At 40.6% G+C, this 72089-nt stretch overlaps 3 protein-coding genes across 3 annotated transcripts; 1 reads left to right on the top strand and 2 right to left on the bottom strand.

Annotated features, from left to right (window-relative positions):
* Positions 1 to 10717: 10717 nt before the first annotated feature.
* On the bottom strand, positions 10718 to 12554 carry LOC131221082 (soluble inorganic pyrophosphatase 6, chloroplastic-like). The gene is made up of 3 exons (XM_058216192.1): positions 12426 to 12554; positions 11439 to 11537; positions 10718 to 11122 (listed from the first exon to the last, which is right to left on the bottom strand). Exons 1-3 carry the CDS (start codon positions 12528 to 12530, stop codon positions 11012 to 11014), a joined length of 315 nt encoding a protein of 104 aa, XP_058072175.1. The 5' UTR covers positions 12531 to 12554; the 3' UTR covers positions 10718 to 11011.
* An 11605-nt stretch (positions 12555 to 24159) lies between these two features.
* Positions 24160 to 35698, bottom strand: LOC131221081 (protein ROOT INITIATION DEFECTIVE 3-like). The gene is made up of 2 exons (XM_058216191.1): positions 35554 to 35698; positions 24160 to 25551 (listed from the first exon to the last, which is right to left on the bottom strand). The coding sequence occupies exon 2, from the start codon at positions 25527 to 25529 to the stop codon at positions 24261 to 24263; it is 1269 nt and encodes a 422-aa protein (XP_058072174.1). The 5' UTR covers positions 25530 to 25551; positions 35554 to 35698; the 3' UTR covers positions 24160 to 24260.
* A 32636-nt stretch (positions 35699 to 68334) lies between these two features.
* LOC131221084 (uncharacterized) lies at positions 68335 to 70739 on the top strand. Its single transcript, XM_058216193.1, has 2 exons — positions 68335 to 68751; positions 69986 to 70739. Exons 1-2 carry the CDS (start codon positions 68429 to 68431, stop codon positions 70473 to 70475), a joined length of 813 nt encoding a protein of 270 aa, XP_058072176.1. The 5' UTR covers positions 68335 to 68428; the 3' UTR covers positions 70476 to 70739.
* The last annotated feature ends 1350 nt before the right edge of the window (positions 70740 to 72089 follow it).

The following is a 72089-nucleotide window of genomic DNA, read 5'->3' on the forward strand; positions in this document are numbered from 1 at the left end:
GTGTACTTCAAGTCAGGCCTCATCATATGGGCCTCATATACGCCAAGTGGGCTGCATTAATGGGCCTAATACTTTCTAAAAATGAATCATATCGAAAGATCATCTAAACCACACCCTAAATAGGGGTGGAGATGATGATTGGAAAATCATCTGGACCATACCATAAATAGCAGTGGTGATAATGTTTTCCGCGGCTTAAAATTTTTAGGGCCCACCATGGAGATTATTTTCTATCCAATCTGATCATAAGGTCATAAGGGTCTGAACTAAGAAGAAAAAATAAATTTCATATAAATCCAACACTTCTGCATTCCTAAAAGGGTTTCAATGGTAGGCGTTCAACCTTCTATTGTTTGCAGCGTGGTCCACCTGATGGAAAGCATGGATATAGAATAAATACATCAATGGTGGTGGTGAGGTCCACGTACGTGGCCTACAAGCCTAAGACGAGCTCGTTAAATGAATGGGCTGTTCAGATATAACACTGGCGTCACGGTGCGGCTAGCATTGTCCCAATGCATGGACGGGGTGAATGTACAAAACATCAAGGTGGGCCACACGTCCAACCTGATGGACGGTGTGAAAGCCACACGAGCAGGGCCCACTGTTCCAATGCACGGACGGTGTGGTTACAACACTAGATCATGGTGGGCCCTACCTGCCAAGTGGATGGATGTTTTGAATATAACAAATACCTCATGGTCAAACCACTACTGACGTCAATACAACAGCTATTAGCTGGTTGTGAGGTACATCAGCCCATCTGCTTCCATCTCCCATTTAGATGGACAGCTGGATATACAAGGCATATCTCAAGGTGGGCCCCACCCCCACACATGCAGCACATGTGGGGTGGGTCCCACATCCAAAAAGGGACGGGCGGCGCGGAGAAAAACACATATATCATGGTGGCGTTCCACACGGCACCGTCCAAATGGACGGGGCAGAAATAAAATAGATATATCAAGGTGGGCCTCATAGATGGACGGCAAGGGTGAAACAGGTGGGTTCAACGAAAGGCCCACCATCAGGTATATATCATATAATATAATATATAATATATATCTATATAATATACAATACAATATATATATATATAATATATGATATATATATATATATATGTACATGTACACACATAATAGTGCAGCCACACACGTAGGGTGGGTCCCACCGTCCAATGCAATGGATGATGCGGATAGAACACATAAATCATGGTGGGTTGCCACCGTCCACCGTCAGTGGACGGTGCAAAAGAAACACATACATCACTGTGGGTCCCACGTGGGGCCCACCATAATGTTTATATTCCATCCAACCCATTCATAAGGTCACTCGTACCTAGATGAAAGGGAAAAACAAATTTCATTTTGATCCAAAACTCATGTGGACCCAACAAGGGTTTCAATGGCAGACGGTTCAATTCACACTGTTTCTTGTGATGTGGGCCATCTGAGCTTTGGATGGGCCTGAGTTTTGGAGGGGGCCCACGTCAAGCAGGGACCCACCTCATGAATGGTTTAGATGTCATACACACATCATCCGTCCGCCAGTGTGCAGGCAGCGCCTGCTGCCTTCTGACAGCGGCAGCACCAGTTGCCGCTGCATTTTTATTTTTATTTTTATTTTTTATTTTTTTGCAATACTTCACATGTAGGGCCCGCATCTGATGAATCCACTCCATCCATTGGTTTCTACTGATCAAGATGGACCGAACGAGTCCAATATTGGACATACTTCAATGTATAGAACCATCAGGGTGGGTTTTCAATGGTGAAAACCATAGTTTTCCAAGGGATGGCCTACCAGAAGGTTGGATTGGCCCCATTTTTCGGCTCAACGCCTAAAATGATCTAAGGAATGGAATGGACGGCTTGGATGGGCTCAATGCATCAAGGTGGGGCCTGTGTGGGCGGTCCACCTAAAAGCTTTTTAAAAAAAGTACATATATCTATTTTTTGATACACTCACCGTCTGCTCACACTTCACAAACCACGTCCAGCGTCTCTGGACACTAGACGTTTGAATATAGTACATTATTTAAGGTGGGCCCCACCTACAGATGTGTTGCCTACGTGGGCCACCACAAGGTTGGATAATGTGGATAAGACATACATCAATGTGGGGTCCATCCGAGTGGGCCACATGACCATACCATCACAAAGAAATAAGGAAAGAGAGAGTGGGAGAAAGAAGCACCCACCTTCAAAACTACTCCTTCCGCACTAGGGCAATCTAGCTCCAAGGAGAAAGAATCAATGGTTGAGATTGGATTTTAGAGGTTGGATGATGGGGTATGAAGCTTCATGGTGGGTGGAAAAATGGAGGAAAGCTTGGACGTGAGTTGCTCTCATGGAGCTTGGGAGAATGAGAGAGAAATGAGGAAGAGAGGAAGAGAGGTGATAGGTGAGAGATGTGAGTGATGGATAGGTGTACTTGATGGGTGGAGAGAGAGTGTGTGTTGACTTTAGAGGTTGCTTGGGGATGGTGTATGTACTTGACATGATGGGATGGAGTACTTGACACTTGATGCGATTGATGGAACATTCTCTTGAGATTGAAACGCGCAGCGTTTCTCTCGAAATGAACACGGGCCCACATCTCCTAGCTCGGGTATCGTCTCGGTGCGTGAGATGCAGCATCGGAACCGCGGCGACGGCGCGGTCGCAGGAGTATGAGTCTTGGGTTGAGTCTACTCGGGTTGACGGCATGTGACGCAGGGTCATGCGCAAATACCGGTTAAGGGTCGAAGGTTGCCGAAATTCAACTGGAAAAATCGCGGAAGTCTACGGAACGGTACGGGTTGGGATACGGGTCTTATAGCTCTCCCCTCCTAATAAAAATTTTATCCTCAAAATTTAAAACACACTACAACCAATATAGAGCTCACCAATGAAGGGGCTACCTATCGCAAAACATATCAACATAATCGATCACTTAAGAGATGGGGATAATGCCCATGAACCTCAGGCTCTTGCTCTCAAGACGCCTCATCAACACTATGGTGACCCTACTAATCTTCAGATCCGGAATCAGAAATGATCGAAAATAGAATACTATGTAGCCTCACAAATTCAATGGTAGGGAGCTATATCGAAAAATCTCTAAGTTATTCAAACTCGGGAATCTAACCATTCTAAGTTCTTAACAATCATAGAGTGTAGGGTACCTATCAGCAGATATGTGATGTTATCTTTAGGTATTCCCAAGTTATGCTCTGATACCAACTTCTGTCTCGCCCCAAACACGAAAATCGAATTCACAGGAATCATGATCGCCGAGTCCGGTGTCGACAGCCTCCGTAGTACCCCATTCTCGGCTCCTAACGTCCATACGCCAGATTCTGATCTTGGGATCCTATAAGGAGGATTTTTTTATACATTTAACTCATAATAAGCATAACCACAAGATACCCAATTCACAAAGGCAACATCATCATCACATATCCACTAATATAATCATTTGAGTACAATGCTGAAAGGGAAATACATATATCGAAATCAAAGCTCCAGAAGACAACTGCATGCTCCAAGCTCAACGCGGCTGCAACCTAATAACACCTGCACGCATCTATCGTGCATAAGCTTATAGAAAGCTTAGAGGGTGGTGAAAGTGTGTGCACACGGTAAGTGCCAAGTATACAATATAATGCCATAAATCAGACAATGGAATAAATAGAAATACTGACAAGATACGATATCAAAGTAAGCAGAATTATACTGGTATGCCCATGAGTCATACGATATCAGAGTATGCAATTCAGATCAGCCATATAAATGAGGAGTCAAAGAGAGCCAAATATCAAATACCGAGGGTACAATGCAAGACGTAAATCCTGCTAAGTCCGTCTAGGCCATATAAATGTAGAGACGTAGTAACCCAAAATGCTAAGTACTGCGGATGCAATGTAATATACGGTGTGAATGTAATGACCATGCTGGAGTATGAAGTCGGGATGATAGTACGTAGTATCGTAGACTACGGGGTCCACCATAAAGGACTTCTATCCAAACCAATCTCATACCTAAATTTGGATAGTCAGACTCAATGTGGTAAACTCCTAATCTCAGGTTAGTCGCACGTCCAACCGAAATCCTGGTGATGCAAAGGTACACGTAACAAATAGTTACGCACCACCAGCCCGAGTGGATAGTGAAGGAATGAATGAATGAATATGCAATTCCTTCTCAATAAGTCCACATATTAGTACGGTTACTCTCTAAGATCATTACCAGGGTCTATTACACTCCAAACCAGATTGCCGCCCCATCGCGCGCAATAAGGTGAGTGGAAGAGACCTCACTATTCGCCTGCCAATATCAGGCTCGGCTTGTCGATAGCGGACCCATTCCTCTAGCTGGTCAGACTCAGCCTAGCATTGCCCCCCTCCTCTCGGGCAGGTAAGGCCGCACCCCCTTCCAACTGACCACGACAGTGGGAGACGCGGCCTAATGGTATATGGCCCTCATGCGCTCATGCATACACTCGGTCTAGACGTTGGAGCAACCTCTGGAACCAAGAGGGTTTAGGAACTTTCACCCAGGGATATCTATAACACCCCATATAGAACAAATTTTCGGTGTCCCATCTGGCCATCCACGATATGCCTGTGGAGGCTATGACCCTGATGTCGCTAGGGCATACAGTAATCATAATGCAAGATGCATGAGTCATACAATCCAGTTATGCATCAATCTTGCATATACCGTGCGCTCATGTGAGATAACCTCCGCCTATCAGGGAGTCTCATAACAACATGCTCAATGACATATATAAAGATCAACCACACCTCATAACAAACATGCAGATGATGCGTATGGGTAGATATCATGATGTTATATTGTCACATACTCATAATTGGTATCAATAACTGGCATCGACAATCGACCTCGACAATGTAGACATTTAACCAACATTGCCCCCGAGGAATGATGCTCATAGATCCTAACATATAGTGGACCCATGACCTCACACAAGGGCCAAATATACAACACCATGGGCCTCACTCAAGAGCTTAATACACATCACGATGGGCCCTTCACATGGGCCTAACATACATCACAATGGGCTCCATCGCCTGACCCTCAAATGCATCACAATGAGCCCTATCACATAGACCTCATATACATCATATTAGGCTTAAAACATAAGTCGAATATACATTGCAATGTCCCTCAACTACGAGTCGCATATACACCATATAGGTCTCGACAATCGAGATCAATCGATAATCAGAGTCGGTAAATCGGTCACGTCAATCGACAAATCGGCAACGACAATCGGGATCGATCGATAATCAGAGTCGGTAAATTAGTCACATCAATCGACAAATCGGCCACAACAATCGAGATTGATTGATAATCATAATCGGTAAATCGGTCACGACAATCAGGTTCGACACGAATGGGCTTAACAAGGCCTAAGGGAAGGTCATAATGAGGACATCTAACCGTCATTGCCCCATCAATGTGGCCATCTAACCAACATTGCTCCCAAGGAGTGGCCTACATAAGGAATTCGTAAACAATGTAACGGCCACGCATACATCACATTGGGCATCATTCATGGGCCACGACTCATGGGCTTTAAATACACAATAGGTGGGCCCTACACATGGGCCTCAAATATATATAACAGGTGGGCCTCAATGGACGGGCCACAAATACATCAAGATGGGTCTTACACAAGGGTCTCATATATCACAATGGACCTCATATCTGGGCCACAAATACATCATAATGGGCCTTACATACATCACATCGAGGCGGGCCCTGCACATATCAAATGGGCCCCAATGGATGGACAGTGTACTTGTTGTTCACACATTAAGGTGGGCCGCATGAGTGGATGGCATAGATGAAACACATACAACATGGTGGGTCCTGCAATTACACAGCAGAAGGGCCCACCGTTCAACAAGCTAGATGGTGCAGAATTATACAACACATACATAACGGTGGCCCCACGTCTCTCGTGGCCGAACAAAATAGATATTACACATACATCACGTCGGGTCCACGTCCCATGGACGGTGCAGATAAAACATGTACATCATATTAGGCCCATATGTACATCACATTGGGTCATATTTCATGGGCCCCAAACACATCAAGTGGGCTGCATCGCACAACAGGTGGGCCCTACACCTGGGCCTCAAATACATCACATGGGCGACGCGTCTTGAACCTAATACGCGTCACAATGGGTCACACGATAAGGGCTTAATACACACATAATGGGCCTCGTGTACTTCAAGTCAGGCCTCATCATATGGGCCTCATATACGCCAAGTGGGCTGCATTAATGGGCCTAATACTTTCTAAAAATGAATCATATCGAAAGATCATCTAAACCACACCCTAAATAGGGGTGGAGATGATGATTGGAAAATCATCTGGACCATACTACAAATAGAAGTGGTGATAATGTTTTCCGCGGCTTAAAATTTTTAGGGCCCACCATGGAGATTATTTTCTATCCAATCTAATCATAAGGTCACAAGGGTCTGAACTAAGAAGAAAAAACAAATTTCATATAAATCCAACACTTCTGCATTCCTAAAAGGGTTTCAATGGTAGGCGTTCAACCTTCTATTGTTTACAGCGTGGTCCACCTGATGGAAAGCATGGATATAGAATAAATACATCAATGGTGGTGGTGGGGTCCACGTACGTGGCCTACAAGCCTAAGACGAGCTCGTTAAATGAATGGGCTGTTCAGATATAACACTGGCGTCACGGTGCGGCCAGCATTGTCCTAATGCATGGACGGTGTGAATGTACAAAACATCAAGGTGGGCCACACATCCAACCTGATGGACGGTGTGAAAGCCACACAAGCAGGGCCCACTGTTCCAATGCACGGACGGTGTGGTTATAACACTAGATCATGGTGGGCCCTACCTGCCAAGTGGATGGACGTTTTGAATATAACAAATACCTCATGGTCAAACCACTACTGACGTCAATACAACAGCTATTAGCTGGTTATGAGGTACATCAGCCCATCTGCTTCCATCTCCCATTCAGATGGACAGCTGGATATACAAGGCATATCTCAAGGTGGGCCCCACCCCCACACATGCAGCACATGTGGGGTGGGTCCCACATCCAAAAAGGGACGGGCGGCATGGAGAAAAGCACATATATCATGGTGGCGTTCCACACGGCACCGTCCAAATGGACGGGGCAGAAATAAAATAGATATATCAAGGTGGGCCTCATAGATGGATGGCAAGGGTGAAACAGGTAGGTTCAACGAAAGGCCCACCATCAGGTATATATCATATAATATAATATATAATATATATCTATATAATATACAATATAATATATATATTTAATATATGATATATATATATATATGTACATGTACACACATAATGGTGCAGCCACACACGTAGGGTGGGTCCCACCATCCAATGCAATGGATGGTGCGGATAGAACACATAAATCATGGTGGGTTGCCAACGTCCACCGTCAGTGGACGGTGCAAAAGAAACCCATACATCACTGTGGGTCCCACGTGGGGCCCACCATAATGTTTATCTTCCATCCAACCCATTCATATGGTCACCTGTACCCGGATGAAAGGGAAAAACAAATTTCATTTTGATCCAAAACTCCTGTGGGCCTAACAAGGGTTTCAATGGCAGACAGTTCAATTCACACTGGTTCCTGTGATGTGGGCCATCTGAGCTTTGGATGGGCCTGAGTTTTGGAGGGGGCCCACGTCAAGCAGGGACCCACCTCATGAACAGTTTAGATGTCATACACACATCATGGTGGGGCCCACGGCTAGAGCAGTGGGTGTTGCTGCTATCCATCCGTCCGCCAGGCCTACTGCTGCCGCTGCATGTTATTTTATTTTTTATTTTTTTGCAGTACTTCACATGTAGGGCCTGCATCTGATGAATCCACTCCATCCATTGGTTTCTACTGATCAAGATGGACCGAACGAGTCCAATATTGGACATACTTCAGTGTATAGAACCATCAGGGTGGGTTTTCAACGATGAAAACCACAGTTTTGCAAGGGATGGCCTACCAGAAGGTTGGATTGGCCCCATTTTTCGGCTCAACGCCTAAAATGATCTAAGGAATGGAATGGATGGCTTGGATGGGCTCAATGCATCAAGGTGGGGCCTGTGTGGGCGGTCCACCTAAAAGCTTTTTTTAAAAAAAGTACATATATCTATTTTTTGATACACTCACCGTCTGCTCACACTTCACAAACCACGTCCAGCGTCTCTGGATGCTGGACGTTTGAATATAGTACATTATTTAAGGTGGGCCCCACCAACAGATGTGTTGCCTACGTGGGCCACCACAAGGTTGGATAATGGGGATAAGACATACATCAATGTGGGGTCCATCCGAGTGGGCCACATGACCACACCATCACAAAGAAATAAGGAAAGAGAGAGTGGGAGAAAGAAGCACCCACCTTCAAAACTACTACTCCTTCTGCACTAGGGCAATCTAGCTCCAAGGAGAAAGAATCAATGGTTGAGATTAGATTTTAGAGGTTGGATGATGGGGTATGAAGCTTCATGGTGGGTGGAAAAATGGAGGAAAGCTTGGACGTGAGTTGCTCTCATGGAGCTTGGGAGAATGAGAGAGAAATGAGGAAGAGAGAGAGAGGTGATGGGTGAGAGATGTGAGTGATGGATAGGTGTACTTGATGGGTGGAGAGAGAGTGTGTGCTGACTTTAGAGGTTGCTTGGGGATGGTGTATGTACTTGACATGATGGGATGGAGTACTTGACACTTGATGCGATTGATGGAACATTCTCTTGGGATTGCAACGTGCGGCGTTTCTCTCGAAATGAACACAGGCGCACATCTCTTGGCTCGAGTATCGTCTCGGCACGTGAGATGCGGCATCGGAACCGCGGCGACAGCACGGTCGCAGGGGTACAAGTCTTGGGTTGAGTCGACTCGGGTTGATGGCATGTGACGCAAGGTCACGCGCAAATACTAGTTAAGGGTCGAAGGTTGCTGAAATTCGACCGGAAAAATCGCGGAAGTCTACGGAACGGTACAGGATGGGATATGGGTCTTACAATTATAGAGGTTGGCTAGGCAACCCACTACACCAAGCCATAAGTTCCAACAAGACACATGGTGCCAATCTCAGCCATTCATCAAGTGGTCCCATAGTGCAAATGACCCTAGCTAGCCAAAAAATCAGGCAGCCCACTTTTTTTTCCTTTTTTTTTTCATTTTCTGAGAAGCTTGCCTGGATTCATTATTGGAACAAAATGCTTGAGCAATGACAAATAGGAATAACTTGATGCTAAAATCGCTGCAAGATATCCATTTCGGGATGTCTCTAATAGAGGTTTACTGACCTATAAAGGAAATTACAAGATAGACGAAAACAACAAACATAAACATGAGATGGGGCATGAATAATATAGTTACTATGGTTCCTCTGGGCCACTGGTGAGAGAGTACATAAGGATGTCAATGCTCCCAAAGTCATGTTTTACTAATTCAGCTACTTCCTGCGAAGGTGTCAAAACTGTGTTTGAATGAAAAACAGCATAGTGGTAAAGGTCATTGACAGGGAAGACCTAGTGCTAAATCAGGAAGGAAATTTTCAGAATCTAACACGAATAATCACACATAAAACATAGCAGTGTATAAGATAATGATTTGTTAAACAAATGCAATAAATGAGGTACTTAAATTACCCATTAGAATAACTCACAGTTTGGTTTCATTCATTTTTAAGTAGTTAAGCAACTGCAATGGACATGTAGCTACAATTTGACATAGAACCCTGGATAATACTTCAACCATTTTCATTGTTTTCAGTATTATAATTGTAGTTTTGATGTTATTATGATTAGATCATCATCATCTAAGCCTTATCCTGAATAACTGAGGCCACCTACACAAATCCTGTTACGCATTCCAACCTATTAGGGACCATATCCTCAGTTAAACCATAGTTCCTCAAGTCTTTTCTTACTACCTCCACCCATATCCTTGGAGCCTCCCTTAGAGCCTTCAACTTGAACTGACCCACTCCTAATTGTCACAGTTCTTGGTTTCTTGCTACCTCCACCCATATATATATATATATATATAAAAGAGGCAAAAATATATTTATTTCCTATATATGTTTAATTTAAATCAATCAAGCCAACACATGTTATCCATCATACAAATATACATTTAAGATATTTTTATAACCCTATGATGTTTCATACCGAGGTAGACTGGGTTTTACATCATAATAGATTGGAATAAATTAGAGAAAAAGAAAGTGATTGTCGTTGCACTGGGGAATGCTAATGCGCACCCAACTGTCTTTCTTCTTTTCAAACTATAGAAGGAGAATGACTCCCAGGAATATAATTTAAAGGTGCCCTAAGCTTACACTCATAAGCTAAGAATACTTATTTAAGATTAGAATCACTCATCAGTTAAACCCCACTTGGTAGATTTCATGGCTCAAAATTGAGGTGGATCATTAGGTCGGCAATCCATTGTAAAGATCCAATTATATGCCACCCAAAAAAATAAGAATTCATGTGTGGCCCACCTGATGATTTGAACGAAATTGATATTTTGTATATCTAAAAGAATTGATGGGGCCGGGTGCACCTGTTGGAAGAGGTGGATGGGTGTTGGGGCCATGATGTTGGACTCTTACCTTATAGGTTGGTCCACTCATCAAAAAGAAAAAGAAGAATGTTGTTATTCTCTCATTTAACCCAAAATAAATAAATTCAACAAATTTATTTTTAAAAAAATCCGGATTCAATGAAAAGAATCTGAAAGGCAACATTCCATTCATTAATGCAAGAACAAATAAAAATCATAATAAAATTAAAACATAAAAAACCATTTCAGATTCAATCAAGTGAATGTAAAAAATCACAACTATTGCATTCAAAAAAACAAAAGGATGTGACTTTTGCAATCCTTCAAAATAGCATAGTTGTAAATATGCTATCCACTGTTTCTTAAATGGTGCATTTAGCATTCATGTATGTCAGTCAAGACCATCCAGATTTTTGGAGGGTAGCACATACCTTGCACATGATTGGAGGGCAGAGTTGCGTTCGCAAAATCATCACATACAGCAACTGTATATGAACTTTCACATTCTGCATTTTTTCCCACCAGAGTTGCATTTGCAAAATATTCAATACATGCAAAAGGTGAGTCACATACCATGAAACTTGTTATAGAAATTGGGCCAATCTACTCATTGGGTAGGCTATAAGTCAAAATTAATGGCTAGCTAATGGACATCTAGCTAATCACATGACTAAATGTAATTGTCCCGCCGACATGGATTGGCCTAAAGTTCAAACCAAGTAATCATCATTTTGTGAATGTAATTGTCCCGCCGACATGGTAAGTTGACTTCCCAAAGATTGAAAAGGTCGAAAGCTACAACAGAACCAAAAGTAGATATACCTTGCTGGCCGCCTTGTTGCCAAGACCAAATTTATTAGCAGGCTTTCCATCTGGAATCTTGTAATCTCTAAACCAATCCCGAATTGAAGTGAGAGTTCCCTGCATCAAAGCAAACTGATAGATGAAATCAAGGGCCAGAGGATAATTCCAAGTTGTGAATGAAAATGACCATTGAATGTATCTCATCTACTTTGAACACAGTTTTTCATGGTTCAAATCACATCATAAGAAATAAGCAGCAGTCTCCGAACATGTATCAGCAAACTCCAAAATGAGACATGTCAGCATGTATTAGATGATACTTTCCATGTGAGTACTGATTTAGTGCGTCACTAGAGATGACAAATGACAATACAAAGTTGAATCCTCATTTCATCATATGATGGTGGCATCAGTACAATTTCTACATAGCAGGAAAGCTAAAAAAATCATATGAGAAGAAAATGAAGTCAACATTCATTGAAATAAAATATCTATTCATATAATCAAAGTGAAGGAGTCTTATGCATTAGTGCACAATGATCAAACATTTGCAAATACGATATATGGATTATGCCACTTCAATCTCTATCCTCAAAAATTAAAAAGCACTAATGATGCAAGACCATCTGACCATCCAACAAGAGACCCAGAGTGGTCTCACTGCTATCATCCAACGAGGACATCTGTATTTCGCAGAAGCAGAGCCCATGTATTCCACAAAATTGACATGATAAGATGGGCTAAACACCCCAATCCTCAAAATCTACTCCATAAGAATGCGATGATAAAGTGCTGGGTCCAATCTCAATCATTTCTCATCTGCCGGTAGACAAGCTCCCATCCACATTTGGCAGACATCCCATGTGGGCTATGCTCACAGATATCTGGAAATGATTACAAATCCAATATTGTCTCCAAAATCCAGAAAGGACACAACATTATAACTAATCCAACATCTGTAAAATACCTACTATCAGAGGAGAAAATAATGATAATATTTCATACCGGAAAATGTTTCTCAACATCGGCAACATCGTTCACGAGCGAAGCTCTCGGATCGTCCAACGATATTGCAACTATTTTCCAATCAAGCTCCCCCTTATCAATCATAGCCGAAGCTGCTAGGGGCTTGACCTTGAGACATTCAAATGAAAAAAAAAAACTCAAGAAAACCAAAAAAAATTGGAAGAAAGAAAATGCAAAAACTGTGGAAAAATCAAATGGCGTATATGAAACCCCAAAAATCGCTGCTCCGGAAAATTTACACCAAAATGCAGAGATTTTCTTCTATTATGATAAATCATAGAAAGAAAAAGAGGAGGAAATTGAAACGAGGTACCTGAAAATCTCCCGATCGCAAATTCCTGGCAGTGTAAATGAATGTCAAAAGAGGAACTCCAGCGACTTTTGTTTGAATGAAAGCGCGGCTTCCTCTGCTTGGAAGATGGATTCAGAAATCCTCTTCTAAAATGAATGTAACTTTCAAATCCGACAATTGTGAGTTTTTCATCATTTATAAAATAAACTATATTAAAAGCCATACATATAATGGACTATTTACAGATGATTAAGATAGTCTTATATAGGAAAAAAGTATAAATATTAGCCATTTACAACTAGACCCATTATTTAGATGGTCTGGATAACACCATCTCATTGCCACTATTGTTATGAATGAGTCACCACTATTTTACATCAAATACAAAACTCACACATTGTCACTGTACAATAAAAAAATAACCGGTTGAGCTTTGGATCTAGTAACGTTGAGCTTTGGATCTGGTAGGCTCTATGGGTCCCACCATGATGTATATGTTTTATCCTTGCCGTCCATCCATTTCTTAACATCATTTAGGGTTGATCCCTAAAAATGAGCTTGATATAAATCTCAGGTGGACCACACCACATGAAAACAATAGTGATTGGATATCCATCATTAAAATCCTCCTAAGGCCCACTGTACTGTTTATTTGACATCCAATTTGTTTATTAGGTCATACAGGCCTAGATGAAGGGGAAAAACAAAAATCATCTCGATCCAAAACTTTTATGGCCTCCAAAATATTTTTAATGGTTAACGCTCATTCAACATTGTTTCTTGTAATGTGGTCCATTTCAGATTGGGATATACCTCATTTTTGGTCTCATGCCATAAGATGATTTTTAAAAATAGATGGACGGCATGGATTAAACACATACATCATGGTGGGGCCCACAGAGCACCAACCACTAGCCATTGGCTAGTGTCAGGGGAAGTAGCCAATCCGTTCCCCTTATTTGTGGTGCGGTCCATTTAATCTTTGGATATGATTCATTTTTTGGATAATTCTCGAAAATGATCTCGAAAAATGGATGAACGATGTGGGTTGATCCCAAAATTTTGGTAAATCCAAAACTTAAGGGAACCATGCCACACGAAACAATGTAAAATAATGATTTCCACCATTAATACCTTCCTTGGGCCCACAATAATGTTTATTTGTCATCCAACCTGTTCATAATATCAAAAAGATATGAATGAAGAGAAAACACAAACATCAGCTTGATCCAAAACTTCTATGGCCTCCAAAAAATTTTCAATGGTAGAGGTTCAATCACACTATTTCCTGTGGTGTGGTCCACTTGAGCTTTGGATATGCTTCTTTTTTGTTCTTTAGACCTCAAATTATCTGTTAACATGGATGAACGGAGTGGATAAAATAAATAAATAATGGTGGACCCCACAGAATTTACTCTGTATGCTAAGGGTAATTTGTAACTCACCTAAATGGAGTGGAGAGGGGTTTCCTTAGAACATTCATAATCATATATTGAATGTCATTCACATATCCAACCCACTCATTATGTGTGTCCCACTTGGATGAGGGGTCAGACCAAGTTTCAACCGCATCCAAAACTCATGTGGGTCCCACCAAGTGCTTTTATATTTTTTAGGATGTCTTCACATGGTTTTAGATGGTATGGGCCACCTGAGTTTCGTATACGGATGATTTTTGAGATATCTCATAACCTAAAGGGAACACATCAAATGCACGGTGTTGATGTTCGACACACATCATGATGGGGCCTACAAAACTTACTAGCATTAATACTAAAGTTCTCGCGAGGTCAATAAGTTAGGTCACAATTTTTATCATAATATTTGACTTATTTTATATGTTTGGTTCCTTCACTTTATTTTACTGATCAATATCCTTAATTTGACTAGTTACTCGCCCCGATGAGGCAACATTTTTTTTTTGACAGATAAATTTTAATTTCCATTTAAAAATAACATTTTTTTTCAAAATGTATATTTTTTACACTTAATTTTTCTTTGAAAACTTTTAACAAAATATCATTTTTATTATAAAATATTTTTAAAAAATTAAAATACAAATTCTAATTTTTTTTTTCAAAATCTCAAAAAATTTCTCAAATTTTAATTTTTTTTCTCAAAAATTCCAAAATGCCGATTTTTTCCTTCAAAACCATCATTTTGTTTTCAACTTTTCAATTTTCTTTTTTAAAAGGGTATATTTTTTTTTCAAAATCTCAATGTTTTTATAAATAACCTTTTCTTTCAATTTCAAAATTTTAACATTTTCAATTATTTTTAAAATCACAAATTTTTTCAACTTCTTTATTTTTCGTTTCAAAATGTTTATTTTTTGTTAAAGTATCGAATCTTTGATATTGTTTAATTTTAAAAATTTTCAATTCTTTCTAACTTCTCCATTTTTTTTTAAGCATTTTTTTCGAACTTATGAATTTTTTTCGAATTTCTCAATTTTATTTTATTTTTCAAAATACAAACTCTCATTTTCTTTTTCAAAATATTTTCATTTTTCAACATGTCAAAATTTTCAAATTTCTTTAAATCTTTTTAATTTTCTTTTTCAGGATATTATTTTTTTCTCGAAATCAAATTCTTTTTTTTTCAAAATTATTAACTTTATTCAATATTATTTTTTTTCCCACAAAATAAATTTTTATTAAATCACGATTTTTATTTTTTCAAAATCTCATTTTTTCTTAAACATTGTTAAATTTTTTTAACTTCTCAATGGGTTTTTTCATGTCATATTAAAAATCATTTAAATATTAGTTTTAAAATTTTAAAAATTAATAATTTCCACTCATTTAATATGAAAAAAAAAATTATTTATTTATTTTTACATTCAATCAATTGTTAAAAAATAATATTAGATACAAATATGTACAATTAAACCACTGAATTCGTATTAAAAAACAATTCTTAGACTAGAAAAAAACATGATTTTCCACCGTATTCTAAAAATAAAAAATAAAAATTGTTGAAGGAAAAAGTCCTTTTACGACGGACCATGATTCATCGTAAAAGCAACTGAAAAGCGTCGCCATTTGATATTTTGGGTGGTAATTTACAACTGCACATCCGATCGCAAAATTAAAATTTACGACAGATGTAGTCCGTCGCCAAATTACGACGGACTAAAATCCACCGTAAATACGTCGTAAATCAGATTTTAGCGACGGATTTTGGTCCGTCGCGAAATTCCGCGACGTTTGGCCTACAGACTTTCGAGAAAGGGGCGTAGCGACGGACCTTTTCCATTAGCGACGGATTAAATCCGTCATTAAACGAAGAAATTTTTGGTCCGTCGCAAAAATATGTCGCAAATTGGCTATTTTGGCGTAGTGTTTTAGATCTCCAACTCTACTTAGATCGTCAGAGAATAGAATAGATTGAAACTTTTTCTGTACAAATTAACACCCATATTGTCCATTCTATGACCACATACCCATATATAGTTATATTAGATTTCTAAAAGAAATATGAATGGAGACATCATACTTATTCCAATTGATCATATTACATAAAGAAACTATGCCAATGGTACTCCTTCAATCTAGGAGGTCTCTCCCTGATCTAATCTAATATGAAGAGTTGAGAAAGCATATATTAGATCCTTTAGTAGGTGCCAAGGTTGATGTGTACCTTTCCACCACATTGGACCATATGATTGCACATGTCAAAGGAGAAGGTAATGGAGAGGATGGAAATGCTCTCTCTCTCTCTCTCTCTCTCTCTCTCTCTCTCTCTCTCCCTATATATATATATAGGGAGAGAGAGAGAGAGGAATATTCACCTTCGCACCTTCTTACGTGAGCACCCGTGCGCACCTTTGCAAACATCTTAAGCATAAAATTTGAACAGTCACATGATGTGGCACCCCTTGAAACCTCACAAGCCCAACTTTCAGCCCGATACAAAACTCTGATGGGCCATGGCAAAAGGAAACAGTTTGCTCCCTTGATTTGCATTTCTCTTTGTTATGGCCCACTAGAGTTTTAGATCAGGATGAAAATTGGACCCATAGAGTTTCAAGGGGTGTCGCATCACGTGGACCATCCAAATTTTGTGTATAAGACATGTGCAAAGGTGCACGGGTGCTCACATAAGAAGGTGCGTAAGTGAGCATTCATGTATGTGTGTGTAGACACTTTTTTCTCTCAGACACCCAACGGGGTGGGCATTTGGGCTCTCTCCGAAGGTATCTCTTCCTCTCTAGAATGGGGTGGGTGTGTGTGTGTGTGTGTAAATGGTACTATGAGGTTGACCTCATGGGATGCTCTCATGAGTCCCATGAGGTCAAGCTCTATGGTCCACACTATGACGTGTGATAGACATCCACGCCATCTATTTGATAGGTCCCCTCTAGTTAAATGTGCTTAAAATTGGTCATAGTCGAAAGTCAGGTGAGCCTATTATCTAAACCCATGGGAAATCATGCCTAAAACATCTAAATGCACTTGGTGGGGCTCACCTAAGTTTTGGAAGGTCCTAAAATTTGTGTGATCCCTCATCCAAGTGGGACATGCACAATAGATGGGCTGAATGACTAAACCACATCTCACTAGGCACTATGTATAATCAAGATGGTTTCAATAGGTGGGCATCAGCACTCAACTGTTGTCTATTGTATAGCCCACCTAAGTCATGGATTAGCCTGATTTATCAGCCGGTAGCTCATCATAGGAGGGTGCATTTCATTAATGGGACAGATGTTCGTCACACATCATGGCCTCATGAGAAGCTCCCATGAGGTGTGTGTGTGTGTGTGTGATGGGAAGGGTTTTACGGGTGCATTTAGTAAGGTACTTCGCCACCTTATGAACTTCTGCGTAATCTATTGTAAATGAAGTTCGTCGATCCACCTCATTCATACATAGTCATGATCTAATCCTTCAATTGTTGTAACAATCTACCAAAAATCTACGTCCCATGTTGATCAAATAGCAGACCATTAGATCCAAATCATAAGATCATCATCAAATGAGATCAAAGTAGTTTTAAAAGTTAAAACAAAACTTCAATGGATGAAATTATTTTAAAACTCAATTAAAATATCTTAACTATGAGTCCCAATGGAAAAATCACTTGACGTCTCTCTGAGCTAATAGATCTAGCCATATGTCAATGCAAAACCTAATGGATCCATGCTCATCCAACAATCAATGACTATTGATGGAAGTACGTACCTAGTCATGTCCACTTTTAAAGTTCACATAATAACCTCGTGGGAAGAGTTAAAGTTTATAAGTCATGATCTCACCCTTAGGTCCGAGGATTAATTATATCTTATGCAACATCAAGTCCTAATTATTAGGATCATATGGTCTAGACTAATGGGCCCTCTAATTGGTAACTTTATCACCAATGTAAGTATCTAACGGTCCTAACATGGGTCTAATATCCATAGCACAATTACACTCCTATGTAAGTTAATGGCAAAGGCACATAGGCAATAAACCAACTCCTTGATGGTGGAAAATTTTCATTCTAAACCAAGTCAATTCCCTCACACAAGATGACTGTACATCTCATCATATACTGTCTACAATTATATTCTACATACCTATGATGGTCGTGCTCTAAACAGGGTATTGAGATCTATAAACTACAACTCTTCCTAATCAATGGATCGTTATGTTCAATCTCAAGTTCTCAAGAATTACTAGAGAACTTACTGCTCAGCTAACCCATATGCATATAAGTTCAAGATGGCACCAAACACTAAGGTGTATCAAGTTGTCCATGTGAGACCCATGGTCATCATGATTTACGGCTGGGATCAACCATGTCCCTTCCACATGGCTAGTACTATCGGTCGATCGAGATAGCTTGGCCGATCGATACTTCCGAGCGATCAAAGTGTCCTTTCGATCAGTTGGACTTGTTTTGAATTTCAGATTTTGGTCACTAAACATAATTCACCACCTTCGATTGAAGGAACCACCCTATCGATGGATAGAAAGACGTTGTAAAAACTCAGTTTAGTCTAATCCTGATTTATAACTTTTAGTATTTTTCTTTATTCTTATATTCAAAGATTACTTCTTTGGATAAGATCCAAGCCGCCCATTGGCTTCTAAAAGGTCAATTTATGGGATTTCAATGGCTGCTTAGATCTAGACCGTCCAATAGTATGAATTTTTCATATTACGTACATTTTTAACAAATAATTCATATTTTGATCCACATGGGCCATCAATCAATTAGATCCAAACCATTTTATGGGTGTTAATTTATGTCAATCTCAGGATGGACGTGGATGTCTTAGATTGGACTTGTTGCATCCGATGACCATTATAGGATCGATTATATAAATCTACATCTACAATTTCTCTTGATCACGGTGGCCCATCAGATGGTGAGATTGATATGATATTTGGAGCTTTGATGTATTTCGACGTCAGGGATCTCGTGATCTATGCAGATCGAATCTGACACATCAAGATAATCCATTACAAATTCTCATGCCAAAGTGTCAAAAACACTTGCGCATAAAAAAAGGAGGGTTTTCATGTTGAGATAAATGATCTGATCAATGTAGTGACCGTTCGGCCGATCCGAACCGTACATTGTTGGTCAGGAAGTAATTAACTATAATGCAAAAATAAATAAATAAATAAATAATTTTTAAAAAAATGTAACGAAGGCTAATCTGATGAGAGCAAAAATGGCAAAGTGATCCTAAGGTTTTCTGACTACGGAAGCTCTCTCTCTCACATTCTTTCTTAAGAAGAGGAATGAGGTTAGTTGTTTGGGAGATACGAGGGATAAGAGGTAAGAGATAAGAGAGAATTTCCATTTCTCTCTCTTATTCAAATTTGGAAGTTTAAAATTCAATTTGAAACATTTCAAAAGACCCAAAGACTTGGGTCGTTCGCAAGTACTCCTAGTGTCGGACTTACATTGGTTTGAAACCTTACGATCACAAGGTTAACGAGAGGCCACACAATGACCCGATTAGAATTGGAAGTAAGGAATAATTCAAGATTAACGGCTAGAGTAGTTTGATGGATGGGACAAGCGTCGTTAATGAACAATTTAAAAGTTTCATAGGAAGCTTGAAGGCCCACCAAATCGAAGGTCCTAATTCGTCTGCTGGTGGGGTTCGGACATGAAATTTTCCATTGTAGCACACACTCATGTCAAAGAGACCAAAAAAAGGAAAGTAGAAACAGAGAATTTTGATTGGTTCTCAAGCAAACTTGTTCGATTGAATAACTTTAGATTGAATATGGATCTAGAATATCTACTGTTCATATTTGATTTGGATAGAGAATGTGTCGCTGTAAGCAAAACGGAAAAGGGAAGACTGTGGACAAGGTGGAGAAGGATACAGAGTTTGGCTTTGTGTGTGGACGTGGGTTGTGTGCGAAAACTGGAATATCTAGGTGGGGTTCAAGGAGATGTTATGAGAGAAATGCAAGACGTCCATCGAGTTATCTAGGTCAGGCTACAGTAGCGTTTCTGAAATTGAAACGATCAGCACACAAGGTGACCACTTCTAGGGGTCTCGGGTCAGTGATGTAGAGCGGGTCACGGACAGTTTCATGGCCAAGATGGATCAGAAAAGACCCGTTCAAAGACAGAAGTGATCAAGACCATGACCGTCGGACCTTAAATTGAACGTATATCGCAATTCGGAATGAGTTATTGGACGTAAAATATATCATTTTGGGGTAAAACGAGCTACTTTAGCCACCCAACCCCACTATGCCGGTTTGCGCTAGCCGAATTTGCGAATACCATCAGTTCGATCGCTCGTTTCCCTTTTTTAATTCCATTTTTACTATTTAGGAGTTGTGCCCAATGTAAAAAGTGCTTAGAATAATTAAGAGAACAGCTTGGTGACGCCAAATAGCACACTTACTATTTTTTCCCAAAAACCTTGCGCACTGGTAGACATCATGGGCAGTCTATAAATAGTAAGTTTACTATTTATAGTAAGTTGCAAATTTTAGGAGTTTTAGTTATAGTTTAATTCTGATTTCTCTCCCATTGCTTATTATCTCTATTTAAAGGGTCGTGAACTCGTTTATTTCATTCAGTAATCAATTTCGAATTTCATAGAATTTATTTTCTATTTTTCTTGTTCTTTTCCTTGTGGATTCGAGGAGTCTCTGTAAAAGTGCAAAGAAGTTCCGTGGAACAGTTACGAAGGAAGACAGTGCTCGAGATCACATCCTTCCTTGCGTCAGTCAGTGAACCTACACAATAGAGAGCTACTCCAGGACTCAAATCTGATGAACAGTTGAGATTAGGCTGAGGGTCTCACCATGAAGAACGGTGGTGATCAATGGGTGCAATCATTGCTTGGGTTCAAACGGAGGACGAAAAGAGACGGAGAGGAGAATTCGGGTTCCAGTTCCAGCGTGCGTTGTACACAAGTTACAATTTTATTTTCATTTTTCTTTTTCTTTAAAACAGATGGGTAGTAGAACCCACTAAGATGCTTGAGAAATCTAACCCAACCATTAGTAATGTTTTCCATAATGTATTAGAATATGGGTTCAAAAGTGAGGATCAAAGTGAGGCAGATTCGAATCATAAGTGAGCCACACCATGGCTAGAAAATACTCACCATTAGAGACTTTTCAACTCGTGAATTTATATGCATATGTTAATTACAATTTTACCCTCTCTTTTTTTTTTCCCAACTTCCGCCATCCGTACATTCTAATTTTACTGACTGAATCAGCTAAAATTTATTTGCCATGCTCTTTCCAACTCATTCTAATGGTCCCAAAGAATTAGGGGTACCTAGGCACCATGGATTTGAGGGGATTTCAAATCCCCTTGTTGTTTTGGCAGCATAAAGTAACTTCGGGTTTCAAATCCTGGGGATTTTAAATCCCCTCAAAGAGCGGGTTTGAAATCTACAATGAAAGCTTGGATTACACCCAAAATCATTTCAATAGTTGTATGTGTAACATGTGTGTCACCATCCTATTATTCTAGTGGACACATGACCCACTAATGATATCAAAAAATAATTAGATTATCAATTGCATCACTATTAATTACTTTAATATGATGATTAGCACCGTCTAAACTTTGTCCATGTAAATCAACTGTTAAAACTCGTTGGTTAGTGTCTTGGACATGATCTTGTGCTTTTGGCCCATTCGAGGCTTAGAATTTCATCATTTTTAAGTAAAGCATTTATTGCAACCACTGTGTCAAACATTACACGATAACTAATTAGAGATATTAAAGTTCATTTAGTAATAAAATTCAAACCCTCGTGGATATAGCATGCATAACTACTTTTGGATTAAAGTTGATTCCCAATCGAAGGTGCCAAACAGAATAGGAGGATTTAAAATCCAGGGGGTTCCAAATCCACACTCCCAAAAGGCCGAAGGGTTGCACCTTAGGGCACTGTGAACCAAAAAGAAATTCTCTTTAAGAGGGAGAGAAAGTGCAGGCCTATAGTTCTTTTGCCCAACCGCTTAGGCCATCGGGCTGCTGTTTTTGAGTTTTCTTTTTTCTTTTTATTATTTTGTTTTATATATGGGTGCATGTGATAGGTGGTACCTTGATCTTTTTGTAGGGACGTCCTCCCGAATGTATGTCGTTGATGACTTGGAATGAATTATCCTTTCCTTTCAAAAAAAAAAAAAGGTCTAATGAATGCTGTCATAAGGTCAGGCTAGCCCATGGGCTTTTGAGACTCGCCACTACAGGCCGTGATGGGTAGGAATACAAGACCCAAGAGCTGGGCTTGGGCCTAAAATTACAGCGTGATTATAATAATTGGGCCCCATTGGCCTGGACCAAGCCCATCTATTTTGCATTTCAAGGGCATTTTTATCCTATATCATTCATGAAGGGGAACACTTAATGAATAGCCCGGATCCTATGGTCATGCTTCATGTCTGATCCAAATCTTCAATCAGATTGTAGCATTCACCTAGTGAAGGATGTGCCTAAAATCAGTTTATTTTCTAAAAAGAATTGGATCAACCTAATTTTTGGGGCATCTCATTTTCACGGTGGAACAATTTTTCTAGATGGGCAAAACGTTATACAAACATCACAGTGGGCCCCACAAGCCCACTAGTTGGATGGGCGACTGGTGTACCAGAATTACCCATATGTGTGTGGGGGTGTGTGGTAAATGACCGTGGTATGAAATGTTTTAGAGGATATGGGACGTGCAACATGCACGTGGAGAAAGGAAGAAAGTGATTTCAAGATGGGGAGAAGAGAGGAGAATTAGTTATGAAAAGGGGTCTTTTGCGACGGATTTGCTGGAAAACATCTCCATGTACTGCAGTTTTTTACATAAGGGAATTATTGAATTTGAGCCACGTTTTAATGATCCAAATGGGTAATAATTATCTACCATTTTAATTCCATACAAGCTACCTTTATGACTTTCACAAGTGCACTAAAATTGAGGAGAAAAACAAGGCCCACTAATGTAGAGCAGGCTGCTGACAGTTTCATGGCCAAGATGGACCAAAGAAGGCCCGATTGGAGGTGGAAGTAATAAGGACCATCAGAACCCTAAAGCAGGCATATCTTGCAAGCTGGAATGAGTTTTCCAATGTACAAGATATGATTTTGGTGTAGGAGGAGCTACTTTAGCCAACCAACACGCTATGTTGGGTTGCCCACACCGGTTTGCGAGATTCTATTAGATCGACAGTCGAAATTCTATTTTTTTTTTCATTTTTATTATTTATAATAAGTTTTAGTTGGATCATAACTTTTGATCAGTTGAGTTTCAGGAGTCATGCCCAACATGAAAAGGGCTTAGAAAAATTGGAAGAATAACTTGGTTAAGCCAAATTGGAGACTTATTATTTTTGGCCAAAAACCATGAAGTCTAGTAGAAATCATGATCATCTATAAATGGTAAGTTTACTATTTATAGTTAGTCACATTTTTAGAGAGTTTGAGTTAGATTTTGATTCTGAAACTTCTTCTTATGTTAGATATCACTTTTTAAGGGAATGTAAATTCATTTTTTTATCATCAATTAATTTATTTTTGAATTTATTTTTAATTTCCTTTTTATTTCTCTTGGATTCGAGGAATCAGTATGAGGAATCCAGAGAAGCTCCGGGGACTCGGAGTAATTATCTAGGTGATCAACTTCATCACATCTATCCCTCATCACCCACCATAATGCATGTATCTGATCCAAGCCGTCCAATTACTTTAAAAAAGTCCCAAATCCAAGGCTGTTAAAGTAAAAAGGTATCAATGAGCTCCAATATATTTACAAGGTCTGATTACAAATTCATTCAATATTTCCTAGGTTTAAGTGGACCATTAAAATCCCCATTGTCCTCGTCTTAATGCAGAGTTGGCAAAGATAGATTATGAGACACTTCAGGAGTCATTATATATTACATAAATATTTTATGGTAAAAAACATCCTATACTTTTAAATAATGCAAAATTTTAGTCATATGAAAAATTATTTAAGTACAATCTTTAAACAAATAATACTTTTAACTATGTTTTGTGTACATGAACAAAAGATAGTTCTTCCCTTAGCTTTAATTACAACCTCACTTAGCTTCGTTGAGGAAGAGGGTCAACAATCTCTCATACGTACCAATTGCTCCTTCAAGCGTCTCAATAGCCCTCCTCCTATCCTTCACCACTACACCCAAACACTCTTCCATCTCCATCACCTCCTTCACTGGACGCTGTTGCTTAGCTATCTCCCTACCTGAAAATCCTCCAAAATCATCACCAGCTCGCACCACAGCCCCATCATTGCGGCGGATATTGAAGCCACTATTGCTACTTGCAATTCCTTTCGCCACCACAAGATCACTGATGCCATTGCTTCTCTCTTGCCCAACAACCCTAATCACCTTACCACTCTCCACCTCCCACACCTTAATGCTCCCGTCTTCCGAAGCCGACACGAGACATTGATCTTGGTTTGCCATTGCCAATGCTGTCACAGCCCCATTGTGCTCTTGGGCCCACGTCGCCACCTCTACGTCTGCATCTCTATCTGTACTCAATTGTCTCCTCCTACTCACCACCTTCAATTTTCCAACATACACCCTCCCATCGGCCCCACCGGCGTAAAACTCCGACATTGTGGGGTCCATCGCCACACACCAAATCACGCATGGGAACCGCACGGTACGCATGTGAGCGCCGCTCGCCAGGCTCCAAAACTTGCAAGTGCAATCTAACGAGCAAGAAACTATTGTTGTATTGCATCCAACTACGCTCGACTCGATAGCTGTTACCGATGAAGAATGCGCAGGAAAGTGGTGCAACGCCAGCTGAGAGATGCTAGAATTATCTTCCGACGGGGTGGTGGCTGTCGAATCTAAGAGCTGCATGATTGAGAGTACCGCAATCGCACCATCATCCCCACCAGAGATAAGGAGAGATCCATCAACCTCACTATTGATTTTGAGGCATGTGATGGGTCGACGGTGTATGGTAGATGAACGGAGGAGATCACCTGAGGGAAGAGAGAGGGTGTGAATTTGGCCAGAGAGGCCACCACAGAAGAGGTATAAGCCATCAGGTGTGGCGGCAAGCGGTGCGACTGGTTCGGGGACGGGTAGGTGACGGAAAGGCGCAGAGGACCACCAGTTGTAGAGGCAAATCATAGAAGAGGATGTGGTGGTGGAAGGGATGTGGGAGGTGGCAATCAATGTCTTTCCAGCGAGGGTGAGACCCTTGCGTGGGGATGATCGGCTGCCGTTGGAGAAGTAGGCCAAAGCATTGCCTGTATTTGCATCATAGGCCGTGATGGGGCCCTCTGGAGAGCTTGCAAGAAAGATTTCCCAGCTAGATGAAGCCATTTTTCCTGGCCGAATCTTGTTTCTAGTCACAAGAAGGTTGCATTTTATATCTAAATAATTTAAATATGAATAGGAAAATTATAATCATAACCTCAGTGTTAAAATGCATTCGGTCTACCATCAAGCCATATGGGTTGGATCACCAATATAAGTACAGTTACATTACCTATGATGATATGCAGGCACCTAAAAATTTTAGACATGACATATATAAAATTGGTTGAACAATCTTAACATTTAATTCATGAACACTTCCTTTTGGAAATGTGATGGTTATTTTTTATTTTTAAGTGTATAATCTAAAACCGGTAAAAAAACATAATGGTCAATATACGCCCATGAAATGTGAGGCTCACTGTGTATGGTACATTCAATCTATCCATCTTGTACTTCCCTTTTGCTCCTATATGACCCTAAAAAAAACTTGTTCATTATCAAATGGACCTCACGCGGGAAGGATAAGATGCCCACGATTAAAAACTTTTAGATTGCATTTGAGGCCCAATTTGATAAGTGGAAGACATCCAATCTATTTGGTGTGTGCGTGCTTTAACGTTAGGACCCTTAAAAAACAAAAAATAAAAATAAAAAATAAAAAAAATAAAATCTCTTATGCGATTTGTAGATTTTAGAAGGTTCACTGCCCAAGCTCTATGGTATAAATACCTACTTTATTCATTGTAATCATTTTACAAGCTAACCAAACATACAATCAATTTACCTGTAAACAGAGTATCACTTAAAAGACAAACTGATCTTTTAAGGTGTAATTTATTTACAGCTAGAAAAATTAAAGGCAGCCGAATGACTCCTAAGCGATTTTGGTAGCAATTTTATATTACTCTGACGCAGGGATGAACGTGATGAGGATAACTACTCCGAATCCACGGAGCTTCTCTGGACTCCTCACAGAGACTTCTCGAATCCACGAGGAAAAGAAAGCAGAAAATAGAAATAAATTCTAAGAAATTCGAAGTTGATTAATTGGTTGATAAAAACGAGTTCACAACCCTTTAAATAGGGGTACCAAGCAATAAGAAAGAAATCAGAAGCAAACTAAAATTAAAACTCCTACAAATTCGCAACTTACTATAAATAGTAAATTTACTTTTTATAGTAAGTTTCATATGTGGCTTAACCACGTTATTCTCCTAATTATTCTAAGCACTTTTCATGTTGGACACAACTCCTAAATCCCAACGAATGAAGAGTTATAATCAAATTAAAACTTACTATTTATAGTAAAAACGGAACTAAACATGGAATTTCACCATCAATAGGATGGAATCTCGCAAATTTTGGCATGGGCAACCTGGCATAGCCAGGTTGGTTGGCTAAATTAGCTCGTTCTACCCCAAAATCATATATGGTGCGTTGAGTAACTTATTCCAATTTGCGAGATATGCCTATTTTATGGTTCTGACGGTCTTGATGATTTCTGTTTCTGATCGGGCCTTCTCTGATCCATCTTAAACATGAAAGTGTCTATGGCCCCCTCTACATCAGTCTCCTCCACTTCAAAAGAACTCGTCCTCGAGTTCTCGTGTTGCTTCGGTTCATAATACTTGGTCTGGTGCGCAGTAAAGATACCTGGATCAAAAGTTACGATCAATTTATAGTCCACATTCCTTTGGTCCAACCATGCTAGGAATGTATCTATGACACGTCCTACATCAGACCCCTTTGCTTGGAAAAAACTCGTCCTCGAGTTACTCAAGAGACTTGGTTCATGATTCTGAGATAACTTTTGATACCGATGTTTATTAACTATTTCCTTGTACATGACATTAGGCTCTTGAGTTGACACAATACATGTACTCATGCTCTCCTTGACTTGGCTAGTATGAATTAGTTCCTTCACTTCTGGCTTCAAGATTTCGCATTCCTTCTGACTATGTGGGCAATTATGCAGACTTATCCCTGTGACAAGATCAATGTGGTTTTGTATATCTCATATGGGAGATAATTTATTAGGGAGTTCACCAAGCACATTCGTCTTGAACTCCTGCAACACTGGTTTCAAATCTTCTAGGATATTCACAAGCTCCACATATTTTTTCTTTTCAACTAATGGATATATATCTTTTGTTTCCTCATATTGTCTAACAAAAACTTGTTCAGTTGTGAGAGATTGTCCCTTCACTTTAGAAGTCTTGGGTTGGTTCTCCCTTCCCATAGGAGCGAAGATAATCTTTTTACCATCTTTAATAAAAATAAATAAGTTATCCCAATCCCTATGTGTAGCATTAATATTATTTTGTCAGGGTTGACCAAGTAACATGTGGCAAGCTTCCATGTCGACCACGTCACACATTACTTCATCCTTATAATATTTACCAATGGAAAATGATATATGACATCGTTCAGTTACCTCTGTTTTGTTGACCTCCTTGATCCATCCAATCGTATATGGAGATGACTGTCTTTCTGTTTTCAGTTGTAACTTTTCCACCATTATTTTCGACACGAAATTCTCATCACTTCTGACATCGATGATCATATTGCAGACTTTTTTATATGCAGTGCACATTGTTTGAAAGATGTTGTCCTGCTGTAATTCTATTTCTACCTTTAGCATGTATAACGGCTTCCTTATGATCGAAGTAGTGGCTTGTGATTTATTATTATCTGATGGTGCTTTGCAGAAATTGGAGTTGTGTCGTACAGCGACCACAGGCGATTGAGCATAACTTTGAGCTCGGGGCGGAATTAGCGCATCCGCAATACGGTTGAGGGTTGCCTGCAGCCCTTGCATGGTCAACTAACTCTCCCGGTGGAAAGCTTCCATTTTTTTCAAAAGATAACGAATCCCTGGATCACCGTCCATAGGATTTTTGTAAGACCCGTGTCCTAATCCGTACCATTCCGTTAGCCTCCGCGGTCCTTCCAGTCAAATTTCGGCAACCTTCGCACCGTATTCGGTGTTTGCGCACGATCCTAAGCCAGGTCCCGTGCACCGACGTCGGCTTGACCCGAAAGTTGTATCATAGCGACCGCGTCGTCGCCGCGGTTCCAACGCCGTGACTTGCGCACCGAACCGATACCCAGGCAAGAAGATGCCGATCAGCGTTTATTCCGAAGAAACACCGCGCGTTGCGGATTTCGAGGGAATCTCTACGCAATAAGTCCCATCAATCAACATTTAATGCATCCCATACATCAAGTACATCACCCCATCCCCTCTTTTTTTCAAAGAATCTACCCTCCTTCCACTCACCACTCCTCTTTTCCCATTTTCAACATCCACCATACCCCTTTTTCAACTTTTCAACCCAAACCATCCCCCATCACACCTCACCCATCCTTATCACCCCTCTCTCTCTCATTTCTCATATCTCTCCAAGCAACCCCCCCAAGCCTCAAACGTCCAAGCTTCCTCTCCCTCTCAAGTGTGGTCCACCTTCCATCATCCATCTACACCCTCCCATCTCTCATCCACACCATTAATCCCCCATCATCCACCATCCAAGGCATAGGCAAGGTGCATTTGAAGCCAAGGGAGCAAGGAGAAGGAAGATAAGGTGGGTGATCCACCGTCATTTCTCCTTTTTTTTTTTGGGCCACATGTGGTGGGACCCGTTTGATGTATGCATGTATGAAATGGAGGGCCCATAGTGGCGGGGTCCCTCCTCTATCTCACCGTGTATCTCTCTCTATTTCTCTCTCTTTCCCTCTCTTTCTCTCTTCCTTAGAATGAAGTGGGCCCCACCAATATATTAAATCTACTCCATCCATCAAATAGGGAGGCCCACCTCATTTTAGGAGAGATCCCCCCCTATTTAGAGTAAATGATATATTATAATATTTTATTAATATTTATATATATGGTAGGCCATGATCATGTGGGACCTACCTTGATGAACATGGGCCACTCACGCGTGGGACCCACCATGAGGCAGTGTTTATCCAAACCGTCCAGCGTCCAGAGACGCTGGACGTAGGCATGGCTAGCAAAACAAAAAAAAAAAAAGCAAAGGAAGAAAAGGTTACTTTTTAGTGGACTGCTCATGCAGGTCCCACCTTGATGTTTGTGCTTAATCCACGCCGTCCATCCCATTCAGGGGATCATTTTAGGCGTTGAGCCTAAGGATGGGACTAATCCAATTTTTTGGTGGGCCAGAGCATACGAAAACAACTTCCTTACCGTCAAAAATCACCCTACCGTCTCTGTACTCTGAAAAATACCCAATGTTGGGCTCGTTGGGTTTGTTTTGAGACTCAGCAATTAATAGTTGGGACGGATCCACCTGATGTGGGCCCCGCACTCGAAAAACCCCAAGATCATGGATTTTCAAAAAAATATATATAAGGGCAGCGCCTGCTGCCACTGACACAGCAGCAGACGCTGCTGCGTTTTACACGGGCGGGCGGCCAAGAGGCAGGGACCCACGGCTCCATCCGTGGGCCCCACCATGATGTATATTTTGTATCCACACCGCCCATTTGGTGGGCCACTATCCGACGTGGACCCCTCTCTAAAAATCAGGCCAATCCAACGCTCGGGCGGCCCACATCACAAGAAACAGTGTGAATTGAACTCTACCATTGAAACCCTTTCTGGGTCCACAGAAGTTCCAGATCAAGCTGAAATTTGTTGTTCCCCTTCACCCCGGCCCGTGTGACCTTATGAACGGATCGGATGGAAGATAAACGCTATGGTGGGCCTCACATGGGACCCACAGTGATGCATGTGTTACATGCCCACCGTCCAGACGGACGGTGGGGCCTACTTGATGTATGTGTTCGTCCGCACCGTCCTCCTGGACGGTGGGACCCCCTCCCTGCTGCACGTGAGTGTGCACGTGTGTGCACGTGTGTATGCATGTGGGTGTGTGTGCACGTGTGTATGCATGTGGGTGTGTGTGCACTTGTGTGAGTGTGTGTGTATATACATACATACATATATATATATATATATATATATATATATATATATATATATATATATATATATATACACACATATATATGTGTATATATATATATAATATTATATTATTATTATATATAATATTGTATATATTTACATATATTAATATTATATAATATATATATATATATATGTGATGGTGGGCCTCTATGGGCCCCACCATGATGCATGTGTTGCATCTAAGTTGTTCAACCATATGGCCGTTGTTGAGGCCCACTTAATGTGTACTTGTGGCCGTTGTTGAGGCCCACCTGGATGTGTATTTGTGGCCATTATTGAGGCCCACCTTGGTATATACATAAGGCCCATGTGATTCGACCCATTTAACGTATTTAAAGGCCCATGGGTTATGGCCCATTGCAATGTACATAAGGCCCACTAATGCGGCCCACTTGATTTATATAAGGCCCATATGAGATGGCCCATTTAATGTATCTGAGAACTATGGGTCGAGGCCCAATGAGATGTATATGGTCCATTGCAATGTGTGATTTCCTATGGTTTGTGTAATGGTACTTTATGGCGGGCTATGCCTTGGGAACAATGTTGGTTTGACGTCCACATTGTAAGGATAATGTTGGTTAAATGTCCGCATTGTCACACTCCTTAAGGCCACTGATAGGTCCATACTTATACTCTGCAGGCCGTCTAGGCCCATCTCTGTGATACGCAGAGCCCATCCCTATATGCATGTTTAGTATAGATCCATGATTTATTATCATACGCATCATATGTATGACTGGTATGAGGAGTGATTGATCATAGCATATGCCTTCGGGCAGACTGTTACGAGCTCCCTGATAGGCGGAGTTGCCCTGTATGAGCGCATGGGTTACAGGATTGTTGCATGTCTGGTAAGATGATTCATGCACTTGCACTTGTATGATTGTGATTGTTGTATGCCCTAGCGACATCAAGGACATAGCCTCTACAGACACATCGTGGGTGGCTGGATTGGATACCGAAAATACTGTTTCTAGTATCGCGACGCCATAGATGTCCCTGGGTGAAAATCCCTAAACCCGATGGTACCAGAGGATGACTCCAACGTCGAGACCGAGTGGATATACGAGCGCATGAGGGCCGAATACCAGGAGGCCGCGTCTCCCACTGTGTCGTGGTTGGTTGGAAAGGAGTGTGGCCTTACTCGCCCGAGGGTAGGGGGCAATACTAGGCTGAGTTTGACCAGCTCGCGAATGGGTCCGCTATCGACGTGCCAGATAGGTATTGGCAGACTATTGGTCAGGCGGATAGTGAGGTTTCTTACGCTCACTTGGGCTATGCGGCTAAGAGAGCGACAGTGTCATTTGGAGTGTATTGAACCCCGGTGATTATCCAGAATGAGAACTGTACTGATACGTGATGAGGATTGGCATGCTTGAGTTGCATCTCGCATCGCATGGCTGTGTTATGGCCGATAGCATTCATATCTTGCACCGCATAGCCTTGGTACGGTTGATTGCATTCATGTGCTCATCACCATGATTCTGCATCACTCTGACCTTGCATTTTGAGCACGTTTATATTGCGCACATACTTACACCACCCTCTAAGCTTTCTATAAGCTTATGCACGATTGATGCGTGCAGGTGACGCCAGGACGCAGTCGCAGCCATAGTCTGGCCATAGTTGGAGCGTGCAGCCGAGCTTCTGGAGTTTTGTTTCTTTTGTTGCATTGTATTTTCCCTTTCTGCCGCATTGTACTCAAAATTTTTTGATCATAGTGGATTTTGTGGTGATGTTCTTGTGGTTATTGTTTGTGGGTTATGCTTTTGTTATGCTCATTATGAATCAGACTGATGATTTGAAACCCTCCTTGTAGTATCCCAGGATCGGAACCTGGTGAATGGGTATCGGGATCCGAGAACGGGGTTCTACGGAGGCTGTCTGCGCCGGATTCGGCGATCGGGAATTTTGTGAGCCCGGTTTCCAAGTTCGGGGCGTGACAATTTTGATTCATACCTTCATTATTTGTCATCGGCCCGAGGGGAATCCTCGCTCTGATACCAATTGACGCAGGGATGAATGTGATGAGGATAACTACTCCGAATCCACGGAGCTTCTCTGGACTCCTCACAGAGACTTCTCGAATCCACGAGGAAAAGAAAGCAGAAAATAGAAATAAATTCTAAGAAATTCGAAGTTGATTAATTGATTGATAAAAACGAGTTCACAACCCTTTAAATAGGGGTACCAAGCAATAAGAAAGAAATCAAAAGCAAACTAAAATTAAAACTCCTACAAATTCGCAACTTACTATAAATAGTAAATTTACTTTTTATAGTAAGTTTCATATGTGGCTTAACCACGTTATTCTCCTAATTATTCTAAGCACTTTTCATGTTGGACACAACTCCTAAAACCTAACGAATGAAGAGTTATAATCAAATTAAAACTTACTATTTATAGTAAAAACGGAACTAAACATGGAATTTCACCATCAATAAGATGGAATCTCGCAAATTTCACCATCAATAGGTTGGTTGGCTAAATTGGCTCGTTCTACCCCAAAATCATATATGGTACGTCGAATAACTCATTCCGGTTTGCGAGATATGCCTATTTTATGGTTCTGACGGTCTTAATGATTTCTGTCTCTGATCAGGCCTTCTCTGATCCATCTTAGACATGAAAGTGTCTACGGCCCCCTCTACATCATACTCCCACAACTTATCTTCTATATATGGGGTCCCAAATAAATGGCCATCACCTCGTGGATAGAGGGTGCGAATTAAGTGTGGCCCCGGCCTTACCCAAACATGAAACGAACCTAATAGTATATCTCATTGTCTATGCTCTGGCCCACATGTTAGTTGGATTGGCCTTTTCTTATATGATCAGAATTATCTGATGCATTAGCTAATGGGGTTGGATGCATCAACTCTGACAAAAGGATTGAGCGGACCGACCTCAATGGTGTTGACATCACCAAGTTCTATGAGCCCCACCATGATGTATATATATTATATCACACCGTCCATCTATTTTTTGAGATCATCTTATAGCATAGGCCCAAAAGTGAGGCAAACGCAAAGCTCAAGTGTACCACATAACAAAAATCAGTGGAGAATGATGTTATGCACCATTGAAACATTATTAGGGCCACAAAGGTTTTGGATCAAGCCGATGCTCTTGTTTTCCCATAATCCAATTCTGTGTGACCTTATGAATAGGTTGGATAGAAAATAAACATCATGGTGGGCCCTAGGAAGGTTTCAATGGTGGGCCTCATTGTCTCCGAGCTTTCTGTGGTGTGGTCCACTTGAGATTTGGATCTGTCTCATTTTTGTGCCCATGTCATAAAATGATCTCCAAAAATGGATGGACAGTGTGGATATAATACATACATCATGGTGGGCCCCACAAAACTTGGTGACATCAACACACCACCGAGGTAGCCCATGCGGTCCGCTTCCCATAGTTGAGGCATCCAACGCCATCAATTAATGCATCTAACAATTCTATAATACGAGAATAGGCCAATCCAACCATCAGGTGGGCCATAGCATAAATAATGAGAGATACGGTCAGGGCCACACCATGTGCTGGGTGCACTTGACCAACTGACATGATATATTTTTGTATTTACCACAATTAATAGAGCAGTAAATTGGTCAACATATGTCAAAGGATCATAAACAACCAATCAATGGAGAATCTCCGTCCCTTGCTTGCCACGAATAGAAAATAACTATTTGTTGCAATGTAATTGGGCCACATCATCCTAAATGCAACAGACTAATCACAATACAGGAAAAGAGGAAAAACCGGATTCATCAATGGATGCGTGCATCTACATCACACAAGCTGTCCAATCAAAGAGTATGATGTCAGATTGTATATCAGGCCAAGATCAAGCTCTTCCAAGGGTCCTGCTCAATGATCTCATAGATTCAATTGTCCTCATTGAAGATTTGGGCAATCCAAATGTGCAAATTAAATATCTGAACCACATTATCAAGCTTCCCATGAGGCAAATCCAAGGATCACGTGTACCACATCACAAAAATCAGTGAAGGCAATGACGCCACCATTGAAACCAGCTTCATGGATTCACGGAGGTTGATCAAGCTGATATTTGATTTTTTTTTAAAATTTTTTTTTTTTTCAAAGCTTAATTCAGGCCTGTATGACCTTATAAACAGGTTAGAGCAAATAAATATCATGGTGGACCCTAGGAAGGTTTCAATGGTGGGTCTCATTATCTCCCTTTCTTTGTGTAGTGTGGTCCACTTGAGCTTTGGATCTATCTCATTTTTTCGCCCATGTAATAAAATGATCTTGAAAAATGGCTGGATGGTGTGGATATAACACATGCATCATGTTGGGGACATCAACACTCCTCCCACACACTCTCTAAGCTTGAGAAAAAGAACGTCCTAACATGCTATTTTGGTGGCAATGTTTTTATTTATTTTTATTTTTTATTATTATTATTTTTAATTAAACAAGCACTCATGACTCATACCACAGTGGGTACTTACACCACAACGGGTGCTCGAACTCATGGCATGGTGTTCAAACTCTTGAGTCTACCAGCATAAGAAAGGACCCGATTTTGGTTTTAGTGACAGTGTGGCAAAAAAATACGCTCTTGTGAGTCTACCTGCATGAATAAGGACCCAATTTTAATTTTGGTGGCAATTTGGAAAGAAAGAAATGCAAGATGTTTTAAAGGGAAAGCAAGTCCGTGGCTCTTGTATCTTTAAAAGATTAGCATGCTCATCATTGGTTAAATAAATAAGTGCATTTAAGTTATTTTACTCACCAAAAGCACTTCTGAGTTTTTTTCATTTTTTAAAATTTTACAGCAACCATATTTTAAAATAAAATAATATTTTTCGTGAATTCACTAAAATCAGTGGATCTATTCCTCTTAGCCTTAACAAACCCAAATAAGAAATCCAAAAAAAAAAAATCATCAACAAAGAATTTTATTTTTATCATTTTAAAATTCCTACTATTTTCTACTATTTTGAAAGAAATGCATATTTATATGTATGATTTAAAGGAAGAAATGATTAGGTCTAAGTGCATGTAAGCATAATAAAAGATTCACAGAAGAAATATATATAAGATATTGCAAGTTGTTACCTCAGATTTCAAATGTTTTCTGATTCTTGAATGGCCGAATCTTGAACTTCGAAAAGGTTTTTATTTGATTTTGTAGTCAGAGCAGATATCATGTTAGAGGGCTGAAAACCCTAGTTCTGGGATTTTAAATGGTAAGAGAGTTGAGAACATGAGATAACGATGGAAACAACAAAACTCACGCCCTCTTTGTATATAATGAAGAGAAAACGTGTCAGACGGTGCGCGACGCCCTCAACTCAGCCCGTATTGGACGACTCAGAACCGGTCAGCTGACTCAAGAACGAGTAACGCCCGAGTAGTAACTCAGTATCGAGTACCTGTACGGACAATGTTTTGGGGCGACTTTGCTGGGCCTGGAACCAGCCCTGTGGGGCCCACCTAGATGTATTCGTTATATATCTACACCGTTCATCCGTTTTTCCAACTTATTTTATGGGATGATCACAAAATTTATGCGGATACAAATCTCTGGTGGACCGCACCACTGGAATCAGTGGTCATTGAACGCCCACCATTAAAAACCAGCTAGGGCCCTAAGTAATGTTTATTTTCTATCCAACCTTTTGACAAGGTCACAAAGACATAGATGAAGAGAAAACACGAATATCAGATTAATCCAAAACTTTTGTGGCCCGTAAAAAGCTTTTAGTAGTCATTCATACTGTTCCTGCTGATGTGGTTCACCTTATATTTTTATCTGCTTCATTTTCCGGTTCATGCCATAAAATGAGTTGAAAAAACAGATGGACGGCGTAGATATACGTTAAATACATCTAGGTGGGCCCCACAGTAGGGTAACATCCACGTCACAGGTTCGGGGTCCCAGCCAAGTCGCCCCCGTTAAAAAGTAAGAACGGTTGATTTGCAGCACACCCCTCACTCGTACGGCTATCTAATTTCGGTCCATCGTGATGTTTTTGTTCGATCCAAACCAAGCATCACATGGGCCCCAACATGAAGAAGGAACATCCAAAACTTAGGATGATAAAAAAAAATCTATTTGAGCAACTCTATATGAAAAATATAAGAACGTTATTAATTTAAAAAAAGAAAGAAAAATATGTCCACGAATTAGATGATAGAACTTTTCAAAAAATCTAATTTTTATAATTTTATTTGAAAATAATGGGCTCCACAATTTGGACGGTTTGATTTGAGATAACATGTGTCATGTGTATAATCTTGAGGGATTGTATACGAAGAGTCATACTCTGGCAGAGTATCCAGTACCGCCCCTTCGTTAAAAACGAAGAACGGCACATTTACAGCCACATCGCTCGTATGGTATTGTCAACCATACGACGCAGTGTTTTTTGGCACACAGTGATGTTTGTGTGCGATCCAACCGTAAATAACGTGGGACCCACAATGATAAAGTAAATATTAAAAAATAAGGGTGATCCGAATCTCACGTGGACAATACCTTAAAGGAAAATAAAACAACGGTCCTAGTTTTAAAAAAATCACTGTCCACGAATAAGAGGTTGGGATTGTTCACCAATTCAATATTTTGGAACTGTGACTTTGCAACAGTACTTTCCACAGTTGTTCGGTTTAAATGTTCTAATATATGCCACGTGTACAATTGTATGCGAATGATCTAGACTATTAATCTAACGGCTACAGTGGATTCCAATCAGGCCATCCACTAGACTGAGTACTAAAATCCGACATGCAAATATTCATCATGTTGATTTTAAGACCATCCATTTTTGGGCCATTTTCTAATGGGTCCCATTATTTGTACGGTTTGAATTTATGTACCTGTCTGTCAATGTGGATTTTGAATATGTGCATGAACATAGGTTGGTTTGTGTCCATCTCCTTGATCCTCGGATCCAAAGACTCTGATTCGGTAGCGACCCGTCCAGTACGGAGGTGGGTAGTGGTTGGTGATGGAAGGACGGGAATGGGCAGTTTTGTGGGCGGGCCTACTGTGATGTATCTATTTATCCAAGCCGTCCATCCTTTCTCTTAGATCATTTCAAGATATTTGAACAAAAATGAGGTAGATCCAACGCTTAAGATGACCACACCAAATAATAAGCTTAGGTTGCATTAAATGCACAGAACATTGAATGTAAGAATCATCTTTGGTGTGGTACTCTTGAGCATTGGATCCAACTCATTTTGATGCAAGTGCCTTAAAATGATATGAGAGAAGGGATGGACGGCGTCGATAAACACATACATCACGGTTGGCCCCGCCGCCCACAGCTGACTGTTCGTGGCCACCAGAGACGGGTGAGGGTAGTCCACGGATTTCCTGGGTTGCGAGGTTAGTAACAGGAAATCGGATTGCCTACTGAGTTACTCGGTACGCACTTATCGTACTGAGTAAACTCTGTTGGGCCCACATTGAATGTATGTGGTTTATCTACACCGTCCATCCGTTTTTTCACCTCATTTTAAGGGTTGAGCCCAAAATCGAAGCTTATCCAAATCTCAAGTGAACCATACCATAGGAAATAGTGGAAATAATGATTTCCACCGTTGAAACCTTGCTAGGCCCCACATTGATGTTTATTTGTCATTCAACCTTCTCATAAGATCACACAAACATGGATGAATAGAAAATACAAATATAAGCTTGATCCAAAACTTCTGGCCCTAAGAAATTTTCAACGTTCAATTCACACTTTTTCCTCTGGTGCAGTCCATTTTAGCTTTTTATATGCTCCATTTTAGCTTTTTATATGCTTCATTTTCGGAATAAGGCCTTAAAGTCACATGGTAAAATGTATGGACAGGTTGGATAAAACACATATATTATAGTGGACCCTACAGAGTTTACTCAGTACACAATCCACCTTCTAGTAACCGATATTGCTATGTGGGGCCACCATGATATATGTGCTATATCTAGTCTGTCCATATATTTTTCAGATCATTCTATGGCATGATCTCAAAAATAAAGAAGATCCGAATCTCAAGTGGAGCACAACACAAAAACGACTATGATGCTCTAAAGTCCATTAGTCTAGAATGAGGGAAAAGAAAAACCATATATTTAAGAGATGGTCTAAAGTCCATACAGTTGGACAATCAGTTATGGTTCACCCAGCCGGGATGACTTCAACCTTTCATGTGTGTGAGACATCCAACCTGTTCAATAGGTTGGACTTATAATGAAGAAGCCATATCCACTAATCAAGTGGACCACATTGCATGATGCTAATTAAAATGGCGGGACATTGTTTTCTATGGTGTGGCCCATCTGATGGATAGGACTAATTTTTTCAGGTGATCCTCCTAGTGACGGGTTGGATTTCACTCTCTTTTTTTCTTTTTATTTTTAAATTTAAGGATGAAAATTTATTTCACATGCACTTAATGTTAGAAGTAATCCAATGTGTGGACCATTCCTTGTGGTCCAACCAGTTCAACTTGAAGACTCTGTATCTAATACAATTAAGTGATTCTCTGTTCTACTTTCAAGGAATAATTAGGCCCTAATGCATCAGGACGTGTATAATGTTCTCCAGAGATCAGCCCAAACAATTTCGATAGCATTCAAACATCACAAAGAGCCCTGCGAAGGTTTCACTTGCAGGCATTTTTAGTCCCTCCTTTTCTGCACTACCTTTTCCTGTAGTATAGTCTGCTTGAATTTTGGATCTGCTTCATTTTTTTGGGCTCACATCTTATATGAGTAGAAAAAAAATGATAGATAGAGTAAATTTCTTACTGCCAACACAGTGGACCCACGGAACTTTCATTAACAACTTCTTGCTGGTGGAGGGCATAGAAATTCGTGTCTAAAAGAGAGCTCAAGGAAAGAGAGAGTTGAGCTCCCGAGGAGAAAGTCTGTGCACTTATATATATATATATATATATATATATATATATATATATATATATATAGAAATTTTATTAAATTATCAAAAAGTACTCTTCCTTTAGCAAAAGCACTTCTAATGTCCTTTATTCTAAGAGAAATGTTCTGGTTTTTTCAGAGCATTATAAATTATATTGCTCTAGTTGCATTGGGACAGTTAAACATTCCAATACATTGATCTAGACTACAAGTGCTTCGTACCCATTTCATGGGATACATGAAATTATCTCACCAAATTGACAAATATCAACCATTTGATCATTGAACTTTAATACAGACAGTTAAGATTATTTACACAAAAATGTATCCATTTAACAATTTTATCTATCTACTTGTTAAGCCTCATCATGGATTACATATGAGATTCTAAAGAATTAGTTTTGTTAGGCAATTGTAACAATCCCATACATGGGTGGTAAAAAGTATGGCCATAGAAAATAAAGCCAAATTAAGGATGGTTGGATCAATCGATTGGAGTGACTATTGCATGCTAGCCCATGAAATTTGGTCTGAACTCAGTGGACAAATCTGATCAGTCTATTAGGATGTTTAAGCATTCCAATGCCATTAGAATCACTATAACTAATAGTTCTACGAGAGCTCCATTTTTTTTTTTTTTTAAACGGTGGGTTCCACCGTTACATATGGTGTGGCCCACATAAGCTGTGGATGGCCCTCATTTTCGAGCACATGCTGTAACTTTGATTGGCAAGACTAATGAACATTATGGATTTGTCACGTGATTGGCAACTAGCTGCTGCACTTTCCAAGTTCAGAATCGACCAACAAAATCAATCCAAGCTTCAATCTATTGAGTCCACAAGCTTTGTACGGTCTATAAGAACCATCCACAGCTGTCAATGTTTCAAAATGCATCAATCTAGATTCTGACATGATCGTATTCTTCATCTACACTACCACCGTCTGATATATGTAAACTAGCATTACGGTAAGTAAATCCTTCCATGGAGCCTATTAAAATTAGATTTGACCATTAATTAATATCCACGATCTTAGTATGTATATTTACATCCTATAATAGGTAAATTGTTTCCCAGATAGTTAATCTGAAAGCAATGTATAGTTGTAATATAAGCAACTCACTGAGTCAATTAGCTAGTTATTATTCATTTATTTTCAGAAGTTTTTGTACAGATAAAAACCTTAATTATGAGAATTGTATTGGAACCATATGTAAATCTTATCTGATCGAACCAATTCTAGCATACAAATTCAATTTTATTCATGATCGTTGCATCGAATTAGAATTATAGCAGACTTTGATATTCAGAAAATAATCCTACAAAAATTCATATCTATATCAGAGTGTTTTACCATCACAACAGGTAGGTGATCATTCCCGATTGAAAAATCCATAAGTAATTACCTCATATGATCTAGATATTGAGATATTCTTGATTTAATTGAATCAATGCAAATATTATATATATACTTCCCTTTAATATTATCTAGTGGTGATAATGATGATTCATTATGTGAACATAGACACTATATTTGTCATATTTCCTTGTAAGTTAGATTGTAACATCTCGGAAAAATCCTTACAAGGACCCGAGTACCACCTCTGGCAAAAATCACTAAGGATTGTATTCTGTGAAAATTAGACGAAAGTTAATTAAGTACTAAACTAAATTAATCGGTGGATTAGCTTGAACTACTATCTATACAAACGGCAGGACCCAAAACCATCAAAATCGTTGACTCAACATTACTTAAAAACCTAAGAGGAATCCTAAAAGTCAGTCACTCTCGGGAGCACATTGAAACTCTGTATCGGACCTGGACCGCACGTTGGAAGTCTGATGACCACGAAACTATAAGGTTATGACCGTTTTATGGGGCTTGACAACCATTACAGGAATTGAGCCCAGATGGTGTCCCGAAACACACAATTTGAGCTCTAAGCGAAGTGTGTGAGAAACGCCAATATCCTTAGAAAAAGTATTGAAACTTAAGTGAATTGGACCATTGGCTTGCGGGCGAAATTGAAGACTTCGGACCGTTAGATTCTGACCGAACTTCACCCATGGAACAGGAAAATTTTCCTGCACATATCTGTATATTTGTGGCCCTGATCGAGTGACAACAACCATTGATCTAATACAGGTCCGTCACGGTTGATCGGCCTATCCAAACGTGTGAAATCGCATCCTGGCTTAGATCCATTGTTAGGGAACTTATTCTGTGACATAGACAGGTAATGGACCCCTCAAATGAGCCATATTCGACAGAAACAGTCGCCCTTTGGCTATAATCTAAGTATACCATGGCCCTGGGACCATTTACACCAATTCTGGGCCTATATAATGCCCTTAAACTACCGCATTTCTATTCCATACGAATTTCTCTAACCTCAGGAGAGAAAAGAGAGAAAAGAAGAGAAAAGAGTGAGGAGAAGAGAGAGAGTTCAGGAGATCATTACCGGGATTCACTCACACTAGTCCTCAAGCTGATTCACCTTTCCACATCGCTACACGACTCGTTTCAAATATGATTTGCGTAAGAAATCTTAACCCTAATCTTGATTTAGGAATCCAAATAAAGTAATTAACAAAATAGCTAACATATTTCGTGATTTAGGTACCCGTTGTTTTGTATTCGGGATTATAGGATTCGAACCGAGTTTGAAACAAGTATCCAACGAAAGGTGCGGACTATAAACGTTTAGGTTATGGTTTTCAAGGCTTTCAATGTTAGCTAATGATTTATGTCTGACTTGATTACTGTCATATAATCTTTGTTACGACGTTTTCGATAAATTATACATGTGTGAACTATGTTAAATATAAGATGCATTCCATGTGTTTGTTGAAATGTTTGAATGAGTGTGAAATCCTGATTTGTGTTTGTCATGATTTTTAATCTAAGATCCATGTATGTTATATGCTTTATAACCGGTGTTATGTAATGAATTGTTATGGTTCATGTCGTAATTAATCTAGTCTATGTAATTAGTTATGTGTAGTCTAAGTATTTGATAAAATACCTGAATGAGAAATTGTTGATGAAATGTATTAAATAAGGGTATTGAGATGGAATTCTCAATTACCTTACCCATATGTTTAGTTCCTTCACGAAACCTTGATTTCGACTACGCAATTTATGAACGAAATGCAATGTTTGGTAACATGTTCAATATGCTTGATGAAATGCTCAAATGAGATATTGATTTGAAATATTTGTCAAATGCTGTTATGACTTTCACATGTATTTACATGCTACATCTGAGTAAGATTGGGACTACAACGTAGTCCAGGCAATCGATAATGATTTCTATTAAGTAGCCCAATTTGTCTCGCCACATTTGATATGTTCGATGAATCCGGGTCGTACGACGATTGTCAACAGTAGTTAGGCCACAGGGAGTGCTTACGCACTCCATGTCGATTAATTCGGCGTGTGCCCGTACCAATCGAACTTGTCTAATAAACTGATTAGCCTATTTTGTGTTTACCATATATGGACATCACTGCTTGAATCTAAGGTACCACTTACCAATGTAAAAGCCCATTTCAACCATGATACCACGATCCGTTAAGACTCATAAGCCGGGCATAGTGGTATGGGACACCGTGGTCGAGCTGTCAGCATACGCTGGGGTGACAAGCCTTCCCGTAGTGATCAGTGAGCAACCCAAACTCGTGAGCCGAATATGGTGGTATGGGACACTGTATTCGAGCTGTCGACCTATATTCAGGTGACGAGCCTCCCGTAGTGACCTCGAGTATAAACACTTGAATCTGCCTACTGCTTTCATTAGGGGTGATGCCCTACAACTTGCTTATCGTATATGATTAACTAGGATTGGCGACTCTAGATGGATCCCCGTTTGGGTTAATGATGTAAAGGGAGGTACCTTAGCTTCCCGAATCTGCTGTATGAATAAGCCTAATTAAGTACTCGATCGGTTAACATGATCATGCACCGCATTACATGTGCTTTGGCAAGGAAGTGCACGTTTAAGGAGTTTTCCATGCCCGAATAGTTGATGAAGTCGCTTGAGGGAGCTTTGTGCGAGGGCATGCATCATTACTGCACACCATCCCTGCATTAACAAGAGTAACTAGAAAGTGATTGTTGTATTGATTTATCATTACTGCTTAATTGAATTGATAATATATTAACATTTACCTTATAGTACCACTAAGTTGATCACTCACTCTCACTCTAAGACGGTGTTTTAAAACACCAACCAAACTCTATTGTAGATGTAGGTGATGATGGAGTCTATGCAGCTGAAGTGGACTTCATGGATGAGGAAGAGGAATTCTCGTGCCACTTCGATGGGATTACAGAGGTACACGGATTAGCTGGATACTCCACATTTTGACATTTTGTTTAGTTTGAACCAATACATGTATAAATTTCAGCCCGGTTATATGATCATATTCCAGAGGTTGTTGAACCCTTGCTTGTTCAAATATATATGTGTTTCAGTCTTCCGCTTGCTAAATTTAATTATATCTAGAGTATGATATGTTGTTTTAGTATACTCCCCTCATGTTTAATGCGCTAATATGGACAACATTTAAACATCATTATCTATGTTGCATAAGTGATGCGTTGGATCTCGGGAGTTGAGCTTTGCTCGACCCTCAGAATCCGAGGCGTTACGTAGATGCATTTTATGTGAACTATTTTTTTAATGCAATGATTCTTATGGGTGCTCTGCCCAGGGTCATTCCCAAAATGATCAACATGACACGGGTGCTCTGCCCAGGGTCATTCCCAAAAGGATCGGTACGGGTGCTCTGCCCTAGGTGATTCCCTAAAAGGATCAGTACACATGGGTGCACTGCTTTGAGCTTTTGTCCCTAAAAGGTTATACCGGTACTATGCCGAGGGTCATACCCTGAAAGGATCAATACCGGTGCTCTGTCATGGGTCATCTCCTAAAAAGATCAACATATATGAGTGTTTTTAGAAAAGCTATGTTAAACAATTTATTCATTTTATATTCATGTATGTCAAATTATTAATTATGACTTTAAATCCAATGTTCGCCTTATTTTGATTAATATGTCGAGGTTAAATTTGGTAATATTTGTGAGGCTTTTAACTCGGGATTGATGTGATCCTATTAAGTTGTCAACTCATTATGTTTTAACTATTTCAAGTTATGAATATTTTGAAGATGTAAGATACTTCTATTAGTAGTGGAGCATTGAATGTGGTTGGATGCACGTGGCATGTCATTCTATATAGGATCAATTTTATTTTATTTTAGAATTATGAATGTAGTAAAGTTTGACTTGATTTTTTTACTTCAAGTTAAATAATTATGTATCAACGTAGTAACAGATTATGTAATTAGTTATCTTAGCGTGTGTTTGGATTTTAAAATTGTGGACTATGGTGGGAGAAAATGAAATGCATATTTAATTGTCATACTTTATTTTTTATTTTTTTTTCATAGGTCATGGGTCTAGAATTCGGGTCCTGGACACCTTATTCGGGTACCCGAATTTTGGGGCATGATAATTGGAGCATTTCTCTAGTTTTAAATTTTTCTAAAATTAATTGCAAAGGTAAAACTATCTTATTACAGGTTATAAAATCCAAATAATTCAAAGGCACATGATATTTTAATTATAGAATATATTATAATTATATTTTTCAATTCTCAAAATATCTCTATTTTTATTAAGAATGTTTGTCATGTCATTGGACTTATAATGAAGAAGCCATATACACTAATAATTGGACCACATTGCTCAACTGGTCAAGTGCCCTGTTCGACTCGTTGAGCATAGTCTTCGATTGGTCAAAGGTGCACAAAATTTGAACTGATTCGGTTGCTGGACTTCGAGTCGAGCAACCCTCGACTAGTCGAAGGCCCACCTTTGACTGGTCAAGTATCCTCCTCGACTGGTCGAAGGTGTAACAAAAAATCTATTTCACTTTGATTTGAACTAGGACTAGTTGAAAAATTCTTAGATTAATCGAGCCACAACTTAGGCTAGTCGAATCTTAGTCAAATACAAGCATAAAAACCCATTTAAAATATATTTTGAAAGTACCTAAACCTAAGGTCTTTCTAAGGTTTATAATACCTTAAATGACTAAACTTTGAAGAAGATTGGATGCTTGAACTTTATGGAGCTTGTTCTTCTACTAGATTCTTCAATGGAGCATGAATTTCTAGATGGAGCTTGATCTTCTACTAGAACTTTAGTAGAACTTGAACTTAACTTGAACTTTCCATCTTGATTTTAGTAGAGCTTGAACTTTCAATCTTGATCTTTTACTTGACTTGAATTTTAGTAGAGCTTGAACTTTTTATCTTGATCTTCTACTTGAAGGCCACTTCATAAGCTATTTTGTTTAAACGAAATTTAACAAACAAGGTGTGTTTTACACATTATAGCACTTACAAGTTGTCCGTTAAAAAACTGCACTTCTTCAAGCTAGGTACAACTTGTTAACTTTTAGGACCTATAGCACATGCCTAAGATGTTCCATGTGCTCCATCTCACCCTGGCTATATACCAGTATATTATCAAAATATACTACTACAAATCGGCTAATGAATAGCTTCAACACTTGATTCATTAGACACATAAAATTGCTCAGTGCGTTCAATAGACCGAAGGGCATGACCATCCACTCATACAACCCTTAGTCTTGAATGTCATTTTTCACTCATCACCGGGCCGGATGCAAATCTAATAGTACTCACTCCTCAAATCTAGTTTAGATAACACCTTGACACCTTCTAACATATCAAGCATGCCGTCCAACTACGATATCGGAAACCAATATTTAATGATAACCGTGTTAATTGCCTGGTTGTAGACACACATGCACCAACTCTTATATTTCTTCGGCATTTATAAAGTTGGCACGACACATAGGCTCGTGCTCTCTATCAAAAGACCCTTAAGGATCAATTTCTCTACCTACCCCCGAATTATCTCACACTCTTTCGGACTCATCTGATAATTAGGGCAGTTGGAAAAGCCAACCCCATGGACAATGTTTATATGATGTTGAATGTCCCGCATGGAAGAAATTCTTCGGGCCAGATTTCTCTGAATTCGTTCAACAACGGCCTTAAACTTGGAAGAATGTTTAAGGGCTCTAATTCCTTATCCTTGACCACCACGGCGTACACCTCACCGATTTTCTTGGATTCCTCCACGAAATCTCAAATGGTCAAGAGGGAGCTCCTCTTCACTTTAGAAGCTTCGAGGTGGTTCTCCGGTGCCATAGGGGCAAGGATTGTCTTGTGACCGTCCTTGACGAAGATGTAAATATTGTCTCATCCTCGGTGGATAGTATCAAACCTGATTACCATAGTTGACCGAGCAACATATAATATGCTTCCATGTCAACCACATCATAAAGTACTTTATTTTTATAATTCTTACCAATTGAAAATAAGATAGTGCATTGTTCAGTTACATTGGTCTCATTCATTTTTTTAATCCAACTAATCGAGTAATAGAAATGATGATTTATCATAGATAGCCCCAACTTGTCTATCATTACCTTCAAGACGATGTTCTCACTACCGTCACTGTCTATAATTACATCATAGACATTGTTGTTGATAGTACACTGCGTGCGGAATATATTATACCACTGCGGATGCACCTCCTTCCTTATAGTGTACATTAACCACCTCATGACCAAGGATTCGCCATGATCCTCGGCCAACCATTTTTCGTCACCAGCTCCTTCAGCGGCTTGTTCAATCTCATCAAATTCAGGGCCTTCTTCCCCTGCCTCACCTTTAGTGCCCCCTTCATTAATGGCTAAGTAGGTTATGGGGTGTTAAGGGTAGGTGTTCAATAAGTGGCTCGATTGGCCATAACGAAAACAATGGCCCGGCCTTAGATGACCATAAGGATTTGGAACTCTACTTGGACCCACTAATGTGGACATTATATATTGAAGCCTAGATAGATCACTCCCCATATCACGGTTTGCAGTTGGAGGAGGTTGAGGACGACATCTACTAGTTACTTTCCTTTGGCCAACGCTAAATCCTACATAGGACCCATCATGGGGGGCCTAAGTTAAAAGATAATGTTGAGTATGGACTCTTGCAAGCTGTGTTTCCGTCTTACCCTCAAACTGAACTACTTCATCTACCGTCCCAACCGAGTACATCTAAACTCAGTCCTGAATTGTTGGTCATAGACTGCCTATGAACCATACTACCTTCTGTGATTTGGTCTTTGACAAATCATTCTGCATTGCCGACTGCTGAAAATCTTTATTGTAATTTATGACAGCCTAATTCCCCTGCTGAAAATTTTGGTTTTGCTGAAACAACACCTACTCATAATCATTAGAGAAGAATCATGATCGAAGAAGGCATCTCATCCGCAGCCATGATCGGATGGGTGCCTTGTTTTGTCAGGTATGTGATAATTGTAATTACTACCACCATGCAGAAGGATCGGATTTCTATTTTAACGCAACCAACTTCAGTTTCTTTTCTTCTGTCACGTCTATGTAATTAAAATACAGCTCTACTTCAGCTAACCAATTGAGGAAGTCTTTTATACACAACAAGCCATTAAAACTGAGAAGTTCAGCCTTACCTCAATATTCTCTTTCAGCGCAATCTAGTCGATCGTCTTCATGGACTGGCCAATGGGCAATGATGTAACCGATGTCCTCATCACTAGAGCTCAACTCATCTGGGATAGCCCTGCGATTTGCTCCGGAAGTGCTCTATAGAAAACGGGGTTGTGTCATACAGTGATCACGAGTGATTGAGCATCACCTTGGGCTCAAGGCGGAATTAGCACATTCACAATACAGCCCTGCAACCCTTGCATGGTTAAGTGACTCTTCTAGTGGAAAGCTTTCATTCTTTCCAATAAATAATCAATCCTAGTATCACCATTCACAAGATTTTAGTCCATTCTATCATTAGTTGTCATTGGCCTGAGGGGATTCCTCACTCTGATACCACTTTGTGCATGGAGGGATGCGATGAGGTCGATCATTGTCTTCTTCAAGGGATGAGTACTCCGAATACAGGGAGCTCTCTAAACTCCTCATAGAGCTTCCTAGAATCTACAATGGATATAGGCAGGAATAATTCCTAATAAATTCAAAATAACTTGATTGATCATAAAAAATGAAATTACAACTCTTTAAATAAGGAACTCAAACCTAGGACGAAGTTTTAGACTTAGACTCCAACTTAAACACCCTAAAAACTTAACTTACTAGTTTACTAGTTTACTATTTATAGACAACCTCTATTCCTACTAGACTTTGTGGTTTTTGGCAAAAAATAGTATCCAATTTGGCCCAAACTCGTTATTCTCCCAACTTTTCTAAGCCCTTTTCATGTAGCATAACTGTAACGTCCCGTCCAACCAGCACAGTGTCCTGGGGCGTCCACGTAGGATTTGCCGCAGGACCATTCATTTAAGCCACTTGTAGTGAGGTACCACAAATACATTAATCCAAGATTAGCCAATTAAAGAGACCAGACGGATCATGACAGGACTGAGTGCGGGCCGTCAAGCCAGATGGTTGTTTACACTTAGCAACAGCCCGTGCGGGTTATACCGTGACGCGGGAATGTCAGAAAATTATAAAAATTTAGAAAAGCATAGATCTCACTAGGCTTGTAGGCCATCGCGGAATACGGACCTGGTGGACACCAAGAAGTGGAATCTGGCACTTGCCAAACGCGCCCCACCAATGCTAGAATTGGAATCTGGCACTTGTAAATAAAACTGAGATACTAGGCTTTCTAGCCGTCGGATCTCTTCTACATTTATAGTGAAGGTCAAACGTATTTTTCTACACTCGTTCATAACATCTGGGACTCGATTGTGGGACGGTGACCTTTGATCGCAAATCAGATCTGTACGATCAAACTCCATATTCGATCGTTCTCAAATTTTGCATGACCCTTCATTGGGCCATGGAGCACCTATCTTATGAGTTTCAGGGCCAGAGGGCCACCAAAACTGCTCCAATCACCGAAATGGATCCCACAGGGCCATTTAAAGATCAGAACCGTATGATCAAACCCCATATTCGTTCAACCGTTTGTTCCCAAACTTTGCATGACCCCTCATCAGGCCATGAGGCACTTACCCACCAAATTTGGTAGCCGGGGGAGTGTTAGGGCTGCCCCAACACCAAGAGAGTCCTAGTGGTCTATTTTGAGAATTTGTGGGAACTTTGGGCCAAAGAGCCCAAGTCTAGCAAATAAACCCAAACCCTTCTCTCATAACTCCCACCACAACCACTATTGCCAAGGGAGTAAAGAGAGAGAAAGGAGAAGAAAGAGAGAGTGAAGGTGAGAAAGGTGGACCCTAGATCGAGGTAGGGCCCAAAGAAATCAAACCCCACAACTCCCTACCTCTTCTCCAAAAGAATCCCTCCTCCACAATAGCCCATTCATCCTGTTGATCGTCTAGGTAAAATCCATCACCCATTTTTCCTTGAAAGCCTTGTGATGAGAAGGGATTACATGGAATTCTAACGTGCAAGGGTTGCTTTTAAGATTCCAGTCGTTCGACCCCAAATTCCACATCTCCTAGGTCGTTCCCAAGCCTTCAACGAATTCGAAGGAGCGAACTATTATCCTTAGGTAGCCTAGCACCAATTGTAATAGGAGTTTAATGATTTTTGCTTGAATGGAATGTATTGAAGAATCTAGAGGAAATCTAGGGATGGTATGTTTGTTGAAATTGTATGGATTTGCATGTTTTGTTCTCATTTGATGATAATCTTGCCTCTCACATGATTTAGTATATGGATGATTACATACTCATGTTCGTTTGATTTTTCTCATATGTGTTGATTCGTAGTGTGCATGATTCATTACTCTTGTGTATTTGATCCCTCGAGGTGTAGGAAGTGCTTAACTTCCTCCTAATCTACACCCCTCACTTTGCACCTTGTTCATGATGCTGTAGCTTGCTTATTAGGAGTTTGAAATCATATGTTGAGATGTATGTGAATATGACACTATTGTGCTAGATGATAACCTTGATGGTTGGCATGTTATGAATCATTTTCAAAACCTTGGATTGGTCAGGAAACATGAGGAGAGACGATAGTTCCACAGGTAGGGCTACTCAGTGGGTGGTTGCGTACGGGCGGCAGTAGTTCGACTACATGGGCCTCTTGTGCTCGATGTCGTCCGTCACGTGCTCGCCTGACTCGTGCGGTCTAGCCTATTTACTGTTCAACCCTGTTTGTTAACCATGTTTGCTCACTTATGTATGGGATCTAGAACACCCTACCACCATTGTAGCCCATCGATACTGAATGAAAATATTGATCCACAGTCTCGTGAGCCGGGCATGGTGGAATGGGACAATGTGTCCGATCTGTTGGCCTACGCTGGGGTGACGCGCCTCCCCGTAGTGACCCCGAGCGATCTCTTTCTCTCAGTACTCTCTGTGTACTTGAAGTCGGGGACGGGGAACCTGACGGGATCAAGGATCGCGGGGTCTTGGCCTCACACGTTGGGGGGTCTTGACTTCGCAACTAGTTCAGGGTATTTGATCCGTGGGGTGTATCAGATTCCCTAACCTGCTAGATGAATGGACTTAACTAAGAACTAGACTAACATGACCACGTTGCATTGCACTAGTTAGGGTAGCGACTCGACAGTCGAGGTCACTCTGAGGGAGTGTTGGTCATACGTGATCTTTAGATGAAGTCGCTCGAGGGAGAGTTATAGCGAGGGCATGCATCATATCATCCATGATGCATGCACATTAATAAGATTAGCTAAGTGTTTATGATTGATTGATTTTCATTAAATTCATATTATAACTGATGTTTGTTATAACTTAAGACTAATAATACCCACTGAGTTGATCACACACTCCTACTTTGGGGCGGTGTTTTAAAATGCCAACCAGACTCGTCCGTAGATGCAGGTGATGTCGAGTATGAGAAGCTCGGCAACGCGAGCCTCGAGGAGGAGGACGAGTTCTCCTACTTCCAGATGATGAGCGGGTCTCCGTCGGCCCAGTAGACGGGTCTTCAGATCGCTGAGTAGCAGACTTAACCCCATTCTTTTGGACATGATATTTTTGTAATTTTTATTGGGCAACGCCATGGGCAACCCTTATATATTCTTTTTGACATGTACATATATGTATATATTTGATCTCTTTTCATTTCAGTAGACTAGTTGTGGTTGTGTTCCATGTTCCAGGTAATTCTAAGTTGCGCAATGAAGCTTGATTAATCATAAAATCATAAATTTATGATAAGTGACACTCGGGAACTCGGGAATCGAGTATATCACGACTCTCGATTTTCAGGGTGTTACAACAACTTCTACAACTCAAAGGATCAAGAGTTATACTCGAACTAGAACTTATTATTTATAGTAAAAACAAAACAAAATGGGACTTTTGACCGTCGATTTGTTGGAATTTAAAAATTCGGCATAAGAAACCCGGCATAGTGGCTTAGTTGGCTTAAATAGGTCCTCCTACCCCAAAATCATATATAATATGTTAAAAAACTCATCCCGATTTGCGATATACAAATGATTTAAGGTTCAAACATCTACATTATTTCCAATGACTCCCACTAACAAAATACATTGGATTTCTCTCTCTCAAATAGATCTCTAACTACAAACCCAACTTTTAACATGTAGAACTCTTTTGGGTCCCAACATGATTTATGTTAGATCTACACCGTCCATCAATTTTTCTAGATAATTCTAGAGCATGAGCCCAAGAATGATGTACATCCAAAGCTCAAGTGGATCACACCACAGAAAGTAGTGGGGATTGAACAAACTACCGTTGAAACTTTCATAGGGCCAACCACGAGGCTTATTTTCCATCCGATCTGTTCATAAGATCAAAAATACATGGATGAAGTTAAAATACAAATATCAGCTTGATCAGAGCCTTCTGTGGCCCCAAGAAGTTGTCAATGGTAGCACAAATTCCTACTGTCTTCTATGGTGTCGTCCACTTAGCTTTAGATCTGCATTGTTTTTAGGTTAATATACCAGAATGATTTGAAAAATTAGATGGACAGTGTGGATCTAAGAAATACATCATTGTGGGGCCCACGAAAATTTCACACCTCAAGAAATTATGTTGCTTGTTGTGTGGTGCAAGGGAGTGGATTAGGTGAGACCCAGGCCTCACCCAAGATGGTGTGGGCCCTACCGTGGTGCCCACCTTGACGTGTGTATTCTATATCCACCTCGTCCTTTCATTTTTATTTTTATTTTTTGTTTTCCAATCATTTTAGGGCATTATCTAAAAAAATGAAGCAGATCCAATTACAACTTTCCTAGGGTATAATGTAATGTTTATTCGCCATCCAAACTACTGATAATGTGATGCACATGTGAATAAAGGTGTTTTACCATGAAATACATTGTGGCCACAAAAGTTTTGGATCAAACTAATATTGACAAACTATGATGATTTCAATGGCGGTCATTCAATGATCAATGTTTCATGTGGTATGTCCCACCTGATGTTTGGATCTACTTCATTTTTTGGCCTATTCCATAAAATGAGCTTAAAAAAATGGATGGACAGCATCAATATGCATTACATACATTGAGATGGGCCCCACAACAAGAAAATGATATTGATATGAAACTTTTGTCCCCCAACAAGTTTGGATCCTATGTTGTCTACCAGAGGTTTGGATTTTTCTTATTTTTTTTATCTCACATCATAAAATGAGCTGAAAATTTTGATGGACAGCTAGATAAAACATATATATCATGGTGGCGCCCACAGAGCTTAGACACCAGCCACATGGCGAGTATTGAGGTCACCGGCCAATTCGAATCCCATCTTAGCGTACTGAGTAAACTTTATGGGCCGACCGTCATGTATATGTATTATCCACAGCCGTGTGATAGTTTTTACCTATCATTTTAGGACATGATCTAAAATTGAATCATATCCAAACTAAGTGGACGAAACCAAGGAAATAATGTGCATTCATATATATGTACTATATATTATCCACATTATCATGTATGGCCCAACTAACTATTAATTAAGTTCCAAGTAGGGCGTTCTTAATACTCACTCTCCATCTCGAGGGGGAGTTTTAGATTGTAGAATCTGTAATTAAGACTTCTGATTTGTAGTTAGATTCTAATTTGATAGAAATATAGATTTTGTACTAATTATAAAACTAATCATATATTTAGTTTATTCTAAAATTAGGCTTATACATCTATATAAGAGAACTTCCCTGTTATCAATTAAAAAAAAAATTTGGAACTTTACATGAATTCTTCAACTGTGAAAGAAACGAGCTTGGCTTTTCCTAGCACTGGCAGAGACTGGACCTAGCACATCCCTGCCTAGGTGTATGATTTTTATATACTCCAGCAAAATAGGATATATTTCTTAAAAATCTTGATAGTCGTTGCTGCGTTCCAAGCCATCCAAATTTCATTTGACAATAACAGTCCCGCAATAGTTCGTACACTTCTTAAGTTGTGGTGTCTCACTCACTGTACACGTGGCATAGGAGCAAATCATAAAAAACTCGAATATCCCATGATAGATGGGAGAGTAATCTATAGCCCAGGAAGATATTGTATAAAAGCTTGCCATCTCTTCAGAACACGTGTGGTCAGGTGCTGATGGGTCTATACAAGCATTGATGGGCTACATCATAGAAAACACCGTTCAAAAAATAAAGCACAAGAAACAAATAAATTCAAGTGGTGGGTCCATCACCACGGTGGACCCACATCTTATATGGGTGGATTTGGGTTCTGTAAACTACGGCGTGGGTCCTACACTCGAATTTTTGGGTTCTATACACTACCACGTGGCAATCCTTTATCATTTTTGCATACTTGTAGCACTGATAGTCATTAATGGGCCCTGATATGCCAGATATATAGGCTTTTGGGTAGTAATAATATTACTACCCTTATGGCATCTTGTCACCAAGTTCTTCTTATGTGCATTGTGGCCTTGCAAGGTCCCTATATGCTTTATATAAATATATATCTTCTTTTTTTGTTTTTCTATTGGAATGAAAAAATGTTTCGTTTGTAGCTTTTGAACGTGCCCCTCTTGACAAAGATAGTGGCATTAAAGTACCCTCGTAACTGGCTATTGTGCTTGCACCTTGGATTTATTATCTTCTTTTTTATTAGTGACAGGCAGTGATAATGAGTGGGGTGCGTAAGCATGAAACAAGCAGCAAGTAGTATTGGAATGAAAAAATGTTTCGTTTGTAGCTTTTGAACGTGCCCCTCTTGACAAAGATAGTGGCATTAAAGTACCCTCGTAACTGGCTATTGTGCTTGCACCTTGGATTTATTATCTTCTTTTTTATTAGTGACAGGCAGTGATAATGAGTGGGGTGCGTAAGCATGAAACAAGCAGCAAGTAGCTTCTAAAGGGCCGCGGATTGTATCCTACCCCTCCGTGGGGCCCACCATGATGTAAGTGTTTTATCCACGCTGTTCATCATTTTTCTCGGATCATTTATGGTATGAGGCATAAAATTAAATAGGTTCACAGCTATAGTGTACCACACCAAAGGAAGCTGCAGTGATAATGACACTCACCAGTGAAACCTAAGGGCCACCGTGATTTTATTTTATTTTATATACCATCCAACCTATTCAAAAGGTCATGTAGACGTGGATGAAGCGAAAAAATAAATATCAGCTTGATTCGAAACTTCTCCAGCTCCCAATAAGTTTTTAATGGTGGACGTTCAATCCCCAATTTGTGGTCCACTTAAGAGTTATGTTTGCCTCATTTTTTGGCTCATACCTTAAAATGATCTGAGAAAAATGATGAACGGCGTGGATAAAACACTTACATCATGGTGGGCCCCACAGATCCCTACTCGGACGGATTACCGAGCGGGGGTAGGATGCAATCTGCGTCTCTTCTGAAGAAGGCCTGGGAGCCTTCGGAAGAAGCATCAACTTTGATGCTGTAACTAGGAGTGTACACGAACCAAGCTACCTCGATTAGCTCGCTTGACTCAACTCGAAAAAGCTCGATTCGACTCGATTCGAAGCTGAGTTTGAGCCGAGTCGAGCTAATTTTTTAAGCTCGAAAATGAGTTTGAGCCAAGTTCGAGCAGGCTCCAGCTCGACTCGACTTGGATCGATTCCAGCTCGAATCGAACTCGGATCGAACTAGTTTGGCGACTCGGTTACTTTGCCATTGATGTTGCTCACCAACTGTTTGATAAAATGACTCAACGAAATGTGGCCGGTGGCAAGGAAGGTATGTACATGAAATCGGGGGTCGCGCATCCGCTCGACTCCCGAGTTCCTGAGAGTCACCATTAATAGATAATCATTAATGTGCGTTTAATCTGGTTGAGTTGCGCAGCCTGAGGTCCCTGAACATGGAACATGAACACACGAGTCTGCTGAAATGAAGAGGACGATCTGAATATATATATATACAAGTCCAAAATAAATGGGTTGCGCAAGGCGCTGCCTAAACAAAATATCAAAAGAATAAAATAACTCAAAAGAATGAGACTGAGCCCAGTGCCCAGCCATCCTATCCCGCCTCTCATGCAGGCGGCGAACCCTCCATCAGCTGGAAGTACGATAGCTCCAGCTCCTCAAGGCTCGCATCGTCAGGCTCTACGAAGTCTGTATCACCTGCATCTATGAATGGGTCTGGTTGGTGTTTTAAAACACCGTCCCAGAGTGGGAGTGAGTGATCAACTCAGTGGGTGCTATTAGCCATAAGTTATAACAAGCATCAATTGTAATAAGAATTTAATGAAAAGCGATCCATCATCAGCATCTGTCTAGTCTTATTAATGCGCATGCATGCAAGATGATATGATGTATGCCCTTGCCCAACACTCCCTCCTGCGACGCCATCTAACGATCGCCAATGCCAACACTCCCTCAGTGCGACCTCAAGTCGCCAACCTAACTAATGCGATGCAATGCGGTCGTGTTAGCCGAGTTATTAGTTAGGTTTCATCCAGCAGATTTGGAAATTCTGGAACACCCCATCTAATTAATGCCCTAATCTGGTTGCAAGGCCAAGACCCCCCAATGCGTGAGGCCGAGGCCCTGCGGTCCGTGATCCCGTCGGGTTCCTCATCCCCGACTTCAAGCACATGAGGAGTGCCATGAGAAAAGGGATCGCTCGCGGTCACTACGGGGAGGCGCGGTACCCCAGCGTAGGCCGACAGCTCGAACACAGTGTCCCATTCCACCATGCCCGGCTCACGAGGCTGTGGGTCGAATTCAAGTGGTTTGTTGTTGGGCTGCAATGGTTGTGGTGATCCCAGGTTCCATACAAATGTGAGCAACCAGGGTTAACAATCATGGTTGGCCAGACAGTAGGCTAGACCGCATGAGTCCAGGCAAGCGTGTGGCGGAACGACATCGGGTGCAAGCAACCCACGTAGTCTAACTACAGCCGCCCACACACGCTCGCCCAAATCCGAGGGTTTAGCCTCAAGGCGGTCCTACCAACGAGACCACCTTAGGTTTCCTTGTTTCCTTGGCCAACCCCAAGGTTTGAATGGTGGTCCACAACATGTCAACGGACAGGAGTATCAGCAGGCAAGATTTTCATGTTCTTATACCTCAATCATATAGTCCAGATTCACCAAATAAGCAAGCTAACAATTTATGAGCAATGGTGCATGTGTGTTGGGTGTGTTGGTGGGAAGTTGCTCACTTCCTATAACTCATGGAAATAAATTTCACATGTGGTAAATAGGGCATGCATACAATAGGGCATCAATCTTATGAGCAATCAAACAAGTCATCAACAAGCAGTCATTAAATTCCAACAAGTCATGTGAGAAACACGAACAACATCATGTGAGGAAATCAAACAAACACACGATTTCATACGATTAAAATAGGCATGCATCCCTAGGTTTTCTCTACACTCTCTAAATGCACATCCCAACAATCAAAATCAATAAACTCGTATTGTAATTGGTGCCAGGCCACCTAGGAGTAATAGTCCGCACCTATGGCTCGTTGGAGACTCGGAAAACGCCCTAGGAAAGAGGGCTTTCGGGTAGAACGGTCGGAATCCCTAAATCAAGCTATTGCATGTTAGATTTCCAACCAAAATCCATAATACTACTTGAACTTCAAGAAGGATGGGGGAAAAACTCACCTAAGCAACCCACGGCTGTTTGTTGAGGCTAAGGAAAGGAGTTTCCTCCTTGTAAGAGTGGTAAAGAGATGGAAGGGTTGGCTTTCTTGGGGCCCACCTAGGTCTAAGGTCCACCTTGGATCTCCTCCTCCCCTCTCTCTCTCTCTTTACTCTCCTTTACTCTCTTTCACTCTTGGTAGTTGTAGCAAATGGGAGAGGGAGTTATGAGGGATTGGGTTTATCTCCTAGACTAGGCCCCTTTGGCCTTAAGTTCCCTCATATTCCCAAAATAGCCTACAAGGGACATTTTGGGGTTGGCGTAGCCCTAACGCTCCTTCGGCCACCAAATTCGGTGGGTAGGTGCCTTATGGCCCGCCTAGGTCCCGTGTAAAATTTGGGAATGAACGGATAGACGAAAGTAAGGTTTGAGTCAAAGGCTTTGATCTTTAAACGGCCCTGTGGGGTCCATTTTAGTGATTTAAGTAATTCTGGTGGTCCTCAGGCCATGAAATTTTTAGGATGGGTGCTTCATGGCCTGATGAGGGGCCACGCAAAATTTGGGGACGATCGGACCAGGGGTTTGACCGCACGGGTTCGATTTGTGATCGACGGTGACCGATCCACGATCGGGTCCTAGAGTTGGTGGGTAGGTGTAGAAAAATCCACTTGACCACCCTGGTAAATATGGAAGAGATCCGATGGTCGGATAACCTGGAATCTTGGTTCCATTCGTCAGCGCCAGATTGGTCATGACATAGTTGCGGTGCATTAAGTCAGTGCCAGATCCCACTTCTGAGCGTCTGCCGGGTCCGCGGTCCGCGATGGACCACGAGCTCAGTGAGCCCTATGACCCCCTAAATTTCTAGATTTTTCTGACCTTCCGGCGTCGCGGTACAGCCCGGACGGACTGTAGCTCATTGTAAATGGTCATCCGGCTTGGCGGCCCGCACTTGGTCTTGCCATGGCCTGTCTGATTTATTTAAATAGGCTATGGCATCCTGCCACGAACGTTTCAAACGTTCGGTCTGCGGTAAAATCCTACGTGGACGCCTCGGGACCCTGTACCGTTTGGACGGATGTTACGAAGGTTTGGCTGATGGCTAGGAAGGTTTGGCCGGTGGCAAGCAAGGTATGTACATTAAACAAATACCTTTTTTCTCTTTTCTTTTTGTTTTTTTGGTTTTTATGTAACTTAAAAGGTGTTTGATAAAACACCTATACACCATTGCCTCTATTTGTAAAACTGTGAGTTTTTGAAGTTGTAGTTCAGGTGTTTGTGGAAATGCCTCAATTGCAAACTCGACTCGAACTCGGCCTGAGTTGGCCCGAGCTGCTGACCGAATCGAGCCGAGCTGGCTAATCAAGCTTGAGGACCGAGCCGAGCCGAGTTTGAGTTGAGGTTATGTACACCCCTAGCTGTAACATGCTAGCACCTCATAAATGAAGCATATCCCAATCTCAAGTAGACCACACCACAAAAACATTGTTGATTGAATACCCACCATTAAGAACTTCTTAAGGACCATATAGAAATGTTTAATTTCTATTCAAATTGTTGATAAAGTCACAAAGATTAGGATGAAGGGACCACACAAATATTAGCTTGATCCAGAACTTTTGCGGCTCACAATAAGTTTTTAATGGTCAATTAATTATCATGATACACATGAAATTTGGATATGCTTTAATTTTTTTTTGATGATACTATAAAATGAGCTTTTAAAATGGATGGATAGTGTGGAAGTAGGGTTGTCAATGGATTGCGCTTAGGCCCGCCAAAATCAAATTTTGAATAGGCTCAGCCCTAAATAATTCAAAGGATGAGGCCAACCCTAGGCCCAATTCATTGACAATCCTACATGGAAATAAGGATCATACATCGAAGTGGACTCTATTGTCAAGATCCACCGAAGCCATGCCATATGGACTTGGGTAGGCTTCTCAAGGGTTTCAAGCTCTTTAAGTGTTGGTTCTGATTCAAGATGAGTGTGCAGTTGTTGGGGGTCGGGTGTCTACACAATCCCCAACAATTGCTACATAAGTTAAAGAAGATGCACTAGTCATCGTAATGAGCCACTGCCCTTTTAAACTCAAATATGAGTTTGATTTTTTAAGTGGATATATCTAATGTAGGACATGTTAGCACAATCATATAACCGGCCATGATCCAGAAAAATCACCTACATGGCTCGAAATGGGACAAAATTTTTTACATTATGCATGTTATTACTTTTATGACTATAGTTTTGCAATCATCTATTAAAATGGCTTACGTAATAAATCGTTGGAAAGTTATCGATAAGTTTTACATTTATGGTCAATGCCAAAGATAATTGGCCTTTGAAGAGTTTTCCAAAATAATATACTTGTTGAGAGTTAATTTGAGTTTAAAGTTAAAATTTACTAGTTTTTAATAAGTTATGTATTTTACTATTTTTAGTATTTTGGGGTTTTAAGAAATTTAATTGACCTTAAAGTATTAACTTGATTCAAAAGAGTTTGAATCAATTTAGAAATCATTTGTTATTTTAGTAAGTTTATCATTCTAGAAAAATTTATTATTTCAATAAAATTATAAATTTAGAACTGTATAAGTATATTAATTACATTGTAAAGATAGAGTTAAATTACTATTCTCAATAATATTTTCTCTTTTAAAGATTTATTTAAATTGTGGATCAAGATTCATATAAAGTTTTTTTTTTTTTTTTTAAATGGTGATCTTTTATCCCTTTCCACCATGCCCTTGCTATGCCACAGTAACATCCAACTCAGACGAGTTATCATACGTCTTGGCTCAAACTTGAAATCGGCGTGAAAATATATCAATGAAGCCGGAGACAACATAATAAGGATAGGGTGAGCGGAGGAAAATGACATAAGTGACCAAATGTGTGTAAACCCAGTTAAACATGAGTACTCTAGGTGGGTCACTCACCTTCAAAAGGTGTTGGTACTTCGGACTATTAATGGATTCACCTCTGACCATATTAGAACCTGCATGAGATCTCTGGTGTGGGGAAACGCTTAGCCAAATTTGGTATAAGTGCCTATCATATAACACAACTATAGCCCTATTTTTAGCTAGATATCTTGTTAGGACTCGACAACAAAAAATAAGCAAATCCAAAACTCAAGTTAACCACATAAAAGGAAATAGTGAGAATTGAATATCCATCATGAAAACATTCATGGGGTCATAGAAATTTTGAGTCAAGCTAATATTTTTCTTTTTTCAGCTCATCTTAATACAATTAGAGGTGTACATGAACCGAGCTAACTTGGTTAGCTCGCTCAACTCGACTTGAAAAAGCTCGATTCGACTCGGTTCGAAGCTGAGTTTGAGCCGAGTCGAGCTGATTTTTTGAGCTCGAAAATGAGTTTGAGCCGAGTTCGAGCTGGCCCCAGCTTGACTCGACTCAGATCGAATCCGGCTTGAATCGAACCAGTTCGGTGACTTGGCTACTTTGCTATTGATGTTGCTCACCAAGTGTTTGATGAAATGACTCAACGAAGTGTGACCGGTGGCAAGGAAGGTATGTACATGAAACAAATACTCTTTTTTCTTGGTTTTTATGTTGCTTAGAAAGTGTTTGATAAAATACTTGTAAAACCATTGCTTCTGTCTTACATACAATGGGATTTTGAAGTTGCAGTCTAGGTGTTTTTGAAAATGCCTCAATGGTGAACTCGGCTCAATCTTGGCTCAAAATCGGCTCGAGCTGGCCCGAGTTGTTGACTAAACCGAGCCGAGCTGGTCAGTCAGGCTTGAGGACCGAGCCGAGACGAGTTCGAGCTGAGGTCAACTAGTAGCCAAGCCGAGTCGAGCTGAGGACAGCTCGACTCGGTTCAACTCGATGTACACCCCTAAATACAATTGACCTTATAAATGGTATAGATAGCATATTAACATCACGGTGGACACAATGAGGTTTTAATGGTAGGCATTTCTCATCCCACTTTTTCCTAGCTTGAGGACACTCGAGTTTTGGATGTCTTAATTTTTAGCCTGTGTCCGAACGTGATCTATCAAAACAGATAGACGATGGATTTCTCTCTAAACCTCCCAGTGGGCCCCACCTATCTTCCTGTCATAAAAAATGCCAACCATAGGATAAGGCAGACAATCCACATTTCTAGCTGTAGATAAATGGATATGGGAATATCCCTTTTGCCGATTCAGCTTAATATGGCTTGGGTGGCCAGGGAGCAGTACAAAGGGTATGCATGAGGTCAGACCCCCAATCTCCACGTATTCATTAGGTCAGGCCATTGCAGAAATTCTCTACTGTGAAAGAGACTTTTACGAGCTGGGCTTTTTCTAGTACTTTCAGGGACTGGGCCCAGCCCATCTCTGCCTGCGTGTATGAGTTTTATGTACTCTGGCGGAGTATGATATATGCAAAAATCCCGATAGTCGTTGCTGCATTCAAAACCACCCAAATTTCATTTAATAACAACAGTCCCACGATAGTTCGTAACTACTTCTTTGAGTTGTGGTGTCTCCTTCACCGTACGGTGGCATACACGTGCATCAATCAAAGCCGTCAAAAATTCAAAGATTCCATGACAGATTGGATGGTAATCTGTAGCCCAGAAAGATACTGGACAAAAGCTTGCCGTCTCTCCGTAATTCATGTGGTCGGGTGCTGAATCTATCTGAACCGTCCATATATGGATACTTATCATGGATGGCCAATATTTAAAAATCACACACGTTAGCCAGCTTTTTGCGTCATTTTTTTATTCACTCCCACACACTGAATTTGAACCCTTAATTTTATTTGGGAAGGCCAATGTTTGATGGCTACGATTATGTGATGGACCACATTGTGAAAATTTTGATGGATGGTCCGTATTGATACATCACAGCATATATCCACCATGACAAGTGTGATGTATCAAACACATTAGTGCCACGTGTATGGTGCACTGTATTGCATTCTTTTTAAAGGTGGGGACCGTGTCTTGGAGTCATGTTTCAATGATCCAAACCGTTGATAAGATTGGCATCACTTTTTATGAGATTACCCACAAAAAACAAATCCCAGATGAAGATCTCAACCGTTTGATCAGTTAGCTTTTTTTTATAACCCTTGGACTGTCTCCTTTAACCGTTGCTTTTATGCTCCAGTCTTCCAATCTTAAAACTTATTTCGACATCGCTTATTTCAGATGAGGCCTACCATGTAAGCAGTTGGAACATTGAAACATGGCCCCAGATCCAACGGCTGCGATTTTGGGGTGAAAATAGCAACATGTACGTGGATAGCATTAAATAACCATTGATGGGCCACATCATAGAAAACAACGATAAAAAATATAAAGCTCAGGACCCAACAAATTCAAGTGGTGGGTCCATCATCGCGGTGGACATACATCTTGAACAGGTGCGTTTGGATTCTATACAATACTACGTGGGTCGTCCACTCGAATTCTAGATTTTTGGTCGGTTAGGCACTGTTTTTCTATGGGGTGGCCCACATAGTTAATGGATTAGGCTGATTTTTTAGATGGATGCATATGATGGTGGGAAGAATCTGTCGGACGGGTTGGATGTCATCTACTCTCCTCGTGGATTTTATATGAGCCCAGTGGGCGTGCCAAAATCAAGTGCGATGGATACCATGCATCGTAAAGTGGCATACGTGCCATGCAAGAATTCAAATTAAACACGTTGCATACGTTGCAATTTAGACGAGTCATGAACTAAAGATCATGCTTATCTATTATCTGACCATGGACGTTTATTAGACGGTGAAAACTGAAAGAAATCAAACGGTCCCATTTCAACGAACGTGCGCTCCCGAATCTGAGGTTGGAATTTCTCAACCCATCTGATTTTGGACTTGCAACTTAGCCACAGCGGGTCCCACAATTTTCACGGTTAAACTGGGGGCGGATTAGGTGAGACCCGGGATCCACCGAGGTCGGTTGGACGCGAGACGGATTGGCTACTCCCCCTGCCACTAGTGGTCGGTGCTATGTGCGCCCCAACGTGATGTATGTGTTTCATCCATGCTGCTCATCCCTTTTTACCTATCATTTTATGGTTTGATCCCAAAAATGAGAGGGATATAAATATCAGGTGGATCACACCAAGGGAAAACAATAGTGATTGGATGTCTATTTGACATCCAATCTGTTGATTAGGTCATACAGACTTATATAAAAAGAAACAACAAAGATCAGCTTGATCCAAAACTTTTATGTCCCTCAAAAGGTTTTTAATGGTCAACGTTCATTCAACACTGTTTTCTGTAATGTGGTCCAATTGAGATTGGGATATACCTTATTTTTGGTCTCATACCTAAAATGAGCTAGAAAAATAGATGTACAGCATGGATGAAACACATACATCATAGTGGGGCTACAGAGCACCGACCACTAGTCATTGGGCCAGTGGCAGGGGAGTGGCCAATCCGTTTCCATTGGACCCCTGACTGTGGGGCGCACTGTGATGTATATGTCTACATCCACGCCGTCCATCCGTATTGAAAGATCATTTTATGGCATGATCTAAAAAATGAAGGAGATCCAAATATCAGGTGGACCATATTACAGGAAATAGTGGTAATGGACCATTAAAAACTTCTCGTGGGCCAGAAAAGTTTTGGATCAAGCTGATATTTGTATGGTCTCTTCATCCAGATATTTTTGACCTTATCAACAGGTTGGATGGCAAATAAAAATTCATGTGGCTCTTCAACGTTTTTAACGATGGTGTTCAATCACTACTGTTTTATGTGATATGGACGATATTAGATTTGGATCTCATTTTTGGTATCATGCCCAAAAATAAGCTTTCAAAACGGTTGGACGGTGTGGATTTAAGCCACATACACCACTGTAAGCCCCACCGTCAGGATCCTACCCACCTCGGTGGATCCGCGGTCGCACCTAATCCGCACCCGGTAAAACTTGACGCGAATTGCCTGTTCCCATGGCCACAAGAAGTTCCTGCGGTCGGAAGCCATGTGGGGTCCACATATGATGACCATGACAAATCCACTCGGTTCATCAGTTTCTCAAGATCATGATAAGATTAAAATCCAAAAATCAGGTAGATCCAAAACTCAATTGAGCCACAACACACGAAAAGTGGGGATTGAACGCCTACCATTAGAAACTTGTGGGGCCACAGAAGTTTTGTATCGGGATGATAGTTGCTCCTACATTTTATCTGAATGGTAAAACACCCATATAAATAGAGCATATAAACATCATGGTCCACTTCAGGAAGGTTTGATCGGTGGATGTTTCCGTTCTCAAATTTTCAATTCGCGTGGCCTACCTGAGTCTTGATTCTGCCTAATTTTTGGAGCGGTAAGCTATTATGATATTGAGAAAGTGATGAACGGGGTGGATTTCTCAGGGGCATCTCTATGGCTCACATAGCTTCCGCCCACAGGAAGTTTCTGGGAGGCGGGCTATTCTCGTCCGTTCAACTGGTGTAACGTATTCCACGTGTATAATTTTTCAGGCCTCGTGCTATGCAAGATGGTCAGCGCTGGCCTGCTCTCGTAGGGAGCGGATTAGGTGTTACCCGGTGACACCTTAGTGAGTGTTACCCCTACACTGCGGTCCACTTTGTTGATGTACTGTATATCCACTCCGTCCATCTATTTCTCCATTGCATTTTAGAAGTAAGTACAAAAAATTAATTAGATCTATATCGTAGGTAGACCACACCATAGGAAACAGTAGTTATTGAGTGTCTCACCATTAAAAATTCTAAAGGGCCCATTGTAAGGTTTTAATAATGTTTATTTTTCATCCAATCTATTGATAATGTCAATAAGACGAGGATGAAGGGAAAATATAAATATCATCTTGATTAAAAACTTTTGTAGTCCTAAAAAGGTTTTTAATAGTTATTAATCATTATTTCTAGATGTATGGTCCACTTAAGATCTTTATCTTCTTAAATTTTTTAGATCACGTCCTAAAATTATATGAAAAAACAGATGGACGGAATGGATATACAAAAAATACATCAAGGTGGGCCCACACGGTTAGGGTAACACGCACTAAGGTGTTACCCGGCTAACAGCTAATCCGCTACCGCTTTCGTAATAGGCATGCCTACGACTAACTGTGCACCATGGCGGCAGAGAACATGCATGGATCCACGCCGTTGATCAGGTGCGATGCTTCATGTTGACTTTCGAAAACAACCAAAACTCAGGTGGGCCCTACCATAAGAAAGAGTTAGGATGGGACACCGATCCATCACTAGTAATATATAAGCTCATGAGGTGTATATGTGGCATACATTCCATTAACGATTTTTATCACCAGCGCCGTTGTAGGATGAGGTTCCCCTGGCGACCCCACCAGCCAGCCAGCTAGCTGAGTGGACTCAATCATGATGTTTGTGTTTTATCCATACCGTTTATCCATTTTTCTAACTCATTTTAGGGCATTACCCCAAAAATAAAATAAAACCAAAGTTTAAGTGCAACACACCACAGTAAACCGTGGGATTGAACTGTTGAAAACTCTTAATGGCTACAAAAGTTTTGAAACAAGCTGATATTTGTGTTTTTCCTTCCTTGAGGGTACTATGACTTTATAAAAGTAATGAATTGATGAATGGCATATTCCACGATGAGCTTTGGATTCTTTTTTTTTTATTTGTCCATGCTCTAAGTTGAGAGGGCAAAATGGATGAATGGGGTGGATAAAACACATGTCATGGTGGGATTATAAGGCGGTGTTGAAAAGCTTATTTTAGGACATCATTCCAAAAATAAAGTATACCCAAATTTTTATATCTCATTGGGCCCGTGGAAATATTTGTTTTAAAGTTTTGATAAAATCACAAAGATGCGGATGAAGAGACCACACGAATATCATCTTGTTCTAAAACTTTTGTTAACTGAGAAAAGTTTTTAATGGTCAATTACTACTGTTTTGTGTATTATATTTCGCCTGGGATTTGGATCTACTTTATTATTATTATTTTTAATCATGCCTTAAAATGAGCTCTGAGTACAGATGGACATTGTGGATGTAGTCACACACATCACAGTGGCTTCACGATAAGGAGTCCCACCCCCACATGAGTGGATCCAGGGTCTCACCTAATCCCATCCCATATCTGCCAGGATGCAAATTGGGTGATGATATGCATGGTGACCCAATGAGACAGGGCTTGAGGAACTCTATGGAACCTACTGTGAATTTGTGATACGTGTGTTTTATCCACACCATCCATCCACTGTACCAGATATTTTTGAAGCATGAGCCAAATATTGAAGCGTATCCAAAGTTAAAGCTATTTTTGAAGCATGAGCCCAATATTGAAGCATATCCAAAGTTAAAGCGGGCCACACCCCATGAAGTAGCGACGATTGAATACCTACCTTTGAAAACTTCTTTGGGCCATGAAAGTTTTGGATGAAGATGATATTTGTGTCCTACCTTTGTCTATGTTTGCATAGGTTAAATAACAAATAAACATAACCGGCTCTAAGAAAGTTTTAGTAGAGGACATCATTATCTTTGATATTTCTATGGTGTGGCCCACCTTAGTTTTAGATACACTCGAATCTTAGGGGTTGTTTGGCACCGTGGATTGGAAGGGATTGGAGGGGGTTTCAAATGCCCTTAGTTGTTTGGCAACATAAAGTAATTGGGTATTACCAATTTAGGGGATTTCCAACCCCCTCTTGGAGGGAGTTTGTAATCCACTGTGAGAGCTTAAATTACAGTACACTATCATTCTATTGGGCACATGACCCACTAATGATGATCAACACCATCTAAACATTGTCCATGTAAATCAGCACCGCTTAAACATTATTCAACACCGTCCAAACACTATCCATATTAAACAATGATTAAAAAATATTGATTAGTCACTCAAACACGATGTTGTGTTTGCAGTCTATCGAAGACTTAGAATTTCATCATTTTCAAGCAAAGCATATATTTTAGCGGGTTTATCACAACCATAGTGTCAAAAATTATATATCTCATTAATTATGGATATTAAAATTGATTTAGTAATTAAATTCAAACCCCCGTGAATATACCATGTATAGGTATTTTTGAGTTAAAGTTGATTCACACTTCAGGGTGCCAAACACACCGGGAGTATTGATAATCCAGGGGGTTTCCAATCCTGGGAGTTCGGAATACAGGGGATTCCAAATCCACACTCCCAAACCGGCCATTAAGCTTGCGCATGAAATCAATTAGCAAACTAGATGGACAGCGTGGATAGAAATGACTGGGATTGTGCAGTGTGAGACACGCCACCCACCTCAATGGTCCGTTAACCTGGTAAACCTTAATTAATCCTGCCATGATTTATGTGTTATATCCACACCATCCATCCATTTTATCAAATGGGGCCATGAGCTCAAAAAATTAGGTAAATTCAAGACTAAAGTGGACCACACCATGGAAAGCAGGGGAGACGAAGATGCCCACCGTTAAAAGCTTCCTAAGACTCAACAGATGTTTATTTGCCATCCAGCCTGTTCATAAGGTCATACCGACGTAGATGCAGGGATAAAACATATGTTAGATATAAAAAAAAAACTTATGGTTCGATAAAATTTTCAGTGGTAGGCGTTCATTTACCACTGATTTCTGTGGTGTGGTCTACTTAAGGTTTGGATCTATCTCACTTTCGGGCTCAGACCCTAAATTGATCAGGAAAAAATGGATGGACAGTGTAGATATAACATATACATCATGGTGGGAACAACAGAATTTTGCCACGTTAGCACCTACAGTCCCAACCTGGTGCTGCGTTCTACACCACGCAATCCGAGTCCGCTCCAGTAGCGCTGGGAGCACACGGGACGCGGGCACACCTCTAGAAAATGGTGGCAAACAATCACCATACTTTTCCGTCTCCTCGCCTGAAAAACACACAATCTCCTCTCCCTCTCCCTCTCCCTCTCCCTGCCATGTAACTCTCTAAGAACTGATAATGGCCTGTTTCCTTCCAAACGTCTCTCCTTCTCCACCCTTCCTTCAGACCACTAAACGACAAAAATCCACGTCATCATCTGCCCTTCGCAAGGACACCCTCTACAATTCCTTTTCCATATCTACCCCTCCCCTTCTTCCCTCCTCCTTCCCTCTCACCAAGCTCGAGCCCCCTCCCGTCCGGGATGCGCACGATAAGGACCGCCCCGGTGTGCACGATAACCAAAGGAACGATTTCTACCTCAACCTAGGCACTGCCGTCCGTACTCTCAGGGAAGACCTGCCCTTGCTTTTTTCAAAGGATCTCAATTACGATATTTACAGGTTTGCCATTCGCTTCTCGTCCTTTCATTTCCTTATTAGAATTAGGGGTTTTTTTGGGTAGTCTGCTGGACCACCTCAATTTGTGATCCGCACTGTTGTTCTTGGCACATCTAACCGTTCAACACTTGAGAATTATATTGATTTGAAGATCCTAGACGTCCGAAAATGGGATGGATTGTTTTTACTGCCAATTTTTCAGATTTTTAATGGATGACTAGGATAGATTGTCCGATCAGTGTGAATTTTGGGCAGTGTCCTATCCACCGTGGAGCCGACTGGATGAGCTGCTGCAATCACCTGACATGGTGGACTGTCAATTGGTGTGAGTCTTGGACCGTTGCGATCCTGCCCGCAGATTGGATGGATATGATTGAGGTCACTTGTTGCTATCTACTGGTGTGATTTTCAGGCCATTTCTCATTCATGGTGGGCCCACTAGATTTTAAAATCTGATCAATGGACATGATGGAAATCAGGGTGGAGCACTAATTTTGATCTGCACTGGTATTCATCTATGCATCTGACCTATGTGCGGTGATTGGGGCAATTCATCTGTTGGGGCCCACTTTAGATAGTCCACTGCTTAAAATGATACTGGTTGGAAGGTCCTGACTATCCAATCAATACAATTCTTCCCATTGAATGGGATGGATTGGTTTAACCGCCCATCCTCTCCACTGTGGGGCCTACTGGATGAACAGCTGCAAACACTGGGCATGGTCAAGGTACTACACTGTCACGGGGTCAAAACAGCCCTAACAGCCCCGTATCGGCCCCGTAACGGTCTGGTAACGGTCCTGTAATAGCTTTTTTCAAAAAACCAAAAAGGGTTGTAACGGCCTGTATCTAACAGTAACGGTGGTGGCCGTTACGGCCACCGTTACCATTTTGGAACACCTTGGGCATGGTGGATTGTCTAACTGGAGTGATTGTTAAGCCGTTGCAGTGGTGCCCACTATTTTTTTTTTTTTACACACGCACACTTACCCCCGCACACTCACACCGTAGTGGAATTTCACCACCTATGGGTGCTCAAACCCTTGACCAGGTGTTGAAACTCCTAAGAGTCTACCGCTATTTGAACGAATTTGATCGATGTAAATTTTTGGCTGTCCGATTGTGATCTTTCGGCCGTTTGTCATTCATGGTGGGCCCACTGGATGGCATAATCTGATCAATCGGGCAAGGCCTCTGGTTGGATTTAAGGGTTTTCTGTTTCCCTCTCATTGTGCAGAGATGATATAACATTCATGGATCCTTTGAACACATTCCAAGGGATTGAAAACTACAAATTGATATTTTGGGCGTTGCGTTTCCATGGACGGATTCTGTTCCGAGAGATCTCGATCGAGGTTTTTAGGGTCTGGCAGCCGTCGGAGAATGTTATCTTGATAAGATGGAACTTGAGAGGTGTCCCACGGGTCCCGTGGGAGGCCAGAGGACAGTTTAAGGGGACGTCGAGGTACAAGTTGGACCGAAATGGAAAGATCTACGAGCACAAGGTTGACAATCTCTCATTCAATTTCCCCCAGCCACTGAGACCGGCAACTTCAGTGTTGGATTTGGTCACTGCATGCCCTGCAAGTCCAAACCCCACATTCTTGTGGGGCCCGCCGGAGGCGTACACCTCGTCGTGGTTGGAGTTCTATCGGGCAGTGCGGGATACTTTGGATCAGGAAGGGTATACTACTATGGGAAGTGAAGGGTTGGTTACTTGTTCATAACTATAGCTTCATGTGCCGAGTGAGGGTTGCTCGGTCACTATCCAGCTTTATTCAGTTGTTTATTAGAAGTACATGTTGTATCATATATAGCAGCTTGGGCTGGTGTAAGTAGGCAGGCTGGAGTGATGGTGTGCATACAAGTACTTGAATTGGGGGTGTTGCCGAAAAATGCTGTGATTATATGGTGAGTTTTATGATTCATCCTGTAATTATATACAATATTTGCTTAATGTTCTTAATAAAGGCTCATCAATGTTCTCTTGATTTTTATAGCTATATGTTGCCACAACACGATATGAATAGAGAGAACAATATGATCTATATCATCAATGGGATTTTACTCTAATCTTCTTTTGATCAAGACCTTGTATGATATCTTAGTCATGGTTATTTGATTTTTAGAGCTTTGTTAAGCCCGCAATCATGTACAAGTCAGCAAATGCACAGGCCACCACACATGACAGTGTGGCTTATAGGTGAAATACCCAAGCCATCCGTCATGTGGATCTCATCATGTTGATGCTATTGCAAAAGATATGCATGGTCTACTTAGCAGCTGTGCCATGATATTAGAAATAAGTGAACGGGTTAGAAAACTTTGGCCAATTTTTTAACAACCATACATTCGTGGAGTTAATTGTGGCCCACTTGACCAGTAGACCAACCTGATTCATGGAATAGGAATATGCATGGTGGTACTCTTTTGATGGATGGCTTGTGGATGTTGAACCTGTCTGCCACGCTGCCACATGAGGTGGAGTGTGCATTTACTTGACTGTTGAGTGAGATAATGGTCCATAGACATTGAGGTTGTTCATCTTTTCTGTGCTAGAATTTGTAACTGAAAAAACAGGACTTGGACAATGTTCGAAAAATTTACAAGCATTTTGTGTCTGGATGCTATGTTTTCTAATGAAGTGTAATGTGCAAGGTCGATTGAATACCAATGTTTTTGCCATAGAAAGATCGGTTATATTTGTGGAAAGAGTTAAACTAGCTTTAAGTACAACTACGGACACTGAATGAATTTAGATTAGAGTGGTCATTATCTGTCTTCATAGTTTTCAGATACAGTGGGCCATTTGGCATTTGAAGTTCATTGTCCTTGAACTTTTTGGTTTTTACTATCTGACTATCTGTTTTGTTACAGTTGCTCATATAAATAAGATACCAATACCACTCTCTTCTTTCTGCATCGAACTAATTCTATTGTCTCTTATCAAGAAAAGAAATAATGGAAATAATAAATTTACAGATTAAAATGGCTCATGATTCTACTTTTATTTTTCTTGAATTACGAAACTGCAGGACACATGTACCAAGTACCCCTTTTGTTGCGTATCCCGTCTCACTAAAACTTAATTGAAAAAGGAGAAACTAAGCAAAGAAAATCTGGTAGCTAGCGACCTGCTTGTCAGCCTCCCCCACATCGATCGGGGGCGCATGCCCCGATAGCACTTCATCATTAAAGGGGCCTAGAAATACCAATATGAAGCCGGTCCCATTGAAGTTATATTGAAGATGCCTCAACTAATTTCCAGTTTCCATACTCAAGCAAGATTGTTCAGCCTTCAAACAATGGCCCTAGAATCTCGCAACAACCTCTGGTTCTGT

This window comes from Magnolia sinica, chromosome 12, assembly GCF_029962835.1.
Source record: "Magnolia sinica isolate HGM2019 chromosome 12, MsV1, whole genome shotgun sequence".
Lineage (NCBI taxonomy): Eukaryota > Viridiplantae > Streptophyta > Magnoliopsida > Magnoliales > Magnoliaceae > Magnolia > Magnolia sinica.

Coding starts and splice junctions, on each gene's coding strand:
- LOC131221082 (XM_058216192.1), bottom strand. CDS start 12,530: ATGATTGATAAGGGGGAGCTTGATTGGAAAATAGTTGCAATATCGTTG. Junction 11,538..12,425: donor ATGTTGAGAAACATTTTCCG/GTATGAAATATT, acceptor GCTTTGATGCAG/GGAACTCTCACTTCAATTCG. Junction 11,123..11,438: donor GCAACAAGGCGGCCAGCAAG/GTATATCTACTT, acceptor GAAAAAATGCAG/AATGTGAAAGTTCATATACA.
- LOC131221084 (XM_058216193.1), top strand. CDS start 68,429: ATGGCCTGTTTCCTTCCAAACGTCTCTCCTTCTCCACCCTTCCTTCAG. Junction 68,752..69,985: donor CTCAATTACGATATTTACAG/GTTTGCCATTCG, acceptor CTCATTGTGCAG/AGATGATATAACATTCATGG.
- LOC131221081 (XM_058216191.1), bottom strand. CDS start 25,529: ATGGCTTCATCTAGCTGGGAAATCTTTCTTGCAAGCTCTCCAGAGGGC.